Below are 63,992 nucleotides of genomic sequence, written 5' to 3'. Positions count from 1 at the left end.
GTTTCAAATCGAAGAACGTTTTGAATTTGAAAACTAAAAAAAAACACTTAATATAGTATAATGCAATGATGTTAAGATTGTTTTCAGTACTTACCTATGTTTTTAATGGTATTTTAAGTAAAATAAATAATAATTGTCAAATGATTATTAATTAAATATTTCTAATTTATTACAAATATAATAATAATAAGAACAGATATTAGGTATGATATTAAGTATGATTAAGTATGATATAATTTTGATATTTTTTTTTTTTCTCTTGTGATTTTTTTACATTTAAGGTTCTCCTGGTAAGAATATTGCCTCATTCTCATCTGAATGTAATAAACAATAATTTCTGTAGTTACTTTAACCAAATGTAATCTACAGCTGAACTTAAATTGAATATTTTGAGTAATGTCACTTACTACTTTTTCAAAAACATCAATATCAGTGCAATGTTCAGAAAAGGAATGTTCAACTGAGCTTAGAAAGTCAAATAGATACTTATTAGGATGTATTAATTGACCTCTTGTTTTGGCTTCTACTAATTCACCCGACTGATGAGTAATGTCGCCACTTCTCAAAAACTCTATACATTTTTCACATTTCTTATGTTTTAGTATTTTTCTGGTAACATATCCACACACATAATATACCAAACAGTCTCTGATGCTCGATTCACTTTTAGATTCCATGTCAGGTAATACATCACATGCTTCCCACTTATTGTCTTCTATAAGACTGTCCAATTTAGCTTTTAATTTTTCAATCTTATTAAACCTCTCAGAGGTTTTATTTTCAAATATGTCACGTAGATCTGCTAAAGATATTTTTGGAACATCTGCTTCTGTAATAGTGCAATTGCCTTGTTTAGGTGGTTTCAATACAGAATACACAGACAGTATCTTATATAGATGTAAAAAAGTAGGGGTAGTCGGATGATCATTCGGCCCCGCAGACTGGCGCATAATTCCAAAGAATTTCTAAAGGGTATTTAAATAACAATTCAATTATTTATTTATATTTAATATTAAATACACATTTACTAATGCTTACCTCTAAAGGATCCTGGCACATTTTTCCAGTGAGAACGTAGTTGAAGTCACATTTTTCTAGTAAATAAGTCGATAAGTCAATGGTTGACTGCAATGTTACACGAAGACCTTGTGATGTCTGCAGCGTTAAGAATTCACTTGGTGTTATGCGCCCTGCATACATTTCATTCTCCCAACAATTCAAGTAGTTAATGGCATCCTTAAATTTCTAAAAATAATTTGACTAANAATGGAATAGTGCGATGCTTACAAAATATCGGTTTAATTTCTTCACTTAGTTCCAAACTCACGCTATAACCTTTATATTCACCAAGACCACCATCGAACAACTCACTGTATTCATTTAATAAACTTGATAACTCATAATCACCTTTAACAAAATTTGTTTGTGACCATGTGATGTTGAATGCTTTCATTAAATCCCTACCAAACAATGGCATAATATTTCTGACACTTTTAATAACTATTAATTCTGTTTCAACAACCTTATCTTTGTACTCAACTAATGCCTTAAATTTACCTGTTGGCTCAGATGTTGAACCGTCAATAAAATTTAAATTAACATTGGATGACTCTAAAAAAAGATGTCCTAATTTTTTATTAAAAATATCTTCAGTGAAAAAAGAACTGGTTGCCCCTGAGTCTAATTCCATTTCAACATCAATACCATTTACTTTAACTTTTATAATTTCTGGATGTACAAAACTAATATTACTATTAACATTAAATAAATCAAATTCTTTAAATACATCATCTGACTTAATGTCAATATTTTTAACATCAACACTACTTTTACACATAATAGCTAAATGACCAACTTTAGAACATTTTTTACATTTGTACTTTTTATATTTACACTTAGAAAAATCATGGTTTTTCTTTCTACAATGGAAACAAGCTAAATTTGAATCTGTCTTACCTTCATTTGACTTCTTTGATGTACATGCTTGGCTGTTTTGCATCGTGCCTCCTTGACCGCCTCCGCCTTTTGATTTGAAGTTGCTGGTTCTCTTGAATTTTTTTTCAATCTTATGTATGTCAGCCGTACTATGCGTTGTCTTAATTGTCGCTTCTTTTTTTAATGCAAGTTCAACGATTTCATTTAATTCTCTATTTAAATCTTCTTCACAAAGTCGGTCTTTTATGATACCATCATTTAGACCATTGATAAACTTGTCTTTTAATGCAAAATTTAAATTTTTTCCGAATTTGCATTGCGCTGCAGCATTTTTAATTTTAATGTACCAATCATTTACTGTATCATGTGAATCCTTACGTAAAGAATAAAATTCTTCGCGTTTACGAAAAAATGAAATTTTTGGTGCAAATTGTCTGGTTAATAATGTACATAATTGAGCGTANAATTCACTTGGTGTTATGCGCCCTGCATACATTTCATTCTCCCAACAATTCAAGTAGTTAATGGCATCCTTAAATTTCTAAAAATAATTTGACTAATTAGGTAAATACATTTTTTTTAAATAATTTAAATGATATAAACCTCAAATCCATCATCGCCTAATTTTAATCCTTGCCATGGCAAATTTCTATTTAGATTATCAAATAAGTTGTTCCAATACTCAGTAAAATTAGCTGTTTCAGTAGCTCCTTTCAGCATTAAGCTACCTTTTTTCATATAAAAGCGCAAAGCACAAGCCATACTTGAACTGAAAACCTAAGCTCAGTTATAAGCATTTTAATTAAGCAAATTAAACTATACAATAATATAACTAAAATTAGCAGTTCCCATAGCTTATTTCCACATTAAGCTAAAGATATTTAGTTTTTAAGATGGCGCTACACACAGGCATGTGTTGTCTCCATCTTACAAACATGCATCACAGCACACTAAATTGGCATAAGCATTTTAATGTCCAAGTAAATAAAACTACAAAGTAATGAAATTAATTTATTATATTTACCTGTGTACAAAGGCGAACTCTCATCTTAGACATAGAAGTAAGGTTTAGATGGCTGGGAGTTATTTTTGGAATCATTCTTAAGTTTGCAGGATGTACTACATCGTTTTTATACACCTCTTCATAGTATTTCCAAGATACGCTGTCGCTATCAGGGTGCAACTAATATCATTAGTTAATAAATATAAAAAAAATTAATATTTACAATGTAGGTATTAGTTTTAAATACCTAAATTAAATTGTTTTAATACTTACACGTAAAGATTTGCTATTGTAAAGACGATTCCGTACACATTTAATAAGGTGCACAAAATCAGAAAAAGCAAAAATCTTCCTTGTTTCATTTAGAGGATGCAAAAAATAATTTTTTAAATTTCCTTGCGTTCCATTTATACCGAGTTCTGTCCACATTTTTTTGTTTGTTGTAGCTCCATCACAAACTATACCATCCACTATAATGCCTGTATTTTCAACCAATGTTATAGCTTTTAGAACCAGTTGAGCCAACAAAGTACCTGAAATTTTTTAGAAATACAAATATTATAATTAAATTTGATTAACAAAATAATAAAATTATTGTTATTTTTTTTACTAACTTACCTTTAACATCACCCTTTGAAGCAAAAACTCCAATTGTCTGGGAAAAGTTTGAACCCAATGATTGCCACATAAAAACCAAGGCGTGGTCAGCAAATTCTTTGTGACATGTAGATTCATTACCATGGTCTTCAAGTCCAATGTATGACAAANTATATTATTATTCGTAACATCATGAGACATGAATATGATGATCTGATTACAACTTGTAACATCGCACATAAAAATAATAATAGTTGCGTCTATCTGGCACAGTCCGCCAGAGCGCGTCTCTATAACAATATACAACAGGACTCAAAACTTACTTGAAGCTTTAAATTCATTACGAGCATGATCTTTTCTTTTATTTGTCGCTTGTTTCCGATCCTCTATGGTTTTTTCTTTTTTATTTGTTTTTTGATCAATACCAAGCAATGATCCAGTTCGACCTTTCTGTCTCTGGGCAATTAAAAATGCTCTATCTTCTTCATTAGACATTAAATCTAAAGCGTTTACGTTTGATATATCGAATTGTTGGCGCTACTAGCGTTCAGTGCTAATATAAATAATAAAAAAAATAACACCGAATGCGCTTTTACACTATGAAATAGAAATAATAAATAAAAAACAACTAATATATGTATGTGAGTGATTTGACCAGTGTTGTGCAAAGATAACCAAAAAATTATCTAGATAAGATAATAGATAAAACTTAAAATATTTATCTAGATAATAGATAAAAGATAACCACTTTTATCTAGATAAAAAACAGATAATTTTAGCTTGTATTAATTGTAAAATGGCAAATTTGTTATAAATAAAATAATATAAAGTAGGTATTAGGTTATGTACTTATGTCACTATAATTTATTTCCTTCAAAATTATCTTAATTATTTTACTAATTCGGAGACACAAAATACTTTTGTATTTTGCTTTGTATCCAATTATAATTTTTAAAAAAGCATTATATGTTTTTATATAATTAATTAATTAAATTAATTTTTTTAAGATATTGAGTTTTTAATCAGTTTCAAATACCTTTTATTAAAATTAAAAATGATAACTAAACAATTACTGAAATAAAATTGTAATTTAAAGAATTAATATTGAAAATAAAATAATTATTTGTTTATTACTTGGTGTCCACTGTCCAGGTATTATACTCAATATATTAGTATATTAAATTATATTATAATTATTATACAAACATACATCTATATTTAATGTAATAGATATCTATACTTGAATACCACCAACATTTAAATATCTTTATTTAATACTTACAAGTGAAATGCAATTGAAATACAAATTAACAATTTATTTTATTTGATTTTACACAAAGTAACATTTCAAATGTTTTATCACTTAACCGGTTCCTCCAAGGAGCCAAAATCTGACTCCCACTACTAAAAAGACGTTCCACCGGTGCAGAAGAAGGAAGTGTTGGTTATACTTGAGAAATATCTGTTTCACAATCGGATAATTCTCTAGTGTTGTCAAGTCTTTCCCTCCATCTTTTTTTTTTTGAATTTAAATATTATAAGCCCTGTACACTTGCCATGTTGTTACAAGAACTATCAAAACTTCCAGATGATTGAGAACTGGGTAATATTGAATTATAAGAATCATCCTCACTTTCATTTTCTGATACTTCAGAGTTCCCACTTTCAACATTTAGTAGTGAACCAATTTCATTGCACTCTGAGAGGAATAATTGTTTGCATACTTCAAAAAATTGCTGTGGCACCAAATCCAGTCTAGACTTGTTCCGAAACACCACCTCGTTTCATATGGACGCGTACCATATGGCATACGCGACGTATCGTAATGGCGAGGGGGAACTAAACAGCATTTGTTTAAAAGATTAATAAAATATACACGTTACTTACTAGGCGTCCGGAACAGAAAAGACAGATCGTAACTAGACCTAAGAAGGTATATGAGATATTATCCCGCACTACCACCATACCGTAATATGCAATAACACGAAATTGTCGATAACCCTCATATCAAATCAATTTCACCGCGAATAGGGAAAATAAGACTTTATGAGAAATTATTGTTTATTAGCTACGCATCACTAACTTTTTGACGCCGTTAAGCCGTACTCGCGAATTCTTGTTGACCAAATATTTATGTTAGTGTTATCTATACACCGAAGTTTCAAGTCACCCAGATGACGGTACATTCATACTGAATTAGTATTCGAGCATTTGAGGATTTTTTTTTTTAATATGCCAAAGTGGATTAGCCGTACAACTAACTTTATAAGGTGCCTACAAGTCTGAAGGCGGACTTTATCTGCTCTTGGTATTTTTCTATTCCAAATATCAACCATTTTCTACAAAACTAGAGTGTATTAAAATTGGCTCATTTGAAAACCTAAATTTTGCCTTTCAAATACTAATGAAATAAAGAATATTCTATAATCAAATACAAAAATAACTCAACAGTAAGGTATTTAAGACTTAATATTCGTTTGAAAACACATACTACAACAGTCAACAGACAACAACTAACAAATACTTAACAGTTAACATCTACAATCTACTTATATAATGGGTTTGTTGTTATACTAACAAGTAACAGTTAGACACTTCTAGTTTTTAATATGACGATTTATTTATCTATTACCTCAGGGGGATGGAATATCGAAGGATATTTTTTTCCTTCATTCTGTAACATTTTGCGATCAGTAATCAAGCCAGTGTCACAACCAGGTACAAAGCACCTGAGTGGCATTGTTTTTTTTAAATTTAAAAATATTGAGTATTAGATTATAAGAGATTATAAGAACTAGTAAGCCAGTAAGGAAAGGAATTGTAATTATAATAATTATAAATATAGTATACACCTTGATTTCGGCCCTCTGAGGGTAGCTAGCGCTCATGGTGGCAATCTCAACTGGTGTACATTTTTCGTTCAATTGATAAGCGGAGTGTCATATCTCACTTGCATTTTACAACTTAAGAGAACGTGTATTATTATTTGAAATTTAGCGAAGGTAAAGTATGCAAGTTAATTTTAATTATACTGTTTAATGATGCAAACTTAAATGTTTCAATTTTCGATTTACGTGCTGACGGTGACATGATTAATTCCGTATGTTTTTCGCTTAAAATTTTCGTGCGATAATACATCCTTCCTAAGGTTACGTATTTGACTTCGTTATAGCATTGACAAAACTTGCAAACCTACGTTATTTTGTACAAACTTGTTGCTATTATATCAGTTTCGTTGTTAGTGCACTTTATATAGTACATCATTTTATAATCACTATTCCTACTAATTATTTGGTCGTGGCACACACTTCAGTATCATAGGTAAACATTATACTAACATTTATAATATTCAACATAATATATATGAGATGTATTCACTATATCATAACCCATAACATATAAGTTGCATGCATTTAATGCTGTAGACTAGGGGTCACTAACTGGAGGACCATAAACACGATTATTACGTGTCTTGATGATCGCGTAAATTATATAATATGATTCAGGATTCTCATGTTTTTATAATTGAATGATAATTAAAAAAATTCAGTTTAATTAGTATGGAAAATGACGTATACCTAGTTAGTTAACCAATAAAATATGCAATAAAGAGTATGATTTTATTTCTGATACAAACAAATTATAATATTTATTTAGTTAGTTCTTGACATGAACAATTTAATTTTAAAAGTTTTTTAATAATTAGAATTGCTCTTGGTAGAAGTTTACCCTTGAAATAAAATCAGAGAAACTATTGTGAATCAATGGCTTACTGAACCCAGTAAATTGAACTAGGTACTTAATTCATTGGTAACAACATTTTACAATGTAACACTAATCCAAACATTCCTGAAAAGTTTGTTTGAGATATAATGGTCACTCTTTTAGTTGGTACACTTTAAAGAAACATAAATGATAAATTCTAATTGAAATCATTCATTCATCTCTACCACACTATGTATATATTTTTTGTTTCATTATTATTGATCATGAAACTGTTTACTATTTTTTCATAGGCAACAATATTTATTCAATAACTTATTTATTGCATTATATACATGCGAAAACTTTGTATTTATCTTTTTCATCATCAATCGTAGTCCACAGTTTATTACAGCAATTGTCAACCTTAGCTTCAACTAAAACCCATGCCATACTAGTTGTAGTTAAGGTGTTGAATATTTAATCATAATTTTGAAACTAAAGCAATTTTCTGTAACTGCCTTAGGATCAATGCAGATATGTTGAAAATATATGATCTTAGTAAATATACAGAACAAAATAGATAATTCACAATCACCATAGTATAAGACATCTCGGTTTATTTTATATTCCTCATAAATGTCTTAGGTGTATGGTGTTCTCCCCAATTAATACTTTAAATAATGGTACTTTTGTTAATACTGAATTCGATTTATTTTCTCTTTGATATATAAGTATTGTAGTAATTGCTACTATTATTATTATAATGTTTTTTTCATTGTTCAATTTAATATAATTTAGTTATTAAGTTATTCTGTAAATTCTAATTAAGACACTTTACATTGTATTTGAATACAGATGAAACAGATTAGTGATTTGCACAATAATAGCTATGATTATTGGAACATGCAGAAATATTTAAACAAAATGTTTGAATGTATACCTAACGATCAGGGTAAGTACTATCATTAAATTAGTGCCAAGTTCTATAAATGATAACAGTGTTTACAAATTCAGAAAAAACCTTTTTTATTTAATTAGATTTAAATTAAATCAAATTTTGATTTTTTTTTTTACTTAGTTATTGAACCAAATTTACTAATAAATAGGCTTTTTAAAATATAAAAATAAATATTATTTTTTAAAAATGTTTTACTGGGCATGCACACACTGGGAAGTCCAACAATTTTAAAATGTTACTATAAATTTATAGTTGGTACCTCCATCTTTAAACTGTCAAAAATATTAAATCCAACATAATCTGGAAGAGAAGTTGTGTGTTCCTAAATAAGTGGACATCCTGTTTATAAACCATAATTAGGGCCACAATTTTAGTTATAATTTATATTGAAATTTTAATTATTTTAAATGTATGATGGAAGTCTCCATTAATATTTAAATACTAATAATATGGTTTCCCCACATCCCCTCACACTAGTGTTAATCCTTGAATCATTAAAATTTGATGATTCTTTGTGTACTACATTATTTTAATTGTTTTATTATTATAAATTATTATACAAATTATTATTTTCTCATAATAATTTTAAATTTAAATTTATTTCATATTTGATGTATACCTGCACAACAATAATTTTAATGTTTCAGAATTATTTAATAAGAACTTTATTTTATTGCACATAAATTGTCATACTCATAATGGGGAGCAGTTTTATTTTCCTGCTGAAATCGCTGCACTGGAATTTAATTTATTAAATGGTGTCTCTCGCACATATCATCAAATTATTGGTCTTTGTAAGTATTTAAAATATTGTAGTAGATGTCTCGTAGGATTATTTTATTGTATTATACAAGATATCTGTGCCATAACTATGTAACATTATGTAATGGTTGGGAGTGACCTTTCAGAAATGTGTGAAAAAATTATTAAGTCAAGCATAAGCGTGTCCAGACATTTCTGGCGGGGTAGTCAATAGTCATTCATAACATATTAACACACACGCGTAAATCTATATAAATAAAAACGGATGTCACTATTTTTCCTACTAGTAATCTTTTAAACTACTCGTTCGATTTGCTTGAAATTAAATATAGCTATTCAACCGGATCAGGGTAAGGTCAGTATCCATATTAAAATTACAAAATCTGAGCGCACGGCAGTGCGCTAGGCCAAGTTTCAGCAATGCCAGTGTATCTTTACACGAACCAATTCGCCCCTTTTTTCTAACCCATATATCTCTGTTTCTTCTTAAGATAAACTTTTAAAATTTAACACACAGATTAACCTCTAGTAGCTTAGTACGCTGTAAGAAAAAATGCCTTTAATATTGTGCCATTTCAAAATTTGCAATATTGTTACTCACTCACTCACTCACTCACTGATCATCAAAATTATAAGACATTTCCCGTATAGGGTATAGGTAGAAACGTGAAATTTGGCACAAAAGTAGATTTTACAGTGTAACTAAAGGGAAAAATCTAAAAATTGAATGCCTCTCCAGAGTGTGTATTTCTAAACGTATGAAGTGGCGCGCTTAGCACGCATAAACGTTTACTTTCAAACAGCGTTACAATATGGTAATAAGAAATTGTTTGAATTGAATTATATATATATTTATAAAACATAATCATGTTTTCGTACATTTATTTTATTCAAATATTCAGCTATTAACTGCAGCTTTTAAATAAAAGACCGTACTTGGGTATCTTTGCCTGGTATTGACTAGAGTCCAATTTCTCAGCTCCTCAACAGAAACCCAAACGGTTTTTCAAGAGAAAATCTAAAACGTATAAAAAAATAAAAATAAATAAATAATAACAACACGTCGTCCACGACGCTGAAGCCCGCAAAAATAAAGATATCCCCAACAAAAACATAATAGTGAAAAAAGGTCAAATTCCAAACTCCCTCCCAAAAAAGTCGGCCTATCAAAGTAGTGAAATCTACATTTTGGCCAAGTCTGCTATTTTTAATTCATAACCTCAATGCACTCCTACATTAAAGAGCAACACTTATCTTTTATTTGTATTGTTTAACACTTGGTCAGTTTCTGAATGAGGAATAAAACATCATTATCGAATGTGCTCACTTATGACTTACGAGGGTGATGGGGAGAAGAAGATTCAGAAAAAAGTAAAAGGTTTAGATTTCTTCTCAAAAAAGACAGCGAATCATAGAGTAGTGGTATCTACATTGCGGCCAAGTCTAGTTTATTCCTCATTCAGAAACTGACTAAGTGTTAAACAATACAAATAAAAGAGAAGTGTTGCTCTTTAATGTAGGAGTGCAGTGAGGTTATGAATTAAAAAATAGCAGACTTGGCTACAATGTAGATTTCACTACTTTGATAGGCCGACTTCTTTGGGAGGGAGTTTGGAACTTGGCCTTTTTTCACTGTTATGTTTTTGTTGGGGATATACCTTTCGGCCACACAAAGTAAAGGTATAAGGTTGTTACTAGTGGCGCGGTCTAACGGATTAATATTCAATATAAATAAAATTGAAACTCACTGTTTTATATAAAAAAGAAAAAACTAATAGTATCGCGCTCTACCGGATTTATAATAATGAACTATATAAATCTATAAAAATAAACATAAATGTTAATAATAGGTAATCGACTGACGACCCGGGCGCAGACCAGGTAAAACCCCTGCAAGTAATATAATATTCTTGTTCGCACCTAAATCAGTGGCGTACTTAGGGTTAAGCTGCCCAGGGTACACAATATTTTTAATGCCTTCCCCCCCCACAAGTTTTTATAGTGGTAATTTTTCTCTTCCGTAAAAAAAACTTTCAACACCTGTGTGAAATTTGCTGCCGGGGCAATTGTCCCTCATGTACCCCCCTCCCAGAATATACGCTTTTGCCTTAGATTATAAACACTAATTATTTTTCTAATTTATTTCGATCATAATAAGATTATTGATTAAATATTATAAAATGCCTTCCCTGACTACTCAGTGAGCACGCTTATGAAGTTAAGGCCTTGTCATTTAAAATGCATTTTTTTTTTTCGCTTAACCAAAGATTTAACTATTATAATACAAATATTTATTTAATTTTTAATAATTTGATGAGGATTTCTTACAAAAATTAATTGATTATAACTCTTAGAAGTCAAAAAATATCACATTATTGTGTTATATTTAAGTTATTTTACTGTATAATTCTTAAAACTAATAGTAAAACATACTCCCTGATCTTTGTTCATCATAAAGGTAAACCAAATGTAACCAATTTACATTTATAGAAATTTCGATTCTAATCACCAAAACGGTTTTACTGAAAATATCAACTTCTATTTTATTTGATGCGGACTCTTTAATCTAAATAATTGTAAATTGCCTTGAAAGTAAAATCTTTTTATTTAAACCAAACTTAACTCAATTCTTGTTCATAGCTAAAATTTACCCAAGAGGTTTTGCTGGAGGTATGAGACAATTTTCTGACGAATTTCATCAAATTTCTTGTTGGCACGAACATCCAGACGATTATCAAAATATACTATTGGAATTTACAACATTTTTAAAGGTAAATGCAATAATTATACAGATATTTGATCAATAGTAATTGTATTATTTTAGGATGGAACCACCTATACAGATTTACAGGAAGGCACACTGGACCTTCCTTATGTATACACTGTAGAGTCAGACATTGATGTAGATATGATGAAAACTAAAAGTAGCTTGGAAAGACTATACTCCACAGCTTTTCCGGAAGGTAATTCAAATTAATATAACTTTATTTTTATCTTTAATTATTATAAATTTATGAAATTGAATCATCATCTACATAAAGATATGCCACTTCAGTGTCAGGTTAGTCCAACTATCCTTCACATAACTACGTATAAACAGTGTACCAAATCATTTTTTGAGGAAATTGGTTTTTAGTGTAACCCTAAACAAATAATAAAAGATACATTTTCAAAATATTCTCTTAGCTATTTATAAACATAAGAAAATTTTTATTTTTATTATTGCAAATAACACGCTGTCAAAAAACTTGACAATTTAATGAAGTTGTAGTAAATGGTAATTTAAAAAAAAAATTAAGGTAAATCCAGAATAATTTTTTATGAGCGTCTGAAGTTAGTGTAGCAAATATTTTGACATTTAAAAAAACGGTTATTTGAGGTTATAAATGTAATAAGAGATTCATCATAAGTTCTACTTAAAAAAAAAATATTTCCAAAGAATAAAATTAATTTTTAAATAATTATATTTATGTTCTAAGTTTTTACATAGAATTCAATTGTCAGTAAACTAACTATTACTCATGGGATGATTTTTTTTATTTACTTGTATCTCAAAAACAAATAACCATAAATATTTGGAATGTTCAACAAATGTTGATTTTATCATTTTCCATATATTATAAAATTTTCTAAATATTTTGACTATTTTTAAGTTATTGTTTGTCATTTAAAATTTTTATGTTTTTTTTTCTATAAATTTGAAAAAAAAAATTTTGGGTCAAAAAGCTTAAAAATTGAATTAAAAGTTCCCCAGTTGTTATAGTAGCTGTTGAAAAATGTTTATAATGCATAGGCCCTTTTTTTAAGTATTTAAAATTTATCAAAATCTGGGAAATTTGAAAATTATTTTGTAGTAAAAATCTATAAACTTTTCAATTTTTATTTCTAAGGATTTAAAATGTTGAACAGGCTTTCTTATAAGTAGTTGATACTGTAACCAAAAAATCAATAAAGTTAATAAATACAGTATCTTTTAATAGATACTTTAGTTTCAAATTTAGACAAAACTGTTTATTCAAATAAACAGAGAATAATGATTTTAGTTATTTTTTTGTAGTTTCAAAACATACCATCTTTGCTCAGAATCATTTTTCGTATACCTCGATTTTATATCATTGAATTAAAATTTAACACATCCATTACAGTGACTCGCTGTAGGCCTTTTTACTTTTCAGTTTGATAAATTATGTCGATTCACTATTATTTTAAAGCTATAACTCTAAATGAACTCCGCTGACTATGTGATGATATAATATCCTTTTAAGTAGTGGTTGAGAAACTTTTAACAAGTATATGAAAACTATTTGAAATAATTAAATTTATATAATAAAATAAAGGTTTATATTAAACATTATATAAGGGTTGTCAGAGTAGCGAATGAATGTATTATATTTGTTATGGTATGTAAGTGTTTTGTTTTCTGTCATCAACATTTTTGGTAATTAAAATTCTCTGTTGTTTTTGATTCTATCTAGGAAAACCAAAAAAATATTAATTTTAAATTGATTTTATTTTTTTGGATTAACTTAGAAACTAGTAACATTCCCGAATTTTATATTAAATTTTTTTAAATTTTAAATTATTTTTGATAAAAACTTTTTCACTTGGTAAAAAAGCTTGAAAATGGAGTTCATAGGCATGATTATTTTTTATATTCTCTTAAAATGCAAATTTTGACATATTTCATTAAAATAATGATAATTTTAAAATTATTTTTCTTTTCATAACTTAGAAATTTTAATAGAAGATTCCTCAGAAGTTTTTCTACATTTAACAAAAAAAAAGTTTAACTGGAAATTATGCTATTTATAGACTTATTTCTATAGTCATGGACCATTGGATATTTCCAATTTGTATTTATTAAATTGTATTATTTATACATAGAGTATGCTAGGATGACTGAATGCCTCTACTCAGAATTGTAATATACCTGTAGGTTATTATATGAATAATGATTAAAGTTTAAATATTAAATGTTAAATATGGTAAAATAATTTATGACTAATATATTTGATTTTTTAATCTTGATGTAACCTTTATCTCTTAAAATATTTATTATATTTTATAGTTGATGCTGAACATATTAAGTGTATATTCAAAATAGGGAGTCTTGAGAGATTATTGTTGGAAATCAAAAAAAAAGTGAACTTACACTTGGATCAACGTAATTTAAGACCAGGGATGTCAGTTCATGACATTTTAAAATCTGAAATGTATGGGCTTGGTCTCGGCTGTATGGTAATGTTATTTTGATTATTTTTAACTATCATAATAAAATGTATAATATCTTATTGTATGTTGTATAATAAATGATGTTTTCGGCAATTACTTGATATGTTTCACTATTTAAATAATTTAAACTGTTCACTTTACAAATAATAACTTGGTTTTTAAATTATATCTTTATGAATATGCATTGTTTATGGGATAAACTACATGAATACGATATTCAAAACAGTATATTTTAAATACTTGAAACATGAATCCTATCCTTGTGTTAATGTTTATGTTTTGGTTGATAAAAATATAATTATTTGTTAAACGTACATTGCAAGTGTTATTTAACAATGTATTATTGAATTCATATTTCTCACATAGTCACATCCATTAAAATAATCTACTATACAGCAATACAGATTGCTTGGTTGTTTTTTTTTTCTTTAGTTAATGTTTTTTTTTAGTACCACGAAATTAGAGATATTGCATTCAAATGTTCCAAAGCTCGCATTCTTCAGTGGATGTCAAATATTTGCATCCACATAAATACATTTACTGGCTTACAGATTGTACCTGGCAAACACATTGCAGTTCAATTAAGAGATGGTTCAAGAATGGTAATGCTTTCTTCTTATTTATTACTTAATTGTCACACATTTATACAATTGTTTATTATCATATGTATTTTGTATTGCTTGTTTAAGATTATTGAAAATGCAGATTTGCCTCTCTCAAAACAAGATCTAAAATTAGAAAACATAAATTAATTTTTATTTTCTTCAATTACATTTTTAAAATTATGTAATATTGTATTATTGTAATACAATTTGATTTTTATTTAATAAACAAAAAGAAAAATATTAAAATTTAAATGCATTTCAATATTTTAATGTATTGTATAATATATTGTAGTTATAATTGCATAATGTTGCTCTAAAGCAACAACCAACCTTTTAAATTTTTAAAATAAAAATTGATTTTAGATTCTAAGCAAAGAAAATTTATGTGGTAATTTTAAAATTTTGTGTTTTTTAATATTTTTTTTATTTGTATCTGGCATCGCTGTTAGGAGCAGTAACAATACTTCGATTTTAACTTTGATGGTTGTTTTGGTAGCAAATTTGATCTAGTTGCACTGAGGAGGGGAGAGGAGTATCATGTATAGAAATATCCGGATGAAAATATTTAATTATTGTACTAATACATGAAATTGGTTTCAAATATAATAATATAATGGCGTATAAACTAATCAAACTATTAAATAATATTACAAGTTATATTTGTTTAAGAATTATTAATTTGATAGAGTTGGGTTACATTTCATTGTTTGAAGTAGTTATTTTTCTTAATTTTAGGTTTCTAAACCTATGAATTAGTTTTTTTTTTATACGACTACATATTGTAATACGACTACATCTTGTAATACAAGTGTTTTAACATTCTCTTATTCTTCCTTCCTATTACTCAATGGAAAGTACAATTTTTAAATAATAATTTAAATGTATAATATTATAATAATTAATATTTCCTACCTAATATTTAATTAATATATAATATATAAATGATTTACACATCCCAATATTGTATTACTTGTACCTAGTTTGAAAGTGATCCCTACTGGTTTAATTATTTGTTCATTTATAATATGTTACTGTTTATAAATTGACACATTATGCTGGGGCCACCACCTCGGCCACCACCTCTAATCATTTATATGTTACCGTTTATAAATTGATATATTGTGCTGGGTGTAACAGGACAACCAGACAGAAAAAAATTACGTTAATTAAATGTAAAATAAAAAATTTTAAATATGTGATAAGTAAATAATTTTAGAAATATACTCAGTCAGCAAATTCTCAAAAGTAATATTTTAAAAAAAGTTGTTCATAAGTTCCAAATTAATTTAATCAAAAAAAATATTGATATTTAAAAGTTCTAAAAAATAAAAAATAAAAAATTTTTTAAATATTGATTGATTGAAACACAAGGTATTTCCTCTGTCAGCTCTTCTTGATACAATCTGGATGTTGTTACATAAACTACCACCAACCTAAAAGTAATAATGTGCCATCCATGTCCATTTTTAGTTAATAAATTATTAAAAATATGTATATAGTGTTAAACTAGTAACCATTACAATTTTAAACGAAAACAATAAAAGTATAATTCAAGTTACCTAATATCGATTATGTATGTACTGTTTTGAACATAAATGTTTGTAAATACTAATGATGACCAGGAATAAAATTGAAAACATATATTTAATAAACAACATTTTTATTAAAAAAAAACATTTATAGTTCTTGTAGCGGCTGCTGTTGCCTGCTGCACTTCGGCGGCAGCAGCCAGAACCGCCTCTTGCTGCAGCTTTGCTGCTAAGGCGATAGCAGCTTCAGCTGCCTTAGCTGCTTTGGCAGCTCTGGCTGCTATCGCTGAACCACCGCCTTTTTCCGATGCTGCTGCTGCTGGCTTCCTAAACCAGCAGTCAGCAGCACTGTGGCCTCGTTTTCCACATACAATGCATTCTAGAACATCAAAGGAATTGAAATTAGAACATATACAAGATAAATTGTTGATTGGTTTTATTAATTTAAAAAATTTCAGAAAGCCCACATTTCTATAAAGGAATCATTTAATACAGCAGATTTTGAAAAGGCATTTTAAAATATGATGTTATAATATTATACGAAGAGCAATGTAACTAGATAATAAAACAACATCACTAACTGAACAATTCATAGTAATAAGTATGAACATTGATTAAATATATGTATATTTAATCAATGGTATGAAATACAAAATCAATAATACGTTTTTATGTCAAGTTAGACAAAGTGAACATAACCAAAGTATATACCACTCGAACATTTTGAAATAGTTATTTTCTATAGATCTACTAAAAAATTGACAATGAACAGATAGATAAAATCTCTAACCTCCTTTCCCTGGTTACACTGAATACAGCAATAAGTATAAATTATTTAAAAGTTATAAAAAATTTTATGGTCAAATCAATAAAGTTGTTAAAGAATATGTTTTAGGCATTGTGAATGTGGTGTATGTATTAGGTACATGCGTAATTGATGCACCTGAATATAACATTTGCGTAGATAGAAGTAGACTATAAAAACAAATTAGAAGGTATTTTTTATTTTTTTTTATTTTTATTAGCTTTCGGTATAAAACCATTATAGCTCAACAATTACTATTAATTAGAAAGTATTATAATTATAATATATATACTTACTGTTCCTGTACTGAGATTGGCCACCACTACCGCGACCTCTTGTTATCTCTTCTCATACCTATAATCAGGGGCGTGCTCAGCTTTTTCTAATGGGGGGGGATAAACTGTATCTTGTTTTGTTTATTGTCATATACACAAAATGTTCTTATATATTGATATTTTAGAAATAGGTTGATATATATTATATGATATAATACTAGATATAGAGCTAATCATATTCAAAATTAACATTTTATAAAATATTTTATTTTTTATAATCGGACATAATAAAAGTATAGATCTAAAGACTTAAAGTATAAGATCAAGTTTTCTTGGCTTCATAGACATTTCATCCAAGACTTCATCTGGAGTAATGCTAGTATCTTTATGTACTGCCAACAACGTTAATCCATTCAAACGGTCCTAAAATAAAATGCAAGTAAATATTGAATGTCGGTTAAACTAATAAGTTAAAGAGTATTGTACTTCAAGCATTGAGTTTCTAGTGTATGTCTTCACCCTCTTTAATGTTGAAAACGTTCTTTCTGGGGTGGATGTTGAAACGGGTAGGACACATAAAATTTTTAGTAACTTATTCAAATTTGTATAAATAGAGGAACTGCAGAGTTGAAGAGCATCTAGGCCAGTTTTAATGACTTCAGAATTGTCCAATATCTTTGTTCGCCATATTTTCAGTTCAGCCAAACTGTTGTCTTTATTTACATGCGGTGAATAAAACTCTGCCAGATTTTTAAAGGATTCAATTTCACTTGCATTTAAGAACTGATTTTTTGAAAAAATAGTCTCAAATCCTATTTAAATTTATAAATTAGTAAAAATTATAATTAGTACTAAATATTAGTTAAAAAGAAAAACCTTTAAAAATAGTTTTGTGTGCAGTAAATCTTTCTTCTAATTGTGCAATAAAGAAATCCAAATATGGAATAAATATTGTAGTTCGATAATAATGTTCAACATTTATGTTTGATATTTTATTATTATCAGAATCTGTAAATGGATTTGCACGATTGGTTTGTATTTTTGTAATTCTTTTCACTGATAGATTTAAGCTGATAACTTTAGCCATTTCCTAAATTACATTATATTGTGTTTAGAAATTGTTTGATAAAAATTAAATATAAAATTTATTAATTGACTTTGATTACCTCTGCCATTAAGAATATATTATTAAATTCTTGTTCAATATTAATCCTAATATTCTTAAGTGCTGAAATTATAGCCTCGGCAAGGCAAACTACTTCTACTAAGTCAATTTTTTTGGATTGTAATTGCTTACATAGTGGCAGTCCATAGGAAAATAAAAACTGTAACAAATGAAGTTTAGTTAAAAAGATTATAAGAATAACTTTAAAACTTTATTTTTTAGAAAATTAAAATAAATAAATTACTTTTGTAATTTGAAGTGAGATCAAAAATTCACTATCAATAGCTTTTAATAATATGGCAGCATCAGTGGCAGTACTGTCGTTCCATTCTGTAATTATTTCTAATGCAGCCACCACACAAGGGAATAGTTCAACAAAATCGTTCACAGCATCATAACGCTGCACCCAGCGTGTGGCACAAAGTCTTTTAAGTGTTCTGATTTTAGGTTCAAAATCACCTTCATCGATTGCAATTAACAATGCATTATTACGCTTTGGAGTTTTAAAAAACACATACATTTTTTCCAATATGCCTAAACAGTTTCGAACATGCAATGATCATTTCGTTTTGAATTTTGGACCCAATGTATTTGTAACGATAATCATTTTCTAGATTTTTTTTTAAAAATTCATCTCCTTTTCCTCTATATCTGAGAATAGCACGGAAATTTCCATCATTAATTGAATCATCTGCAAAAAAAAGTTTGATAAAATAATATATTAAAAATATTAAAAATAGATTTTAGATACTCATTAATGATTACTGACCATTGACATTAATTTTTCCAGAATCTCTATGTCCCCTTAGAGCGATTTCTTGACGTCCACATAATATAAGGCATTCAATTATAGGTATAAGTTTTGCTCTATTTTCTTTTATTTTAGCTAATCTAAAAAAATATTCTTAATTTGTATTATAACTTATTTAATTTAATATTATGATTGAGTATTTTATTTACATACCTATCAGTGTCAACAGCCTCAATAATTGATGGTTGTTGTTTTGTATATATACTAACAAAATGATCAGCATTAAGAACAGCAGACTTATGGTAACTACATTTTGAATGTTTACGAAATGTCTATTAAAACATCAAACACACTTAATAATATAAACAATTTATTCATAAAAACTGTAAATACTGTATTACCTCAAGAGCTTTTTTCCATGCATCAAATGCTTCTAATACCAATTTATTTAAAGGCTGATTCCCTATTCCACCACATTTTGAAAATACTACACAAAACTTGCAATAAGCACCATTTTTTATTTTTGAGTAAGCAAGCCAATTAAATTGAAGCAACCATTTATATTGGAATTTTAAACCTCTTTTCTTATTTTTTTGGTTTAAAGGAAACTCAAATGTTGGCAATGGTAACCATACATTTTTAAGTGCCTAAACAGTAAAAATTATGTACACTAGGTGTTGGTAGTAAGAACAGTTTATTTTTATCAGCAATAAAGTCTAAACTTACAGTAAATTTATCAGCATCTGATAATCTACAGTTTACGAATAAGCTTATATCATTTTCATTTGCATGCATACTTTCAGTCTAAAAAATATGAAATTATTAAAAATATTTAAGCAGTTAGGCATTTGTAATGTGTATAAATATAAGTTTTAGTATTGCATATTTGCATAGCTAAAAACTGCAAAACTGTAAATATTATTGTAAAAGATATAATTTACAATGATTTTATAGTAAATAAAACTTTACCTGATCTTGAAATACTGACACTGAAGGCGATTGTGATATTGAATTCAAAACCGGAACCAAAACTGATGTTTTTTCACTAATATTCGACATCTTAAACCACATTGCATAGTGTTAGTAAAAAGATTTTGGAACAGATGCAGTAGGTACATTTTATCCAAGTTTTTTAAACTTTAAAATGTAAATTCATTTTAAGTATTGGGTACTTACTTCATTCAGTGTACTTGGTGTTTTTGTTGAATTTTTACTAGAAGTTGGTTCACAATCATCTTGATTTGTATTTTTAGAAAAATAATCACTAATTTTACGTTTTGACATAATTGTAATAGTATAGTAATAATTAATAAATAATAATTATTATGAAAATATGAAAATTATTATTTCAAAACGCACGACTGCACGAGGTACGATCAAACGTCAAAATCACGACAAAATAAATTAGGTATATTATAAAAAAAAATATATTATTTTTATTTTGTCGTGGTCAGTCAGACTAGTCAGAGATAGATGTAACTATGTAAGTACTCTACAGTCTATGGCCGATGGGCGCGATGGCCCGCAGTTATTAGTTTATTTTGTCTCGGTTATTGATAACAATAGATTGTGACGGGAATCCCGGAACGAACTATTTTGGTCCGTTAGATGGATATAATCTGTACTAACTGTCGTACTGATATATCGATGTTATATAGCGCGTTCATAACATAGATATCGAAACATAATGGACTGAAATGTTTTAATGTTATAATAGTCCATTGGTATCTGATAACGTAATGTTACTCACAGATGTGTATTGTGTATGCGTATCTACTGACTACTATAATATATATTTTATATCTTTGATGATAATAATTATTAATACAACTTAAAAATTAAAACCAATTATGCATTACCTCTTTTTTCGAGAAAAGCGAAACTAGCAAGAAACTTAAGAAAATGCATAAAAAAAGTTCATGGGGGGGGGATATGACACCCTCATCGCCCCCCGTGAGAACGCCCCTGCCTATAATATCCACTGCATACCCTAAATATATACTACATTTATACAAAAAATATCCATTCTATTCTTCAAAAATATACGAACTCTAAACAAAAAATATCCACTGCATACTCTAAATATATACTAAACTTACACGAAAAATGTCTATTGTGTACTCTAAATATATGCTACATTTATACGAAAAATATCTATTGTATATTCTAAATCTATATGAAACTTATACAAAAATATCCAAAAAAACGACCTAATACTTACGCAGAATATACGTTGATTAAACATGTACAACTAACGGATACTAAACGTTGAATATTCGTTAAATAGTTATCTTTTGACCCAAAATGATACCATAGTTGTACTTTTTATCAACTACATATCTACGTGTATTATACGTTAGTTCGTAAATGATAAACGTATATATAACGTATAAAATATGTAAAAATGTTTACTGTGAAGAGGGGTACGCGGTGTACCAATACCGCCGGTAATAAGTTTTCCCGGTAATATGACAGCCGCGTAATTATTTTTGTATATTTCCAATCATACTAATATATTTGTGATAACATAATTTAAGTGTTGATAAAACCATCCAGGTTAATTAATTATATCGATATAATACTTATACTAAATTGTATAGTTGACATTACAATATTATATTGTTAAAATAATTTTAACAACGATTATAGTTGCTGTAACTATTCAATATTTGTACATCAACCATTTTATATGGTTGAATTTGAGTTACTATTTTATATAGTTGAAATTACAATAAAATAAGTTGGCGCAACTATAACTTTTTAACTAATTCATATTAGTACTCTCAACTAAACACATTGTTTGATATAACTAAATAAAACGTTACGCCAACTGAAAATTATCCAACTATTTACTATAACCAAATTTTTTTCCTTGTATATACCTATCTGTGGCTATAGCCTATAAATATTGTATTGTGGGTTTATTTTTGTAATATTTCCACAATTCCACTGTGTTTTTGTGATAATACTACCAACTGCCAAATGCTCAGTAAACTTGTATTGATTTGTATTATTGGCATAAAATATAAGCCTTTTGCATAATTAGATTGACTTTAATATTTTTAGTATTTATACATTTTTTTCATATAACCGTAGCACGCGGCCCACTGTCCTGTAGAATAGTAGCACAGTGGCCCAGTCCGGCCCTGTATGGCATCATTAACCATAATAGCAAAAACACCAACTGATTTTATTTGAGAAATAATATTAGTTTTTAAAACATCACTGCAAACATTTATCAACTCATTTTGAATGTCAGGACTTGTAAAATTAAACTTACTCACATACTTAATCTTCAATCTTTGTCATGCTTAGCCAGTGGTGACTTAAAAATTATTCATTCATGTGACAAAAACATTTTAAGGACCACTCACTCCTAAAATTGTTTCATAAACTTCTTAAGTATAAAAAATTTTCAAAGTACATTTTCTTGAAAAAACTGTCCGTAATACATCAGATACCTTAGATCAGGGGTAGCAAACTATTTTCTGATCACTTGTCAACATTTTGTATTCAAAGTTTGGAAAAACATTCATGTACCACTATTATGTTCATAGGTAAAACTATAAACAATTTTTGGTCAATGTCATGGAGGTTTTAAAACAGGTAACTGAAATTATTTTAATGTCTGTCAAAATCTTTTAATAAAATACGCATCATAAGTTTCATCCAGTAATAATATATTATTGCTAAGTTTTGATTTGAAATAGTTAATTGTGGAAAATAAACTCACATATGAGGTACCTATGTATATTGACGTAAATATTGAGTTTATTTGGAATGAGCCACTTTTTTTGAAGTACAGAATATTATGTCTGGACGCGGTGAGTTCCTAACTTTAATAATTTATGTCTTTATTTTTTAGACATAATTTTGTGTTTGTTTCGTCCCTTTACTTGCAATCCAAGAATAACGAGTGTTACTATCTATACTGTCTTTAATTTATATCTATGGTCAGCCAATTTTTTGCACTATAGTCGACCATCCAGAATTCACCCACCCAAAAACAGCCATGAGACCCGAGTTTCATAAAATCCTTGTCATGTCGCCACTGTACTCAGCCATTAACTGGCATGCTTCTTTGAAATTACCTAGTGTTGTGTAAAACACATTTTTTTTAAATACAACTTTTATAATGCGGGTAGCAACAAAATAATAACACTATACATACGTCAGACATAAAATACTCTATTCCACGGTATTCTACTAAAAAGTCGGGTAAAAATTTATATTTAAAAACACCAAATTGACATGTAAAAATACATTAAAATTTTTTAAAAATTACATAAATTATTACATTACACATTTACACACCAAATATTACTTTACTCTATAACCTAAATAAAAAATATATCTTTAGCCTATAACCTTCGCGTGTCCCAATATTGTTTCTAACTTGAGTTAAAAACTCTTCAACACTTAACTCAGAATTTTTATGCATTCGCATAACGTTTGGAGCCTCAAATTTTTTTAAATGGTTTTTTTATTTTTTGTCCCGAGCTACTCAGTGTAATCTTTGCCCTATCGGCTTCAACCTAAAGTTTAATTTTGCGAACTAATCAAATTAGTTTTTTCGACTGGATTCTAGGATAACTAGGGCCTATAATATATATACTACCAATCAATTGTTAAAAAAATATAATTATTAAAATGTATTGCTGTTATATTAATATACTTAAATACCTACTAATTATTATTATATTTGTTTATTATTGTCATTCGAACAAGGAACATATTTATTTATATTTACATTTTATATACATTATAATGTTAGTTTTTGTACAGTAGTACATACAACAAAATAGGTATTTATTAATACGGGTATCATCGAGTATTATACAGAGGCCCCTAATGGAGTGTATAAATATTACGCATTAAAACTGCTGAGCTATATAATATTAATTACAGTACTATAAAAATTAATTTTTACATGATTTTTTTTTTTAATTTTTCGGGATATAGGGCCCCCGAGTATGATGATATTGATAGTATAAAAATCCTGATTTCTACTTGGGTCTATCCGCCCATGATGCATATCTTTTAGCGAATTGAGAGTTTGCATATTGGAAGTATGTGAATAATTAGTAGTCGAAAAATGTATTGGGTCTCGGTGACGTGGGATGGCACTGAAAAAAGTTTGCATTGCGGCGGTGGTCGTAAAATACACAAACGGTAAAACCATTCGGCGTGACTTCAAAAATACCGCAGTGCGTTGAAGCCTTTAATAATTTTAATTAAATGTTTACACTTGACAAGTGTTACATAAAATATGTATATTTATTATGATTTTATAGCTAAGCCCAACTAGCTGAACGATCACGCGTGAGTAGACTAATTAGGCTCGCCTATAAGGCATATCGCGCATTGTCAACGGAATATCAAAATTATGCCATAAGTAGTAATTGTTCAAATTGTTGAGTTAATTTTATAAAACAGAAAGTAGGATTTTGTGTTATAAATTATAGATGTTAATAGACAAATGATGATAAATGAGTAAGACTATTATGTGCATAATAATATTTAAATTCCATAAGTTTTTTATTTACAGGTAGGTAATAGATACTAGATACCTACTATATTTTGTTTCAGCAAAAAATAAATATATTCTCAAGCATTCTCATGTAATGGATTATATCTATATAATTTTGGAAACGTACCTATTTTGTATTTGTAATGCTATAATTATTAAGTTATCACAATTTATTGTAAGGTTACTTGGGTGTTGAGGACGCAAAACCCCTCGGGCATCATGAAATCAGTGAGCTCCGGATAAATACATTGGTATGGGGTTCCCCTTTCCCTAGTATAAAATACTAAATACGCCATTGAGATGGACAGATATAACTGAAGAAATCGATTACGGCGTTGAAGTGAAAGTTTAGTGTAGTGAAAACCAGTGTGCGCGCGTGTGAGAGAGAGAGGAGCCTCTTTACGATCACTGTCCACGGCCTCAGTCTTATCGTCGGCATGATGGCTCGCGTACCGCCACTGTCATGTCTCATCGTGCTACCACTGATCACGCTTTACGCGACATATCGTAAGTACCTGAACATATTTTTTCAAAACTGTTAAAAATAATGTATACATAAATGCTGTGTATTTGATCTGGCTAGGACTTCTATTTTCTATATTGTGCATATTACAGTAAAAACTATTTGCATGCCTATAAATTGTTTCGCGTTCGTCCCCGTCAAGGGTAGACAATTCACCAATTGGTTGTTTGACTATCGACTTCGAATAAAAAAAAACATCACACGAATAATGTTTTCCTTATCTAAAACCCCTGTACACATGATACATGCCATTTTCGAATATTGCTGTAACCATGCTGCATAATATTTGCCTACGATATAATACGTTCACCGTGGCTGTTTTTAATGGCATTCAAAGTAGATAAATTCTGTGCTAAATTATATTCTGATTAACAATAAATTATTTATTTGGGTACATATTGCATATTGTGCCTGTTTGTTTTTACTGAAAATGGGAATTTTGAAACAAAGCGGCGGAGTAGGTAAATCGTATATATTATAATAATATATGCGTGATCGTGAAGGAATCAAATGAAAAAAATTCGCCAAAGCTTGTCTTCGAACATTACTTTCAATTAACTATGTGTTTTAATATTTATGTTTTTTCGACATCTTCCACCACTCTAAAAAATAAATTGATCAGTTTTACTTACGGTGTTGGGTGACACCGACCAAACGTAACGTAGGTATCGAACATAGTATATTTTGGATTGAGGTCACCACAGTGTACCCGCCTCGTTATATTATATGCCAATTACAATATATATAGTATAGTATAGTATAGTATATAGTCATAACATAATATGATTTTACACCGACTTAAATTGAATAAATCATAGTCTCTACAGTGACTTCTACGTAAGACATAAAGTCTATTTCTATTGCAATTAACGGCATATTATTCGAATATTGTACGTTACACTTGCTGTTATTATAGTATCAGTCCAAAATAATTTTGTCAACATAATACAATTAAAACACTATACGGTCTACGAGTTACAAACACTGCGTATGTCCAAACAAAAATAAGCTATCTCGTAACTATACCTCATTTTTACCTTACATACGTTAAGACTTTAGATTCTTACAGTAAAAGTGATGATCAATTCATACTTATTGGTAAAATATTGGATTAACAATTTTTTCGCAAATACTACCTGTTGTTACTGGTAAGCTCACAGATTATGTATACCATGAAGGCTTGAACTTTCTATGTACTTGTTTGATCAAATAATATTTTTTTTCCATTTTTATCGAATAAGTAATAACATTATTGTGGTTTTATATTTCTATACATCTATTATACCTTTCAGCCTCTAAAGACCAGATTAAATTATTAATAAAAACACACAAGCTAATGGCCTATGCTGCCGAAGCTGTAATGATCAATAAAAAAAAAAATTATTAATAATAATTAAGTTAATAGTTTAAGCTTGTATATTTATGCAGTTATCAGTAATTGCAACGTTACGAAACCTATACTACTGCGATTTAGTAGGTAAGGTAGAACCAATACAACGATTTAAACAAACAAGTTTTTTGATTGATGAATTACTTTTTTTAAATAACCTCGTAAGAGACGAAAAAACTATACATACCTACCTATATATTGTGCACCGTGGCTTCGATATTCTTAAAGCATAATATATCATGTACCCATGTCTCGCTCACGTATACTGTATATGTTAATGTTATATTTTTCTCAGATCAAATTATAATTTATTAAGAACACGAAATATGTACCGGATCTTATAAACGAAAAGAAAGTAATAGAAAAATACATTTATTGTGTATGTCGCGTGTCTTGTCGTAAAACTCTCATCATTATCGTTACGGATAGCATGTTAGGCTCATTTGCTACATAATATTATTCGTATTTAATACGTAGGAGTAGGAACATTATAAATAATTTATAACATTAAATAGCAGCATCGTCAAATGACACGGACCAAACAACACTTTTTTAATAAAGAAAGTAAAATGATTCACGCTTTGACTAATGTAAATAATACTTCTAAATTTATTTGTGTACAAAATATGAACTAAAAAAACTTATAATCAATGCACCTACAGATGGGTCATGGGCGTATAATATTATAATTATAAGACGTGGATATTAATTTGGAAAAAATAAAACGTGAGATCCATAAAAAATATCTCTATGAATCATCATCTCTTCGAATAAAACGTAAATAACTATTGGTCATATTATTATATGAAGTAGAATTCCAAGTATCTACGTAAAATAAATTAATTTAGTAATACATATTTCGACATTTCGTTATTGTAATTTTTGTTAACTTTCTGTAGAACTATTTATCATTCACAAACCACAATGATCTTTTTTTTAGAATACTAATTAGATATTTTCTTTTTTTATACTATATGTAATTTTAAAAACATATTATAATTTAATAAATTACTATACAAAGTATTTTTCTGAAAAAACGATGTATCAAATAAGTGGTAAATTAAAAATAATATGAATAGTACCCACTTATAATAATCCCACTGTGTGAAAAAAGAATATTGGTTTTCTAAAATAATTGTAATTGGTTCTGCACACAGTCCTCTTGATGACTAACCTGATAAATTGTATTATTTAAGGTACCTAATAATTAATATATAATAACATTCTATTTTTTTTCTGTATAAGATAGGGAAAAATGTTTTGTACAATTTTATTGAGTAAAATTCAAAAACATCTTAGTATATATACCTACCAATTCCCTATAGACATTTTGAAAAAAGGGAAATTATGAATGGTGAAAAATATAAATGATTTCATCTTTCCTCCTTTAATGTCATGAAATAGATTTTGTTAGACTCTCTTGAGTATATGATTCGTATAACTGCAACTATCAAGTAAACATTTCGCTTATTTGTGTGACCTAATGACGTCTATGTTTTTAATTGATTCACAGACGTAAACGCAACCATTTTTGTGCCTGAAGAAATCCCATCGTTGCTGTCGGTAGTTTACAGTAACATGCCACCGATCAAGAAAGGTAAAGATCGATAATACAATAAATACCTAGCTATAGTTTAGTATACAATATTAATTGAGTACTTAAAGAAAATGATATATTGCTTAATGAATAGATATAATTATATAAATATATGGCAGGAAATATAATTTATAATAGTTAGGTATATTGTTATTGCATATACCTTACATTATATTATAAGATTAATATGTTCATTTTGAAATTTTTGTGGTGTTGTGAATTTATAATCATTTGAAATAAATTTTGATTTGATTAACTAATGGTTGGTCAAAATATATTTTCCATGTATTCCTAATTAAGCCCCGCTATAACAGCTACACAAGTAATTTTTTGCCTAATTAATACGTTTAAATTTTAAAAATTGTTATTGTTCTTGTTTTACTACTTTTGTAACTCATATATCATTATATTAAGCTGATTTATCGAAAATAAAAATAAATAAATAAACTCACTGTGAGGTTATTGTAGGCCTTAAATATTAAGTTATAAGTTTGGTTTAAAAGTAAAAAAAAATAATTTTTTGAATTAATGTTTAATAAATTACTTTATAATGTTTTATTCAGAATATTGTGTGGCAATTAACTTTCAAAGTAAAAAACTCTCAGGTCCTCTCTTATATTAATTATATTAATTCGTATTGAAATAATTAAAGCTTTCACTTTAATATTATGCTATAAATTATAAATATAAATATGATGGTTATTTTATTTTATTGTTATTCTTATAAAACTTTAGGAATTAATTAGAAATGCATTTGTTTTAAGAAATTGTCATGTTTCATTTTTACGTTATAAGTTTGTGGTCTTCATTTACAGTATTACAATCAGGAGCCTACACTAATCATGTAGATGTATACTATTTTCAAATTTGTTTGTGCTTTTTCCAAATCCACCGTATACACATTATACGTTTTTCTGACAAGTGATCAGATGTTTTCAGGAGACTTTAAATAATTCTGTAATTCTTTTCAGGAACCGACTCAAGACTGGGCGTGGGCTTTCGGTTGGGTCCAAATGCAGACGTGCAGTTCCAGTTGGAACTAGGGCCGCAGACCAACACGTTGCCCATCGGTGGCAGTGCAGGGGCGAGCGCTGCCTCCGCACCCGCAGTGGCGAGTAAGAGGCATGCGACCGTCGGACAGGGCAGTGGCTCAAGTGGCGGCAAGCCAAAGGACTGGCTGAACGCGTGGAGGTTGCAGATGAGCCCTGGGTACGTGGCGGACGATGAAAGCAATAACGTGGTCTCCGGAGAAGTGGCGGGTGGCGACGGGTCCTCGGACGCAGTGCAGCACCTCAGACAGCTGTACAAACCACAACCGATTACCGCATAGCCGGATACACTGCAATGTAGACACCAGTAGTAGTGTAGTGCTCTACGCTATTAATTATTATGATTTTAATACTCACCGAACGATATTTATTTTTTCCATTCCCCCTTTGTTTTGTAAGCCCAGCACAGGTTGATGTTTAGCCAATTTAGGTATTTATTAGTAGTGATAGTGATATTTTATAAATGTATATATTATGTAGTTATATTAGAATTTATAATCGGTCGACCGCTGGAAATAAATTATATTTAAAAATTATACACGGCGTGATGATGAAAAAAAAACTTTGATTCCTAATGAATGGCCGCTGACTATTCTTGGCAATCCGGCCTTCATCCCTTGGCTAAATTTAAATTATTTAAATCGTATATTAGTTACTTTGTAATCTGCCTGATATTACCTTTTATTTACCTTCTTATACATTCTTACCCATAGGTATAATGTCAAAACTCGATATTACTCATAACAGTGTAACATAAAATGTCCATATGCCCACATAAGTTGTAGCAATTATTTTAATAATATTTGTAAATACATGATATTAATTCTTAATTTATAACTTAATCACTGTTTTTATCGCTCTGTAGTTAATAAATATCAGTATATACATATAGTACCTACTATGTAACAAGTGAATTATACCCCCGGATATTTATAACCCCCGTGGGTATGATTTTCCTAGGTTATCAGTACCCTCGGTACAAATTTCCTAGGATATTAATAGTTTAATTAATAATACCTCCGTGAGGCCATGGGGGTATGAAAATCCTAGGAAATTTATACCTCCTGTATGATAATCCGAGGATACCTATACCTCCCAAAATGTCATACCTTGAGTACGAATATCCTAGACATTTTATACCACTGGTATAATTTTCCTAGGATATTTATAACTCCTTAAATTTCATTCCGGGAGGTACTAAAATGAAATGTAATCCCCGGTAATATATTCCTAGTAAATTCATACTCACAGTATAATACTTATCATCATTTTCATACTGGGAGATTCAAAAATCCTAGGGAAATTGTGCCAATGATAATATTCAAATCTTTAGTATAAAAATTAAGGCGACAATGTAGAAAAAATAAAATATTTATCATAACAAATGAAAATATAGATTACTTTTTATTAATTGTAATTACTATTAAATTATTGTTATATTATATCTAAAAAGTATATTTATTATTTGATTTGCATATTTAAAAAAAAAAGTTTACTTTATTTAATACTCTATTAGTACAGTCAGATAAATAATTCCACATACCCATACCTGCAAGTTTAACGTTAATGAATCGATGATCATATAACGTTATGAGTTATATCAGAAAAAAAGAAATCGTTACACCACCCATTGAATCATCTATGTTGCAAACGTTTGGCAACATATTGAAGATTACCTCTGCACCATAAAACAAAAATATACTTCTTTATTTAGTATTAGAACTATAAAGTATTTAATTAATTGTATTCAATAGATCATGTATTAATTGCCCACCAGACGTAAATTAATTTTCTTTACACGCATAGTGCATCTCTGCACTAATCCATGCAACAGAAGTTTACGCGTAAGTTATGCTAGTTCTTTTTTTTATAAGCATTTAAAGTTCAAATTTTGACAACATTTATCATTTTGAAAATTTAAAAATGATTTTCTAGTTGAAAATGTATTCAATTTTCAATTTTTTTTATCTAAGAATTGAAAATCTAAAAATAAACACATTAACAGCTTTTTTAAAGTTATTTTAAGTTCAAATTCAGATGAAATCGCATATTAACTTAAAAAAATAACAATTTTAGTCATTTCTTTGTAATTCGGTTTCAAAATAACCTAATTTCACATACTTATGTATAATGTTTTTCTAGCATCACTGACAATTTAAGAATAATATTATGAATATTCATTCAACTTTCCGTCGACTGTATTAATAATAAGAAATAACAAAATAAAATATTTTAAACTGACCATATCCGCTTAAAATTGTTTTTCATTTACAATGGTTTTATATTATTGAATTCAAATTTAATACCATCAATAACCAGTGTTTAGCAAAAATAACTAAATATTTATCTAGATAAAGATAAAAGATAAATACTATTTATCTGAATAAAAAAAGAGATACGAATTTAAATTTTAATTATTACTCTTGTTATTTAAACTACATTTAATTTTTTAATCTATAAAAATTTTTATTTTTGTCTAAAAATTATACTACCTACTCTGATTATTTTTTTTAAAGTGTGGTTACTGTTTGTACATTTTATACTCCTATAATATGGTATTAAAATGATCTTCTTATTTGATAAATTATAAACCTATAAACAATGTAGATCATATTAACATTGAATCATTGTAAACTTTTATGTATGCTTATATTTACGAAACAATACATCAAAATTTACAAAATACAATTAAAAAATATTCATAATTTTTTCATAAAAAGATAATTAGTTAAACAATAGTATATATGGTAAATATATATTATATATATTAAATATAAATTTATATTAATAAAAAAAAACTTCATAAGTATAAAAATGAAGATCATATTAAAAACAATAAAATTATAACCTCGTAGGTACCTGCTTATCATAACAGTATAGTATTATAATTTATAACAAATAAAACATTATATATATAAATGTATATAGGTAAATTTACAAATAATATTAAAATATTAATAAAATATAAAAAAAATTTATAAACATAAAAAAACTTAATATATATTCTATACATTAATGATTAAATTCTTTCATTAAACATCTGCTACAAAGTAGCATTTCAAATGTTTTATCCTGAAGTCTTTTTCTTCTTGGTGTTAAGATTTGGGATCCACTACTAAAAAGTCTTTCCTGTGGTGCTGAAGACGGTAGAGTGGTATTATATTAAAAAAAAACTTTTTTGACAGTCAAAAATGTGTTTAATATGTCTATGTTTTTGTTTTTTTAATCTAAATAAGATAGTGCTTGTACAGTTGCACCATTACTGTTATCATTATTTAATTCAACACTTTCAGCAGCCGAATGATTTAATGAATATTTACTCTGTGTTAAAATACCATACAATTCTTCATCACTATCAGCAGAATCAATTTCATTTTCATTGGAATCTGTATTAATGACTGTATTCATGAAATTACATTCAGATAAAAATATTTTTTTACAAACAGTATCTAGCAGGAATCCATGATAGCTTAAACTTTGAATGTGATATTGAAGCAATAATATATGGCTTGCTTTTAATATTTTCCAAATCAAATATAAAATCAAATCTTTTTTCAAGACTTTTAATAATTGATAACGCTAAACATCTACAATATATTAAATTGGTTTGTTGGATTTGTAAAAGTCTTAATGATGTCATGGTTGGACATATCCTAGAAAACATGATTTTTCTACTTGTATCTTGTCAAGTGAAATGGCAAGCGGTTCCATAACCAAACAATATTCTTCTAAAAACGACCAATCTTTTTTTTTAGTTGTTGAAGTTTTAAATCATTAAATAAAGATGTAACAGTTTCTTTGTGTGCAATTATTTTTTTTTACAACATCAAATGATGAATTCCACCGTGTAACAATAGGTACAGGAAATTTGCAACCACAGATATCATATACCTTGTCTGAGGCAACTGTACTTCGACTTAAAAGATTCCAAAAATTACATCATTTACTAAAAGCATTTTTAGAATTTATTATACAAGACTTGTCAGAAATGTTGTCTACGTCAACAGTTGCAATTAAGCAAGGGTAGAACACGATTGCGTACGTTTGTCCTTTTTGGCAACACGATTGCGTATGTTTGTAGATGGGTTAAAAGTACCCTTAAGAAAAAAATAAATAAACACGATTGCGTCTGAAATTATATGCAACGTTGTCAAATTTAATTTTTTCATCGTATTAATAAATAATATAATATAAAATAATAATAATATAAAAAATATTGAATAAACTAGTTCTAAAATAATTAGTAAAAAAAGTTAATGGTAAAAAAGTAATTTAATAAATAAGTAAGTTTAAATTTCGATTCCTTGACATCTATAGCCTACTACTTTTAAATATTGAGTTACATTTTTATGGATATTTTTATACTCATCATAATCCTTTATGGTGCTTTGGATTCTGTTTAAGTCTTTTTTTGGTTATAATTTCAAATATAAGACAGATTTTAGGAAAATAAAATGTTTAATTTGACTTCTCTGTATCATGAAACACATTTTTAGTTTACTCTGCTATTTNCCATTTGTGGTACTAAAAATTATGAATATAAACAATTAAGAATATTAAAAATATATATTGTATAAACTGCTCACCGAGGATTCGTTTTTGGTTCTTGAGCCCACATTTCTGGAGGAAATGGACATCCTGGTTCAATATATGTTTTTAATACATAGTCTGAAAAAATGTGACCATATTTCTCGTTCGGACACGTAGCCATTAGTTCAAGAAAACTATCCTCAATTTCAGTAAATGGGTGATATGCAAGTGCAAAGAATGATTTCAACCATGTTCCTAATTGGTCACTTTCGTTCATATAAGCTATTCTTAATACTTTTTCTTGTTGGATCTAAAATTTAAATATTACATTTTATAATTAAATAACTTATATTTAAAATAAATTATTTATAATATGTTGTGTATTATGTATCGATGTATGTACTTTATTAATTATTATGCATCGAAATACTAAATAATATAAATAATTATATTCAGTTTTTATGTATCAAAATTATTGTCAAATTTAAAAATAATTTATCTAAAAAATATTATATTTTACATACTTTACGCCACCAGGCTTGCCCCAAGTGAAATCTGCAACCCATCAATTTTGCATCCGGGAATATATCTCTAATTGCTTCATGAGCTCCGATTTCAAAGTCTAGTCTGAATTTAGTAACTACTAGTTTTTTTAAAGTCAACTTCATACACAGGTCCATAAGAAATAGCCACATGTTTTGGTAGGTTTCTTTGGTTTTATTTGGCAAAAAAAAGTAAACAACCGGTGCATAAAATCCATTTTTATAACAGTGGATAGTATAAAGTTGATAAAAGTGTTTGGGCGCGTATTGAAATGTGCCATCTGCGAATAGCTCTGAACAATTCATCATAAACTGCAAGTTTTCTTTATTTGTAAGGCAAACTAAATTGTTTTCAGTCGAAACATGAACAAAATTTTCTTCCAACTGAATACAACAATTATCATTTTTCATGTTCTGTAACTGACGTATAGCATCATTTAATGAAGTCGGAAATAGGGGATAAGATTGTCTTCTCTTATCGTACATAGCTTTCCGAACTGAAATAATGTCTTTCATTTCGAAATTACAGCTTACACTATTCATTAGTTCTTTTCTAATAATTTTGATTGGTCGTGTTGAAATTCCATCTTCTGCTTGTCTTTTACAATTTTCTCGCAAAATTTGTCTTTCTATTTTCACTTCAGAATTAGATTCATGCGTATGTTCACCAATAATATTTACAATAGAAGTCTTATGCGCATCAGTAACTATGCTTGCGTAACACGTTCTAATTGTACAAAGCCATTTATGCATTCCGTCTTTACGTGTTCTTACATGCCTATACTTATTAAAATTTAAAAGAACTAACTGTTTTCCTTTTTCGGATTGTATAAGTTTAATTGTATTTTCCATATTACTAGATTTCGGTATAAACACTCAACGCACTACAATCATCAACGATCGACTGAAACTCAGAAAATACCGTATAATATTATGACGGAAATAACGATATTTCGTTATATTTGATTTCTTTAACAATAAGTTAGATCGTAGAAATCGACAAAAAAAACCCAACAAAACCAGCAGATACTTAATACGAAATTATCGTAATAGTATATTATATCTATATATTTTCTCTGTAATTGTACGACGTTGCATCAGTGTAATCGACCTATTTACTTAATCTAAGGATTTACAATTTACTTGATAATTCGATTGACAAAAATATAATTTCAAATATAAGACAGATTTTAGGAAAATAAAATGTTTAATTTGACTTCTCTGTATCATGAAACACATTTTTAGTTTACTCTGCTATTTTTTAAGCATCTCATAAGAAATATACAAATGCTATAAAATCCCAACCCAATAATATAATAATAATAATATGTGTGTCATAATATGTGGTATATATAACGGTATGAAAATTGGCAACAGCGCTTAAAATTTCGTACGCAATCGTTTAGTTAAAAATCAGGTAAAATCGTACGCAATCGTGTACCTAAAAAAGGTATCTCCGATAACGAACGTACGCAATCGTGTTTTACCCTTAAGCAAAGTGTATGTGCAGAACATGTAATATGATCTGGTAAACATATATCATCACTTTCCATATCTTCATAATTCTGAAACATTGTGGACCAATCTAGAGTATCAAAATCGTCATTAAAATAATAAATTTCTTCCCCAGTATTAACGGTAAAACACGATTGCGTACGGTATTTATCGACATACGCAATCGTGTACTAAATCGTGTATTAAATGTTCACGATTGCGTACGATTTTTATCTGCAACTTATTTGAACTGCACTGTTGTCATTTGCTTTGAACTTATAGAACAAGGCTGGCCAAACTTTTTTTGGTCACGATCTACTAAAAATATACTTCACCTTTGAGGATTGACTTATTAATCAACTTATTGATCGACTATTATTTAGAAACATAGAGCGCGTGGCCCTAAAAATAATTTCTAATATGATCGACTTTGAAATTGTCCAAGATCGGTCCAAGTGGTACCATAACTTAAGTCATTTTTCCAATATTTAAATTTTACTGATCACAAATAAAAATATAAATTTGGCAACGTTGCACAGTAAATCATACGCAATCGTTTGACTTTTGGGGTAATTATTAAAGTTAATGGTTAAACTTACGCAATCGTGTTAACGTACGCAATCGTGTTCTCAAAAAGATACATCGTACGCAATCTTGTGGTACCCAGTATTAAGGTCATCATCACACATAGTTTCATTGTCTAACCAGTTATCACATATTTTAGAGTTCCTTCTGAATATTATAAGTATGAGTTATTTCATTCATTATTTCTGTTATATTAAAATAGGTATGACTACCTCTAATTCTTTTACAGCCAAGCACATATGAATATCTAACATAGGTATACTCATCAATGAAATGACAAGTCATACCTAAGTAACTTTTGTTATTGCGAGACCAAATATCAGCCGTAGTACATATACAATTTTTATTTTAAAGTTTATTTTTGGTAATAAGAATTTACCAAACCTTAGTTTTTGATAAAAAAAAAAATATGTACCCATAATTTATTTATCTAGATCAATTGGGTTAGATACAATTATTCATCTCAGGTTATTCATCAGATAATCAATTAAATTTATTAATTAGACGAGATAAAAGATAGCTAATTATTTAACTAGATAATTTATTATTCTACTAATTTATCTAGATAATGCTCAATACTGTCCATAACTGCGACTTTCTAGACACCTAATGTACAGGCGGGTACAGCAGAGTGACATCCACTTTCCCGCTTTGTTATCATTGAACTTTTAAAATGTTACAAAATATGTATTTTTATTTACGTTCAATAATATTATAGGTTATACTATACAGTTATGCCATCGGAAAATCTTTAATTTTTAATAAATCTTAAATAATTTATTTGCAAACATTCTCATTAGCTGGTATTCAAATTAAACTATGTTTTTAATACCATTATTTATAGTATTATAATTTTAAATCCATAGAGCATAAAAACAAAAAACAATAAGATAATACCCTTAAAAGAGGTATAATTCTCTACTGTCAAAATGTATTCATTGAGTTTGTCTTCATTAATAATTAATTTAATTAGTTAAAAATACATAATTTACGAATTTACTAATTTAAAAAAAATATGTGGCAAAGGGTTAGTACTCTATTGTACAAAATTTGGTGTCGAGAGGGTCACTATAATGGATTTTAAATTTAAATTTCATGTATCATAGAAACGAAAAACGATTCTGAGCAAAGATGGTCTATCAGTCTATAATCTATATCAAGTATATTTCACGATATATTTTTGATATCGGTATTAAAGTAACATATTTTACTATTAGTATTACTGTGGGTTGATTTATTTTTGCCGGAAAATTGAAATTATTATATTAATTAATATTTAATTATTATAATAGTGTCAAATTAAATGATATTTCTATATACAAATATATTATTGTTAATAACTCTTGAGTTAATATCACGTTAAAATTAATTTAAATTCCTTAAAAGCTATATTTCCTTACCTATTGTAAAATGTATAATCTAGGTTCGCATACATTTTAAATCCAAACAAATAATGTTTTTTAATTACAATGAAATTATTATAATTGTTAGGTATGCTTTGTTTATATATCAATAATTCAAGCATTTTCACCCATCAAACATTTTTTAATTGATATTCATAAACAAAAAATATTGTAAATTTTAAACGTATATAAATAGCACACAAATAAAAAACTATTTTGAAAATGTATAAAAATACATTTAGTATACATTCGGTGAAAATTTCAAGTATCTGCAGTTATTCGATTTTAAACTACAGCAAATAAACGAAATTGTTCAATTAGAAAATCGTAAAACTACGTGACTTCAAAAGCTCATAAAAAATGTACATCAAATTCTAGTATGTTTTTTTTTTATAAGAGCAGAAGAGCTTATGAGGAATCTTGTATACAATTTTGAAATATTAGATATAAAAGAAAATTTTCATGAATTTTTAACTACAAATCAATTTACTAGTTTTTTTATACCTCTATGGAGGTATTATATCTTCACATTTTTTGTGACATAAATTATTCACTCTAATTTTAGAAATAACAGAGTAAAATGTATTATTGTAAAAGTACAATTTGGTACGTGGTACATTTGTAAGTCTGAAACAACAATTGCCCATGTGGCATCCTCTTAAGTAAACACTTAAAGTAGCTTTAAAATAGTTTTAATAATTATATTTTGTCCTGAGAACGTAACAAATGCGTAACCAATGGCCTCTACAATATTTTAATATGTTAACACTTGTTGTACATATACATAACAAAATTATAAAAAATTAAAACAATGATGCAAAATTGAATAAAGCCGAATCAGCAAAATTGCTACCACTACATAAGGCGACGTCTGCGACGGGAGCGGGGCTGTTCAGTTTTTGGATCACTCATTGTCGAGGCTAACAAGCAGTTTTTTTTGACGTTTCTTTTTATTATTTGTTTTTGATATTCTTTAATATATTATATTTAATTCCTTTAACCAAGTGTTACTGTTTTATTTACGACTATTTTAGAATATTTTATCTTGAGTGTAAAGAGGCGTTGGCGGTGGAAAAACACTTTTGAAAAAGATATTAAGACACTGTAATACTTACTTTCTCGTCCAGTACTCGTTATCGTGGTCAGTCGAGAAAGAGTAAGACTTTGCCTAGGTTAAAGACATCTCACTCTCAAACATCCAGTACTCGTTATCGTGGTCAGTTGTTAGAGAGTAAAGTAACTTTAGAGTAGTATTGTGTAAAACCTGTTTGGACCTAGTTTAATTATCTTTTGTGCAGTACTCGTCATCGTGGTCACCAAAAGAATAATTTAAATAAAGTTCATACAGCAGGTATCGATAATTTACTTGTTTGACGGTTAGAGAATCGGAAACCGAAAGATATCTGTTGTATACGTCAAGCCTTTGCGTGGCGTATACGACACACTAATATTATTATTTCTTAATTTAAGGAAATAAATTCCAATTACATAAAACAAAATATAATGGCGTTATTTGTATACTGAATAGTGAATACATATATGTAACAACTAACAGGTAATATAATATAGAAAGAACAGACAACGAAAAGTAATATATAAATATTAAATAACTATATTGAACATTTATCTCCGGATTGTACTCTGAGAGTGGTGTTTTCTGTGAGCTTTAATTCGAATTGAAAAAAAAAAACCAATTAATTCCGTATGTATTTTAACATACACAGAAAATTACCTAATCTTGCAGGGTGTTCATTTTCTAAATCATCATTCATAAGTCATAACCATCATCCTTCGATTGTTCTACGTGGTCGTTATATTCTTTTAAGCACTAGGCAAGTCGAATTAAAACAACCACAGTTACTGACAGTTTTGTGTTCTTGGGAATGAACTCATACTCATTACTCATTGATCATTATACCATAAAGCTTGCGTCTATTTTAACGAGTTGTTCCTTCCAAAGGCTTTTGTGCAAATAGAACATTACATTTTTGGGGGTATTTAGTATATTATGTATTAAGGTCTGACATTTAAATCTGTATAAATTAAAACAATTTATGCATTTGTAATATCCATCTTATCACGTCGAAGCTCTAAATTAAAAAAAAAAATTTCATTTATTTATGTATTATAAAAAAAAATATTAACAGACAACTAGCCTTATTGACTGTGATTTCTTCTTCTTTATTATTGATTGGATTGCCCTTTCGTGATCATTATTACCATTATAACTGGAACCGATGTTGCAAAGTACTAGAGAAATGTGATTTATTCGCAATTGTGTTATACAAATAAACTTACAATCTGGAACTAAAGGTGTGACAGTATTCATATCATCGTTGCCTTAACTACAATCGGAAGCATCAGCATCCTAATTAAAAAATAAATGTTCACTTATTAATGTGCACTTGGTTGCCTATTAGCACACCCGTTAGATTCCCTAAGTAGGACAAGTACCTACCTGTTTAAAATAACGAAGCTGTAGATTGATTGTTTTTTATGTATTGAATTATCATTGAATTATAATCTGAGAAGTACCTACATTCTACATCAGTACGGTTCCCAACCTCATCAGGTCGAAATTCAAATTGAGGTTGTAGTAGTGGTTTTTATAGTAGATCACGAGTATTATAGTATCATGAACATTAATCATACATTAATACTATTATTTTAGTATGATATTTATATGAATAGATAATAAAAATCTTTCTGGAATAATAAAATGAGCAAAACATCGAGAAAGAAAATCGTTATAAATATGTGGTACTCTTACAATGTCATTTCAATTTGTATTGTTATATTTTTATGATTTAAAAATATTATCATTGAGTATTAATAAATGGAAATTATGTTTGCAATTATTTCAATATATTTTAATGGTCGTGAAAAGTTGAATATAAAGATGTAAGATCATGCTCATAATAGGCTGGGAACCACTGTAAAGTCTATGCCATAATCTCGGTTGTAAAATGTTGATACATTTAAATTGTTACAACCGATTAATTTATATCAGTATTTAAATGAATATAGTATTACCCATATATTTTATTTTTGCCGTAACGTACTAATCAAGAGCAAAACATAAAAGTGATTTATTTTGAATCTGAGAGAGCATGAAGTGTTTTTCAGTACTTAGGTATTAAAATAAAAACACAAAACGTATACTACAGAGTCATCTAGCGGCCATCTGAAATGTGTGGATCTCTGAGCGAGTTTATTTAGTTGAAAACGACGACGGTAGATAATGCTGCCGGTAACATTTTGGTCAGTGGACCTTTTGCACAAAATATACTCGATGTCGAGTGGATGCCACTCTGCTGTACATGAGGTATCCAGAAGATAGCTGTGTAATGGATGGCAAATTTGAGTTTACTGATATAATACCATTGTATACGAAAAACAATTCTAAGCGGTGATACTAGGTCAGTCTAGAATATTTTATATTGTTATTACTTATTATTTATACGGTAACTGGTAAGTTGAATTAGTATTATTCTTAAATTATCAGTGATGTTGAAAAAATATACTTATGTAAAATCGGGCTGTTTTGGAACCAAATTACAACAAAATTACTAAAATTCGTTATTCTTTGCATGTAATTTCGTATACATTTGAACTGAAAATAATTACCAAGTGTTAGAGCTGTGTTCATGTTTATTTTTAGATTGTTTGGTTACAGAATAAATTACGTATGTGGAAACTTGTTGTAAGTTTTCAATCCTCAGATATAAAAGTTGAACATTTAATACATTTTTAACTACCAAATCATTTTTCAATTTTCAATTTGACAAATAGGTATTATCAATATTTGAACTTAAGATACTTTAAAAAAAAATCATACCAATGTATTTTTAATATTTTCCAACTGCTATTATAAAAATATATCAAGAATCTAGCTTTTATTCAATTTTCATGCTTTTTGACCCAACCAATACAATTTTATTGGCATTTATAGAAACAAAAAATAAAATTGAAAATATCCGTTAACAGGTTAAAATACTTCAAAATATTTTGAAAATTGTATGAAGTATATGAATTGGTGAAATAAACATATGGTATAAATTTCAAGTGTCTACATTAATTTGTTTTTTAATTACAACAAAATAAGAAAATCGTAACACATGAGAAATCGAGTGGATATCCAATGTTATAAAAACTTCAAAAGCTCATAAAAAATTTAATTTGACTTTTTGGTAGGAAATTTTTTTGGTTGAAGGTAGACAAACTTATAAGAAATCTTGTATTACATTTTTAAATTTCAGGTATACAAAGAAAATTTTTTATGATTTTCTAACTCAAAATAATTTGTTAATTTTCGTGATTTTTACGATTTTTGTTAAAATTCTAAATTCAAACGCCCATAAAAATTGTTGTGGATTCACGCTAATTTTTTTTTTAATTTTCATTAAAAAAAAACTTACGAGAACCTTGTATTACATTTACAAGTTTTTTAACAGAACAAAAAGTTTTGTATCGACAATAGTTTTAAAAAAAAAACAAATAATAATCAAAAACTGCATATGCCTATACATAGGTTCAACACATGTCAAAATATTTTGAAAATTGTATGGTGTTTAAAAAAATGCTAACACAAACAATCAGTGTAAATTTCATGTATCTACTGTCATTTTTTTTAGAGTTACACTAAAAAACAAAAAATCGATTTTTTTCAAAAACTAGTTTTGCTTAAAAATTCCCGTTTTTCCTTAGTTTTTTTTTTCATTTTTCCTGTCACTTTTAAAAGCTATCAATAATTTTAGATTTTGACCTCCCCAATGTACCAACTACACTTGTCTACCAGAAAACTTCCTGTTGAAGAAAATCGAAGGACTTTTATTGCAATAAACCGTGACGACAGACACAAAAAAAAAATTTTTTTTTAACACATTGTAAAATCAATACATTCATCGCTTTGCCCAGAATCTAAAATAATTTAATTAATTAACTTTTATTGTAATTTAAATCTATTGCTGGTGTAAGCCTTTGAATAGTAAGAATTAAAAATGTAATATATAATAGGTATTTATATTTATTAAAAATAAATATACTCAATACCCGAATTAATAATATAGACACAGGCACCTATAAAATATAATTATTAGTTTTAAATTCACAATACACACTCGTCACTCGAAACAAGTTAAAACGGTAACCTAATAATTTTGACAAAACGAATACAGTTTTATTGATATTAATCATGGAAAAAAACTTATAAATTGAAAATTTAAATGTCTGTAAATAGCATAAAATGAGTCAAATTTTAATTTTTATCGTGTATAGCAAATAATCATTTGATGTAAATTTCAAGTATCTACTGTTATTCATTTTTGAACCACAAAAAAATTAGAAAATAATCATAAAAATCGTGACTTCAAACTCTCATACATATATAATTTACTTTCTAATAGACATTTTTTTTGTTAAAGAAAGACTTACTTATGAGGAATCATATATTACATTTTCAAATATTATATATATAAAAAGAAAAATTTGCATAAATATCTAAACCAAAACAATTTGAGGATTTTAATGATTTTTACGAGTTTTGTCAAGATTCTAACATCAGGCTCTCATTAAAAATTATTGTGGATTTTCGCTCAATTTTTTTCCACTAACAACCTGCTATGAGGAACTTTGTATTCAGTTTTCAAGTTTTTAATGAGCTACAATTTTTCTTGACATTAATTTTACATACAATTATATAATAAAATACCTAAGTCAAAATATTTTGAAAATTGTATGAATATTTATTATTTAGTGAAAAATACACTTGGGTTAACATAATACAGTGATTTTTTTTAAAGTTAGGTATATCAAAAACCAAAATTTTTTGTCAAATACGGAATTTTTCCCGGTCCTTCTGAAAATACTGGGAAATTTAACCTTGTAATTTTTACCTCCCGAGTGCACCAACTAGACTTTCCCACCAGAAAATAAATACAAATGACACAAAATCTTGCTAGAATAACAATAAAACAATAATAATAATAAGGCAGCTATAAAAAAACAACAGCTGGATATCGAATTACGCAGTAGGATCAATAAGTTCCCGGAATTTCATTTTATTTTTTTGCATACACAATTTAAATTTAAATATACTTAATATCGTCCTTCAGCTTAGACACACTATTACTCCAATTAGACCACTACATATATGTATATTGTAGTCAAATTAAATATTACTCTTGCAACTACAACTATTTGGTACTTGCAACCAAGTCCGGATTAAGGGGGAGGGGCATGGCCCCTGGGCCTAAGTAGTTGTAGCTTTTTTAGAGGCCTCAGATTCGTCTGTTAATTTTTTTCATTATAGGCTATGCATTGCATAAATCACCTAAAAAATCGATGATAAATCTGCTGTTGACATTATTTTCAATTACATATGTCAAATAAACCTCTTATAATGATTCATAATAATAATATACAGTTTCGACTACTAAAGTGTATAATGTGTATAAAACATACCCACATATTGCTACACATATTTTCAGTAATCGCTTACTGTCGGCCGTCGCCCATCAATCGAACCGGCAAAAGCTATTTTTGTACACCAGTACACAACAACACAACACGTCAACAACAAATTTGTCGCCCTCTGTTATCGTTATTCATTTTTACTCTCGTTAAATGATTAATGTTTAATGGTTTAATGCGTTAATTTTTGGGTCTTTCAATCTTTCTTCAAGAAAAACAACAAATTGAAGTAAATAAGTATAGAGGATTAATGAGTACAGGGCCTCATTATGATGTTGGCCCCAGGGCTTCAAAATGTTTTAATCCGGGCTTGCTTGCAATTTTTTTAAAAAATTTTTTATTTAGTTAAAGTAATCTACATTCTATACATGTTCTTAGTATAATAAGTAGGTTTGATAGGTGATAATTAAGAATGATATGATTAATACGATTAGGGAAGATACCCAGTGGTAACACCCTATTCTTGCAACTAAATGTGAGGCTATGCCACATGCAACTACATTTTACAGCTATAGAACACGTCATAACATTTTAGTTAAGCTAACCAACTATTTTTTCCGTTTACGGCTTTGTAACTGCTGGAAACATCTTTGATATCCCTCTATTGGAGTGGCCCTGCGATTCGCTATCGCGTTAACTTTAATGTCTTCAATCGTCGCAAAACCTTTATCTTTAAGTCCAAGTCTCAAGTTTGGAAACAGCCAAAAGTCACCTGGAGCAATATCTGGTGAATACAGGGGTTATGGAATTGTAGACATTTTTTTATCCGCTACAAATTGCCGAATGGCAAAAGACGAAAACGAACAAATTTCGCACAGCAAACGAGCCGCATTCCTAAATCATCTTTCAAAAAGTTTTGAAATACATCATATACTATATTCCTAATACATTTTCCAAATCTTGAATGCGTAAACAACGATCTGATCGAACCAAATTTTTAACTTTTCGATTGTTTCATCATTTTTTGAAGTTGACGGCCGGTCACTCCGCTCTTCGTCTTCAAATGACTCTTGATCATTTTTGAACCGTTTAAACGAATCATAAATTGCTGTTTTCTTTAATGCTTCATCTCCATAAACTGTTTTCAAACATTCAAGCATTTCTGTAGCAGTTTTTCCAAGTTTCAAACAAAATTGTATTTGACCTTTTTTATTACACTCATTATGGTTATGCACCACCGTTCCCAAGATTGTTAAACAATTTTAATATCGGTATATCTAATATCTAAATAAGAGTCTAGGAAATAGGAATTATAAGAATAATATTTAAATTCTTGATTTTTATGATTGAAATGTTTGTATTTATAAATATATATTATGTACAGTGTACAGGTACCTACTAATCGGGAATAATATATATAAATTCAAAATAAAATGTAAGTAGGTATAACTATTTTTGAATTATTTTTTGTTTATTCATTTTGAATTGTCTTAAAAAATTATAACTGTCAAATTAATACACTTAAGTATTAAAAACAAGGTATATTGTAATATTTTTAAAACATAGTGTTTAATTAAACGTGTATTATAATTTACATATAAAATAGGATTATAAAATAACTTACATATAAAATATAAGATTATAAAATATATAAATAATAAATTATTTATTGTGTAAAAATAAAAATTGGCTATAAATCGAACACATACTAAAAAAAATTAAACCTAGGAAAACGTCAAAAAGAAATAATAAAAAGTATTAAAAACGTTTACAGGGATGACTACTATAATAAATGTTTTAGGGAGCACTATATTATGAAATAATAAAAATAATAAAAGAGACAAAAATAATAATCATGTCCCCTTGTGCGTTCGATTGATATAATATTTCCTTTGTTCGGCAGACCAGAAAACACACTCGACATAGTACTAATAATTCACTACGACCTATCAAAGAAATCGAATTGATGAATTGATATGTTTATATTTGCTCGTATTTTTAGTTTTATTTATTGCTTTCCTATTCGTACGCACACACGCACAATCATAAATACTTACATGAATAATAATATAACATAATATTATATATTATGATCACTAGTTCGTAATATATTGGACACGTCCTTGAGCCGTCATCCTTTCTAAATCCTTGTCACAGCAGGATATGAATTTTTTTTGCATAATATTTGTGTTGGATTTGCTGTTTAAATTTTTGTTCATTGGTTTATACCTACATACATTATTCACGTGACAAAGAAAGTTACTTATTTGTCTTCACTAGGTAATAATAAGTACATTTCAATGCGGAATTGAGTTCCTAACCGAGCTATTAGAAGAATATATGTAGGTAACGTTTTAAATATTTCGTGTTTACAAAATAATTAAAAATTAAAAATTACTGATCATACCAATCGGCCATTACAGTGCTGTTGGTTTTATATATTATACACAATAGTTGAATAATATACTACGGCATCTAGGTACAACAGCATTTGTCAATGACAATATTATTTTCGAAATACCTAGAAAACAATACCTTGTTACTTTGTTGATTAGTCACAAACTCATAACTAATACCTAGTTATACTCATCTAGGCTGTTCTAGGGTATCTAACAAATTATTATTTTTAAACCTATGGACTTTTAACACTATGTTAGGCACCTATTTACTTATTTTTTTAATCTAAGTCTATTAATATTATCGTTAATTTTTCTATAACATACAATTAATCATAATTTTGGGGTGAAAATCAAAAAAGTACTATTGCCAAAATTGACGAAATCGAGTTAGGTCAGGTTAGGTTAGTTAGGTTATTCATAAGAAAAAACTTCCATAAAATGATTGGCGTCGTCAGAATAGAATAAAACGTACTATTTCCTGGTCAAATCTACTATTCAAAATGACAGGTTAATCCTAAACGAACCTTTTCCATACATAAAAACGATAGGTATTTAGATAATCAAAAAGTCCTTTTTCTAGCGTTACTCTAAAATGTACTATTGCTCATATTAAAAGAATATGCACCGATCATTACATTACATTGATCATACCAAAACGAACTATTTCCTTAAATTATTCCAAAAAGTACCATTACCCGTGTTGTAGCCTGTAGGTGTAGGGAATTAAAATAATTAAGTCAAAATATACTGAAATTTAATTATTATATTTTGAATGAAATAACTAATCTCCAAAATGATTTGTCCATTTTATAAGTGGTTTGTTTTTATTAGCATTGTTGATATACATAAAATCGCTTTCCCAAAAATCAGGATTTTGACAATAATACGTCGTACCCTTCAATTGAGTATTCGATGTTTTTATAGCTTATAAAATATGTGTATGCAGTGTTATGGTTTTTCTTTTCTTTAAATAACATATTTTCGTTTGTCAGTGAATTTAGAATGACTTTGAATGTTTGTAATGTGTTTGCCGAATTGTTGATTTTTAAATTTCAGAAATAAGTACAAATGTATCATGTATTATATTATTGTATGTTTTAACTGAAAATACAATAAAAATTAGGCTTATAATTGCATTATTTTTTTTAGGCATTATAAATGCTGTTGACATTTTACTGTTGGTAGTGTCGTTTTGCAGTTTGACAGCGCTCATCACCAGTACTTCAACAAATCCAAATTGTCACAAATCACAATCATCTTCATCAATGAATTTCATTGCTTGGTTCTCCAATTGTTAGAAAATATCATGTATGTCCTGTCTGTAAATTAAAAACTATGTATTAATATTATGAATTAGTTATTAAGTGGAATACGTTACCACATACGGGCTTAAATATATATCAAATGCCAAATTATTTTCTATATTATCCAATTCGTTGCATATACTTAGGGAATTGAACGTCAAGATTTGTTTATAAATAAAATACGCGTTGTTACATCTTACATTAAGTAGATGTGTGTTTCAAGATATATATGTACAACTTGTAAATGAAATTGGTGTCACCACAGATGAGGTCTGGACATTTGCGGTCGGCACCTTTTTCGTGCTATTTGCGGTCAATTTATTTCTATTTACCTGACTATAAAATTTGGATGCCATATATAATACATATAAATGTATTGACCGCCCATGTTCCTGAACCAATTAAATTATACACACAGCAATCAATATAGTTACTAATGGTATTATGCATCAATGATCCTATTTCTTAATGTTTTTTTCTGTAAAATATTTTATATAAATTAAACAAATTAATGTATTTTATGTATATATGTATACTGTTATTTAATATTAATATTTACTAGGGAAAAAAAGTTTCAATATAACACATATTATAGAACATATTATTGTTTTAATTTGATTGTGAATATATATAAAGACGTTCTTGATACCAATTAAGATATTATAATAATTATATACGTAGGCACTGTATATACTATTATGTCCTATAATTTTTTTGTCATGATATCCAATTTAAAAGACGCATACAATATTTATTATCAATATTCATAGGTAGGTACAATGAAGTTCATATTCGAAAATTTTATTTTTTTACTTTTTTTGTTTAAATATTTATACTGATCTACTTAATAACATTTCAGTAATTTTATTTTCGTCTGAGTTAAAAATGGAATTTTTTTATTCATAAATATTTTCATGTACCTAGTTTTTGTTGATGTAATATATATTGTTTTTTGCTTCTGCACGCGCCATTTAGGCGCTTTGCAGCTTGTACCAAAGTCGATTTCTACATCCTCAATACTCGCTCCATTTCTCAATTTTTTTAAGTCATCTTTTACTCGATCTCCATTTATCTATCATTTATTATTTCATTATAAAGGATTTTTTTTTTGTTTTTGAAAATGAATTGTTGGATTTTTAAAAATCTATGTTTTAACATTATTTAAACATTAATGTTAAAATGTCCATAAGCCATTAACTTTCTTTTAATCACATCTACATTCAGTATGTTTTGCCATTTTTAATGTTATAATAGCCTTTGCAACTGTTTTCAATATTGTCTGGGAAAAATATAAATTAATTATTAATATTTTGTTATTTGGAATAGAAATAGTACATTATTATTTATACTTAGATCACTAAAATTTACAACTTGGTTAGCGGTGACAATTGGCTTTGTAATAGCCTTAGATTTTTTTTGCAATGATTATTTATGTTACTTAAAATCTCCGTAGTTTTATAAGCAAAAATGATACAATTCAAATAAGTATACTAGTTTGGAACTAAACCAACTGAAAAAAGGTGGTAAAATGGTCGTTTTTGGGAATGGAATTTTAGAAAAAAAAATAATTTATAGGTATATATATGAGTTATTCATTTCTCATAACTCAATAAATAATGGGCTGAGACACTGCTGTGACGCTTAATGCCTAGTTTTGATAAATTAATGCATGAGGTGTCGAAAAACAATAAGTAATGATAAACAGAATTAATTTTATCACAGTTGCGAGGTTGTACAGGGACATTGGTTTTTTTTACGAAGTTTACAAAGTTATAATAGGTATAACATATTGTTGCCGCATGATGCCAAAATATGTGACTGCACGGTAATGATCTTCTCATCGCAAACCATCTGAAATATTATCCTTATAAATACATTTATAGGATCGCAAACTACATATTATGCTTTCTAGGGATATTATTTGCAAAGTTGTAGGGTCAATATTTTTATTTTTTTTAAGGGCATGATGCTTCAATTACTGAATACGTAAAAAACGATCAGCTAAAAATTTGAATCTCAAACTAACGAGTTCAATAAAAATGAAATTTTAGTTTGCATATTTTCGTCTATTTAGTGGTATTTTCTTAAATATGTATGTTTTAAAATAAACTTGCATTTTACTGCATTATTATTTGGTTTTATTTTTTTTTTCAATAATATTTTATGAAAATGTCGGACTTTGAGTATATTTCAAAATATATTTGTTGAGAAATAGGTACCTATGTGTCTTTGTCACTAATATAAAATAAAAACCTACTTAAAATTAGGCCGAACTTAAATATTACGTATGTTAGTTAATATGTTTATTATTGTATTTGATAATACTTCGGGTTAAATTTAATTAAAACCTTAATCGTTATCTTCTCAATTACGCAACCAGATCCTTAGAACTAAGGGCCAGTTGTACAGTCCGTGATTAAAGTTAATCACAGTTTAACCGGCCGAATTTGGCCGGTTAAATGTCTGTTATCAGCTGATTAAGCGTAATCGGAGTTTAATCACAGAACAAACAGAAGGGAATCTTAAGGCTCATCGAAAAACTGTCCGACATTTCTGAATTTTAAACGTGCTGCCACATACCAAGAAATTCCCTTTTTTTTAAGTTTTCTGTGGTTTGTGGCTACGCTGTTAGTCGGCAATTCCACTCATAACAACAACAACACATGTCCAACCATAGAGAACATAGATTATAAATCGATTTGATTCACGATTATAGATAGTACTATCTATAATCGTGGTTTGGTTATTTGAATATAATAATATATTAAAAATTTGAACGAACAGTGTTGCACGATATAAAGAAAAAGAGGGAAATTCCCGGTACGTGGCAGCACGTTTAAAATCTAGAAATGTCGGACGTAGTTTTATCATCTCCCATAAGAGCCCATGTTAAATGAAATAAGATTCCGTTCTGTTTGTTCTGTGGTTTAATCGCAGACTGTACAACTGGCCCTAATATGTTTACATAGAAGCATTCAGTAATTCCAAGTATTCATGATATGATTTAATGTATTATTTTATATTTTCGCTCATCAGAAATTGTGGTGTTGCCGTATAGGATACCACGTTACCAGAACATTCTAAGCTCTAAGAGTCCGAGTACAAGGTTCAAATAATCTATTATCTATGGTATAAATACAATAAATTTCATATTAATAAAATTGTGCGTCTTTTCCTCCTTCTTTTAATTATTATCTCTACAAAAACCCTAATAAACCTTACGTAAAAAAATAAATGTATACTTAGTGCATTATTTTAGTGTTTTTATATTTGCATGCATATTTTGATAGTTTTTAATGTATGTACTTCCGGGCCCTATTATATCTTAAAAATCATATCGTGGTGTAATATAAATTATATCATATTATCACCTATGATAGGGGTCTAGGACACTTCGCCGCCACCGTTTCGTCGTTAAATATACCGCCACAACTCGTACCAGATTATACCAGAGATCCAGCAGTGACACCACCAATACGAAATAATTTACAGTGATGCCTTTTAGCGGCACTCGTCGCTATGCTCCTCGGAGCCGTCGCTCCGCTCCGCCAATCGAAAATATCCCTCGACTTGCTATGCAACACCACCTAAAGTTGGTCACAGTGTAACGGCTGTTATACCATTGTACAACCACCCTTATCATTCAAAAGCTTATCACTACCGAAACGGTGGCGGCGAATCGGTCGGCGGCGAAATGTCCAGGTCCGTATGATAGGACTGATAGGTTTAAGAGACAAATCATAATATATTCAGGAATACCTTTAATTCTTGTTCCATGATCGTAATAATGATAACTCATGAGGAATTTAAAAAAAAACACTTAAAATGTCTCATAGTATTATTCTCGCTGTCCGAGAAGCCGCACGAAAATCGTTCCCGCTTCATCATTGGTCTTCTACGTGTTGACGTCGTCCGCCAGCGAATTACAGTTGTTTTTTCGCTACACACCTGTAGGTACTTATTATTATTTGGTATTGATTAAGAGGACGCTACATCTGCACGTGTTATCTCCGTCTTACAAATGTAAAGCGTAGTAAAAACGGTTTACTGCGGTAAAGAACGGAGAAGACTTAGAATAACTAAAAAAAACCCTATTTTCCCCAATAGAAGACAATTTTAATTATGTTAATTTTTTTAGTAAGACCAATACATCAAAAGTTATTTAAGTTTGGAAAACTTCAAAATATTAGACTTTTAAAAGTATTATAACTGTTATCATATTAATGACATCAAACAAATCAAATCGCTACGACACAGAAAGTATTATCTTCTATGTGGTGTAAGCTTTTGGTGTTTCTACTAGGACTACAGACTGAATGCTTCGGTATTCAAAATGCCCTGAGGATTTTTACTTCAACTTTTAAATTATTTGAGTTTGAATAAAAAAAAAATTGCATTTATTGTTTGTCACAGTTTTAAACAAAATGTGTTCTATACCACATAATGCGATTTAAATTAATATAAACCTGTGTACATTGTACATTGTACCTACTCTATAATATAATTTGTAGATAATACTGCATGTTGTATTCTACGATACAAGACATTATTTTAGAATCATTATGTGGGTAGGTACTAAGATACTTTGTAATTTGCACAATATCTTACATTATACTTTGGACTCATCGTACATATTATCAGATTTAATAGTCTCTCAATTCAGATAGTCATTTGTTATTTTTCAATAACATTCAGTTGACATATAACAGCCTATGTCATATCTATAGTTTTCACAGTTTAGTTTAATATTTGTAATGGTTTTTTCAATAGTAAAATTATTTAGTTTTCCTATAATTGGTTGTAAAATTGTTCCTGTTAATAATATTGTTATTATTAAACAACTAACTATAACATTGAATTGAGAAATAACCGCAAGAAATAGATACAAAATTATACATCACATGAAGATTGTAAAAATCAAAATTATTCGAATTTCGAGTTAACCAGAATGGTTTTTTCAAGTTGTAGTTCATTCATGTGTTTTGAAAACAGAATCAATCGGATTATATGGGTTTGATTTTTAAGGGTTGTATGGATTTCGGTTAATTTTGATGTAAAGTCCTGCTATAAAGCATATAAAGCTTGGTTCAGGGTACTAAAGTTTAAATTAATATTTTTGTTTCTATTTACAAACATTATATTGTAATTATTAGTAATTGACAAAAGAAAATGACTGTAGAGTTAAAATTAGGTATTTTGTGATTGAACTGATTTAATTTCTTAAAAATGTATATACATGTATAGTGTTCAACTTAATTAGAACTAATTAACTGAATTTACATAGGCATATAAAGCAATATCCTATACAGATTAAAATACAAATTATTAATAAGTAATTTATTAAAATGATCCAAGAATAATTATGACTTAAAGAACAAAATAAAAAAATGCTCATGTTACATACAAAAATGAAATTTGCATTTCATAATGTAAATAGTTATAAGCATAAATATTAATTTTAAAAACGTCACACGCATATATAACCTAAATAAGAGTTTTCAATTAACCCTTTTTGAAAACTTGAACCACTTGAAAGTTTTCTGTGACTGTGTACAGAGTATAAAAACGTTTTTCAATCTTTAAAACGTTAAAAATAAAATAATGGCTCTTTTAAAAGGTTTTTTATAGCCTTATTTATTATTATAATTGATTCCGTTTTCATTTCACACATATTTTTTTATATAATATATGAGAGAATTTTTAAATTCAATTATTATTAAAATACTAAATAATTCTATTAACTCTTGTCTCTTAATCAAATTATTATAAGACTTAAATTATAAAATTGTTTAATGAATAATAATTTTCTCAGTGAATTATCATTAGAGCTTATTTACACGAGACAATAAAATATATGAAATTATATAGTGGACGATAAAATATTCAACGTGTACGTAAGTCGTAAATCGTTCGTCTCTCTATATAAAATTATAGTACATTATACACATGACGTATAGTATTATAAATGTATAAATACATTTCAGCGGTCAATACAGATTGCTACTGATTCAAAAACGGATATTATTCTGCCTCGCAAAACCACATGAAAGTATAAAAAAGTATAATATACTTGAAACAGTCGAAAGACGTATACGTTGCGCGTGTTTAATTAGAAAAAAAATCTCGTAAAGTTCGTAGCTAACACACTAAAAAAGAAAATCGTTATAATAACGTAGGAAAAAAACCAAAATAAATAGCAACGTTCCGGTCGTAAGAATACGGAATGATAAAAAAAAAAAGATGTTTAAAAAAGCGTATCGGCCTGTGCGTGGCGGCGGCGCGGCGGGCGCTCTGCGACGAAGACGCGCGTTCTACTAGGGCCGCCGCCGCCGCCGCCGAGTAGTCACTAAAAATAAAGTACATCACGCGACGTCACTGCCGCCGCTGCCCGTCCCGGAAATTGGGACATAGTTTTTCGCGCCCATCTACTGCACGTGGAGTTAATGTGCACATCATTTATGCATTAAATAGAATATAATGAACTAGAAAAACGCGTTATGAAGTATTTTTATTCAAGACATAATATTAAATCACAAAAGTTAATTATAATTTATTAATATTACTATTGAAGTCTAGACGTGGGCTACAGTAGTAGCGGATTCAGGGGGCCAGGGGTAATAGGGGAATCCTCGCTCTCCCAAACACTTCGGTGGAGTAATATGTTTACTGGATGTAAAAAATATTCATATTTTCATGAAGTTTCAATTTTTGAAATCAAGTTTCCCAGATTATTTGTTTAACTTAATCACTGTTCTGGTTATTTACATAACATTTCAATACCGATAATTATACCACCTTCTTCCGAAACCAATTGTAATACAATATTAATCTCCATAAATGTATACCTAGATAGTGGGAGGGAGGAGTAAGCCTATACGGTTATTCAGCTCAGATTTAAGTACTATTTGTGTCATAATAACACAATGTTATGTAAAAAGAAATGTGGAGCCCTAGATCCATTACTGCAACCTGCAGCATTACTTGCTTGACAGCGAATGCGAGGTATGATCATAATAACAACGCAAAGGCTCTCACGCACTGCGGCGGTAGCGGTAAAATGCATCTGGACACAATTAACAGCTACCACCCGGACAATGTCATTTTACCTCCAACACAGCAGTTTGTGTGAACGTTAAGAAACGATCCTGAACTCGGTGCCTTTTAGAGAAAAGGTCGGTTTTTCGGGGAATTTAAAAAAATGTTGCTGCACATCGCGTGGTATTATGACCGATGAGTTCGTTGCACCGTACTTACACACACTCTCACACACGGAGCAAAGTCGCCGCCGTTCGGTCTTTGGTGCGTACATACTTACGCGGCGGCAAAATCGTGTGTGCAACGTGTATGCACGTGTGTGTGTGTGTGTGTGTGTGTGTGCGCGCGCGCGCGCGCCCGCGTAGCAGCAGCAGCCAGCAGGTTTATTAATAGAACGGCGGCCGTCCGGTTGACGGAGACTGCTGCGACGGCGGTGGCGGCGGTGACTGTTGGAAGGAGAGTTTATTTTTGCGTCCGGTAGCAACCAGCCAGCCAACCAGCCGGCCGGCCCAGCAAGCCAGCCGCCTAGAGCAGTCGACGGCCCCGGCCCGGGACACGGCCGCCGCTGGATGCTGTCACACACACGCACGCACACACATACACATACACATACACATACAAACGCACACACACAAGCGCGCGCGGATCAGAAACCAGCAACGACGAGACGGCGCGCAACAGCATCGGCCCGAGCCAGCAGTCTGCCGGCAAACATCCGCGAGCGAGCGCGCGCGCACCACAAACCGCACGACGCATACGCGCGTCCTTTCCCGTACACGTTATACGCGCGCGAGCTAACGCGGTCTCGCGCGCGCGGGTCGGTTTTCTCCGCATTTTCTTCCGGTTTTCTCCGCCGAACTTCCGCACCGGTTTCGCCGTGGCGAAAAAAGCACGATCCCCTCGCCGTCGTTAAGTGCAGCGAATACCACCACATTGCAACTCAGCGTCGTCGTCGTTATGATTGCCACGTGACTGTGCACACGATTATCGCCGTTAACACTCTGAAAGCCTAAACACCATGGTAAGTATTTTCGACGACGATCGATGACACAATATTCTGTTAACTATAACTGTATTTGTGAAGTTGTGATTTTCGGCTCATAATAACTTTAGCATGTATAGGTAGTATGGTTATTAACGACCCTTGGTAACTAATAAAATAATATATATTTGTATATATGATAATGTTATTGTTATACAGCGTAATGTACCGTACGACGTAATTACCTCTATCCGCGGTGGTAAAAAGACTCGACGAAAGAAAAACCAAAGTGAAAACTGCTCGAGGGGTTGTAGAGGGGAGGGCGGTAGATTGCACCGTGTCTTCGTACGCGCTTACGGGTGGGGAGAGGCGTTCGCGTGAGGCGCACGTGCGCGCTCCCCAAAGGGGGGTAGTGGACGGGGGGGCGGGGGCCGGCGCACGCGTCACCGCACGCTCCTCCCCGACGACGGTGTCCGCCCATCGGTGGTCCGGCCGCGTGGTGCTCGGCCGCCGCGTGCGATGCTTTGCGTATCACACACCGCATCTGCTTCGTGCCGCCGTCGCAGCGAGACGTTCGCCGCCCGCACACATACCGTCGTCGTCATCGTCCGTGTGGTATATGCGCCGCCGAACCGCGAAACGCCGAATTTTATTATTTCGATTCGCTTTTTTTTCTCCGATGTCCGTTTGTTTACTCCGTCCAAACAATTATAATCGTGTAACAGTATATTTATTACAATCTTCGGGTGCAATGTAAGAAGATATGCCATCTGGTTTCGGTCCTATGCCTATACATATGGTAGTAATAGGTATATTGTAATATTTTGTTGTTGAACTGCACACGGAGGAACAATTTACTTTGAATTTTAAGAAAACGTAAATAAAACTTTTTATTTATTTAAATACATTATTGCGTTCTCGACATATCGCGATCATGTTCATACCGGACTCACTGCGCAACTACATGATAGAACCGGACGTGTCCAACTATCTGCAAGCACCTTCATCCAGTCAGGTGTGTGTTTGATATAATACATGTATTACCCTATTATTATTATGCTTTTGATATAAATGTAAATATTTTATACGAATTTATTATAATATTTGTGATGTATATGTACCAACTTACTACATCTATTACATATTTCGTTGTGGTCCAATTCAAATAGATCATACCTATTTATGTATAAAGTATTTGAATATACACTTATAAGTATTATTCTTTTTTCACTATAGTAGTTTAAAGTAATAATAATAATAATACCTTCATAGTACCTGAAAGCTCGAATTTCTATGCTCCGGTCTTCCGCGTCGATTCCTATAATTTGTTGCCCTAAATATTTGTTCGTCGAAATCGAACTACCGTACCGTATATATGTAAAGGGCGAGACAATATTTTTAACTGCATAGCACAACAATTGCGTATTGACATTGGCGCAGGTGTGCTTTTTGGCCGATGTCCCGTACGCATTTTGTTGTATAAGTATATATATATACGCTGATTGAACTTACCCGGGCTGTTAGCGAAATCGGTATTTTATCAAACGACAGTTGTTGATAGGTCGCACCGAAATAAAAATGTGTCATTAAAAATAATAAACATTTAATGGCGGTATACTCTTTAACTGTAGCTAGTGAGATCAACATCTGCTCTAACTTTTCTTTTCATAAAAATCACAGTTTCCTTAATTTCTCTATATAATATTTATAGTTATGCTTATGAAACCATTTAATTCGTTTATATTTATTATTCGTTGTGATTATTTAAATATTGAAAACAATCATGGTTCTATTCTTAATGACTTAATGCATATGTATATGTATTGGAACATTATGCAGTACTTTTTGTACATTTTGAATTAGGTTTAGGTTACATTAGGTAATATGCTATATGTGTAACCTATGAAAGTATAGAACACACCAACGACCTACCTATACTATCATAGTATTAATTATTAAAGAAACCCAAACGATACCTAAAAATAAAATAATAAATAAAAAAGTATAGTTAACAAAATACCCATTCACATTCTGAAGCAGGGAGAATATTTTGTTTTTGTTATATTATAGTAAATTGTAGATACCCATGACTAAAATAAATAAAAAAAATGTTATGTGAAAAAATACCAAAAATTGGTTTATTCATTATACTACACTCACGTACCTATCATGGACGTAACCAAGATTCCATTTTTTTTTTGGGGGGGGGGGTCTTTAAAAATGTTGATTGTTAAAGTAGTAGGGTTTTGCCCTTTTTAAAATACCTATATACTTCTACATCTTTTTAATATAAAATTATTTTTAAGCTACAACATCTGCTGTTAGTAAAATTGATTTTCGGCACAATTAGGATAACACCAGGCATAAGGTATATCGTATACCATACTTATGTTACTTTTGGTGGAAGTAATAGGTACTATAACGTGGCCCCTAATCTCAGTTGTGAAACACTGATACCACAGAGAAAAAAGCTAATGTCACTGAAACATAAAATATATAGTTTATATATTGGTACAATTAATACTTTTCACATGTACACATAGGTATATATTTTTGTATTTTTATTTATCTAATCTGTTAATTGTACCTATAGTTATTAATATGATCATCAAACTACTAAGACATTTATATGTATTATAAATATTAAAATATATAATCATTAGCTGGTGCCTGGTAATTAGTACCCATAGTTGTTTTTATTTTTCACCAGAAGTCTTTAGAATTGCTTTCCATAATTTGCTTTATATTTATGCATTAATATAATAGGACTTATATGACCGTAAGAGCCAAGTGGTATTCTTATACATTTAAAATCAATACCTCTGTTCAAAATTCTGTACCTATATGCAATATTATAAACTGCAGTGTTTTGAGCCTTGGCTTATTATATAACACTGTATAGCAATTGGTTGTTTACACAGTTTATACTTAAAACTTTTACCAACACGTCAGCATTTATTTCCCGGTAATGTTAAGAACTTATGTCTATTAATAAATTGTTATAATTCAAAAAAATCATATATAACTATTTATGTCCCTATTTGTTAGAGAAAGTATATTATTTTGAAACATATATTATTATGCCGGTTTGCCCACATAACCATATTATATTATGTTGTATACCTACGTATAGAATATAGATACTATGGGTTTAGTCGTTTAGATGTCTTAATAAGTAGGTATAGGTACCAGATTTTTGTTATTAAATAAACGATAGCTATATTTATGTCATTTAAATGTATTGATTAAAATATCTATCAAAAACGTTTACATTTCTACATTTTTACTAATATTATAATATTATACAGAGCCAATTTGTGAAACTCTTTATTATACACATAGGTTTTTAAATATTTAAGGTTTTTTTAACTTTCATTATATCAATGTATGAACTATAATGAATATAATAAATTATATGTTATTTTAGGCATAAAAAATTCACTATTCAATTAATTACCACCTATTTAGTATTCACTATATTATATAGATCCAAATAGATAGATACAACGATAATAGGTATTATTAGCTGATAATGCATATTATAAAGTATAGGTAAATGTATTATATAATAACTATTAAGGGAAAATAAATTTATAAATTTAACATTTTATGGTTTTGTTGGTTGTGATTGCTGTTTAAGACAGAATTAATTAATTTACTTTAAAAATATCTTGAGAAGGTAATACTTATAAGTGATAGTAGTCTTATAATTTGTTGATTTTAGAAATTATATTGATTATGCATCTAATATATAGCACATAGGTAGTTGGTACGCAATACACATAATATTAAGCGGATGAAAAAGTTCTGAACACCTTCAGTAGTTCTATCTGTTTAAATTAGTGTTATTAATTACATTAAACGTACAATATTTTTCGGTTGTAAAAATTATTGAATTAACTTCTTTTTTTGGAATTGAACCATTTTTTAAAACTATTAATAGAGTAACAAAAATATTGTATTAAAATGTAATTACATATAAACTTATGATGAATTTTAAATTCAAAATTGTTTTAATTATACATTTTAATTTGAAAAATAAATAGCTACAATATAATATTGTATATTATAAAGTGTGTGCGTACGTATGCGTGTGTTTGTATATTATTTACTTATATGTGCATTCAATTATCATTGTACACCGACAAGACATTATTAATAGAACCTCTTGGGGTCCTCGACAACGACAACGACAACGTCGCAGCGATTTCCCCGGTACAATTTATATATATGACACACACACGCACCACATACCTACTTTACTATAATATATTAATATGATAGTATACAGCTACTGTAATATAGTATTATAAGTAGTTGCTACTGATGCAGAGTATACATTTTAAATGTATCCTAATATTATATTCTTATCTCTTGCAGCATATCAGAGCGTGTTTTGTAATATGAAAATAATAATAACAATTTCGATAAAATGTTTATAATAGAGCTGTTTGAATTTTCCTTGGTGGGGGGTCCCTCCTCATCGGTAAAGGGGACGTCCAGTGGCGGAGCCTTTTCTCGCGCACGCCCGTTGAGCATATCAAAAGGACCACCCGCGTATACGATTCGTGTCCGGAAAAATAATTTTACCACCTCTGCGATTTTATTATGTATACCACCCCCAAGCTCTATCAGGTTACGTATGTACCCTGGCAGCATTATTATAACTATTATTACTGTAACCTGTTGTAAAGTTTAAATACTGAAATATGCTAAACAGTGAACGTGTGGTATAGTTATGGCATGATTTTATTGAATAATATATACTTTGATATACACCGGTAAGGTGTATGTAACTTTTTTATTTGTTTCTTTAACATAACGTTTGGTGGCGCGGTGTGATATACTTACTTCTGCATGCTGTAACCCATAATTGTTTTATATTTTGCCGTAGTTGGCACAAACTATAGGATGTGCTGTAGTTTATACATACATATAGTATATTATATATTATATTATGTAGGTATAAAACTATTCTAAAAACATTTTTACATTTGTGTTACGTTCTACGCAGACTATAAAAATGCATGCAGTTAAATCCTTTGTACGTATATATTAAGTAGGTTTATGGTCTGTCATAGTTATTTCGTTTGGCTTTCAAAGTCTATCATCATATATTTTTAAATCCAATGCATTTTTGTTTAGAAAATAGAAGACTTACTCAAATAACTTTTTTTTAAAAGTGCGTTACAATATAAATAAAATCAGACTAGAATTTATTTATAGTTTAATAGTTTTACTTATAGTTTATAATTTATATCCACTTAAATTATTAAAAACTGGACTTAACATTTAATATTGAAATGTTTTAATTCCTGAATACTCACATATTATAGATAAATAAATTATGTAATAATATAGAATATAGGTACCTACCAACTACCTAAACTTATTTAGCTATATCTAATTCTAAACTTGAATGCGGATATTAAACAATAATTTACGCTTCACTAAATTATATATTTTGAATTTATCTACTTATTACTATACACTTAGTTTATAAATTAACAATAATAAGATAAAAATTTACTTTTTGTAATAAATTAACTGAAGCATTTATTTCAAGTTAAACAATTTTAACGATATCTCACAATATACATATAGGCTTAAATATTAATATATCGGTTTATTGATGAATGATAACAGCAGAGGATTGGCGACTATAACAGTTATCAGAGAGAGATCTCTGATACTGATATCCATTGGCTATGTTTCAGATCTCCGTATAGTATTATTATTATTATTACCATCGGTGGTTTTGTTTATTATTTATTAAATAACACGAATGAGTCTTATAAATTGGTGGGTATACTGACAGATTAAACACACTTGTGAGATTGTAGTAAACATTTTAAATTTAAATAGCATTGATCTCTGTACTTAGATTATTTTAAGTATTATATTCACGTTTTGTTACAATATTACAATATATTTATTATACCTCTAAATAACGGACATCTCCACATAATTCTCGTATTTTGGGAGTACCTTAACTACAAACTTTCAGACGAAATCTTCTGAAATAGCTAACCCTTTCGAATAGTGACAAAAAAGGACAAAATAAAATGACAAAATCAGTGATCGTGAGTGTCCTGCAGTATTTAGAGGTTTGATTTAATATACATTATAGTATTATACATTGGCTCATCTTTTTAATCTATTACTCTAAAAGAGCTGCAGCAGTAATAGATAATATCAACAAATAATGTTTTATTGAATTATTATTATAATTTATGTGTGCCGATAGGAAGGTACAAATTAAACTAAATTGTACTATATTATTCCTTATTTTAAATACATAATAGTTCAGAATGTATAAGTAAATGTTTTTATAATAGGCAACTACTACTATATAAAAATCAACTTTTAACTTAAAATACTCAAGCAGAAATAGATACAGAAATTATAAAATAAAATATCCATTATAACTTATACAGCTGATTAATTAATGTTGAACTTGTTTCTGTAGGTGATAATGCATTTACTCATATAATATTCCTATAGGTACTATATCCATTAATAAGTTTTAATAAACTAAATTGCCTAAATTGAAAGATAATCGTAATCAGCGATTGATAACTGATAAACATACCCAAAACTGTTAAAAAAAACATTTTTTTTAAAACTTATTCTTGTATAATAAATGATATTAGATAGTTTATAATTGTGTACACAAAATCATTGGAAACATTGTTGAAAAAATCCCGTTCACAGCAGAACGCAGAACCAGCGCAGTGGCCGTTTGCCACTGGTGTTATACAGTACCTGTTCAACTTGCCGCCGATAAAACGGATACACCGGTCGGACTCGCCCGAGATCGTCCGTCATCGCCGTCACCCCGTTACCGCGTTACCGCGTCACCACGCGTCATTGTCACCGACGACGACGACAACGCCACCGCCGCCGCTTCGGTCGTAACCACAGCCGCCGTCGCGTAACCGCCTCCGGACGTTTATCGCACGCCCGACATGATTGGCCGACGGACGGACACGGGGGCGTGGCTTGGAACGTGATTGATTTTTTCTTTCTATTTTTCGCGTTCTCCTCGCTCCGTTGCACTCGCACACACGCATCACGTAGCCCGCTATCTCCGTCCTCGGCGATTCGCCTTTTCTCGCGTCTCTTTTCCTCTTATACATTTTTCTCTCATTATTATCGTCATATTATTATTTTCTTTATCATTATTATTATAACTATTTTTTCTCTTTCCACATGCACACACACATACAACATAATAATAATATAGTCTTGTCTGTCCGGCCAGTATGTGTGTGTGTGCGAGTGTGGTTATTATAACATTACATGTTTTATTATTATACCGCAGTAGTGCGTCGGGTATGTGGTAGGTAGGTATACCTAACTTCATATTATACGTTCCACAATATTCATGCCGGCAGCAGGCTGCTATATACAATAATATACGATTTGTATACTCGTCGAGGCGCGGGCGCGCGCACGCGTGTTTGGTGTTGATGTGTCGCGGGCGAGTTATTTTCGTACGGGTGCTCAAAACTCACCACCTATAGAATATAATACAGAAAATATTGCATTATTATATTGTCATTAGTCATTATATTTAACGTTGTCGCGTTCCTTCCTTACAGCATACTACCGTTTCGATATTACCCACTAAGTTATATTATGTTGTGTAGGTATTGTGTACGTTGAAAATATTGCAATCCGAATTTTCGTAATGTTAATTTTTTCTACGCGAAACGATTCGGTCGGTATTTTGAGATCCGTATGATTGCATACACAATATCAAAATTTAAAATATGTATCAGTGCGGTACTTATCCGCCTGCACTTGGATATCACCACCAATCGTCCAGTTGGCCATCGCAGTGTTACTCACCACACAAGGTAATGAACAATAATGATTTAATATAAAAAACAA

General features: G+C 29.3%; 2 protein-coding genes and 1 pseudogene across 2 annotated transcripts; 2 read left to right on the top strand and 1 right to left on the bottom strand.

Annotated features, from left to right (window-relative positions):
- Nucleotides 1-6,525: 6,525 nt before the first annotated feature.
- Nucleotides 6,526-15,003, top strand: LOC111026332 (the record flags this gene model as incomplete). The annotated part of the gene is made up of 8 exons (XM_022304391.1): nt 6,526-6,537; nt 8,096-8,192; nt 8,846-8,992; nt 11,601-11,731; nt 11,785-11,923; nt 14,029-14,198; nt 14,642-14,794; nt 14,882-15,003. Coding segments are annotated over 8 exons (912 nt in total), but the record flags the coding sequence as incomplete, so codon positions are not given.
- Nucleotides 15,004-25,226: 10,223 nt separating this feature from the next.
- On the top strand, nt 25,227-30,721 carry LOC111026326. The gene is made up of 3 exons (XM_022304387.1): nt 25,227-25,359; nt 28,279-28,362; nt 29,334-30,721. The coding sequence occupies exons 1-3, from the start codon at nt 25,290-25,292 to the stop codon at nt 29,690-29,692; spliced, it is 513 nt and encodes a 170-aa protein (XP_022160079.1). The 5' UTR covers nt 25,227-25,289; the 3' UTR covers nt 29,693-30,721.
- Nucleotides 30,722-33,700: 2,979 nt separating this feature from the next.
- LOC111026328 lies at nt 33,701-35,633 on the bottom strand (annotated as a pseudogene).
- Between the last annotated feature and the right edge of the window lie 28,359 nt (nt 35,634-63,992).

This window comes from Myzus persicae, unplaced genomic scaffold, assembly GCF_001856785.1.
Source record: "Myzus persicae strain clone G006 unplaced genomic scaffold, MPER_G0061.0, whole genome shotgun sequence".
Classification (NCBI taxonomy): Eukaryota; Metazoa; Arthropoda; class Insecta; order Hemiptera; family Aphididae; genus Myzus; species Myzus persicae.
The sequence above is the reverse complement of the archived record's forward strand: the minus strand, read 5'-3'. Positions and strand labels throughout refer to the sequence as shown.

Bases quoted from the DNA above. Each gene is read 5' to 3' on its own strand.
- LOC111026326 (XM_022304387.1), top strand. From the start codon at position 25,290: ATGATGGCTCGCGTACCGCCACTGTCATGTCTCATCGTGCTACCACTG. The intron at 25,360-28,278 runs GTAAGTACCTGA...ATTGATTCACAG, and splicing joins CACGCTTTACGCGACATATC to ACGTAAACGCAACCATTTTT. The intron at 28,363-29,333 runs GTAAAGATCGAT...AATTCTTTTCAG, and splicing joins CATGCCACCGATCAAGAAAG to GAACCGACTCAAGACTGGGC.